Source organism: Cucurbita pepo, chromosome LG09 (assembly GCF_002806865.2).
Source record: "Cucurbita pepo subsp. pepo cultivar mu-cu-16 chromosome LG09, ASM280686v2, whole genome shotgun sequence".
NCBI classification, from domain to species: Eukaryota; Viridiplantae; Streptophyta; class Magnoliopsida; order Cucurbitales; family Cucurbitaceae; genus Cucurbita; species Cucurbita pepo.
Genome location: NC_036646.1, coordinates 6,258,743 through 6,330,831, shown reverse-complemented (window position 1 = coordinate 6,330,831; position 72,089 = coordinate 6,258,743). Strand labels below are relative to the sequence as shown.

General features: G+C 37.7%; 5 protein-coding genes across 12 annotated transcripts in view; 3 read left to right on the top strand and 2 right to left on the bottom strand.

Moving 5' to 3' along the window:
- The first annotated feature begins 15,490 nt into the window (after positions 1–15,490).
- On the top strand, positions 15,491–16,289 carry LOC111802014 (protein LIGHT-DEPENDENT SHORT HYPOCOTYLS 4-like). Its single transcript, XM_023686272.1, has one exon. It carries the CDS (start codon positions 15,644–15,646, stop codon positions 16,154–16,156), a length of 513 nt encoding a protein of 170 aa, XP_023542040.1. The 5' UTR covers positions 15,491–15,643; the 3' UTR covers positions 16,157–16,289.
- Positions 16,290–37,878: 21,589 nt separating this feature from the next.
- Positions 37,879–43,741, top strand: LOC111801421 (putative UDP-arabinose 4-epimerase 2). 4 transcript variants are annotated; one of them, XM_023685417.1, is made up of 11 exons: positions 37,879–37,902; positions 38,694–38,837; positions 38,945–39,069; positions 39,841–39,954; positions 40,037–40,144; positions 40,246–40,337; positions 41,511–41,652; positions 42,723–42,817; positions 42,897–43,026; positions 43,117–43,261; positions 43,364–43,741. In XM_023685417.1, exons 2-11 carry the CDS (start codon positions 38,777–38,779, stop codon positions 43,603–43,605), a joined length of 1,254 nt encoding a protein of 417 aa, XP_023541185.1. In that variant the 5' UTR covers positions 37,879–37,902; positions 38,694–38,776; the 3' UTR covers positions 43,606–43,741. The 4 variants fall into 4 exon arrangements, with proteins under 4 accessions (XP_023541185.1, XP_023541183.1, XP_023541184.1 ...); XM_023685415.1 differs by lacking the exon at positions 37,879–37,902 and adding an exon at positions 37,909–38,186; XM_023685416.1 differs by lacking the exon at positions 37,879–37,902 and adding an exon at positions 37,909–38,186 and having other exon boundaries at positions 38,655–38,837.
- Positions 43,742–46,508: 2,767 nt separating this feature from the next.
- LOC111801743 (probable ribose-5-phosphate isomerase 4, chloroplastic) lies at positions 46,509–55,096 on the bottom strand. 2 transcript variants are annotated; one of them, XM_023685877.1, is made up of 9 exons: positions 54,815–55,096; positions 54,111–54,238; positions 53,456–53,525; positions 52,736–52,840; positions 48,825–48,920; positions 48,677–48,733; positions 47,848–47,965; positions 47,695–47,761; positions 46,509–46,863 (listed from the first exon to the last, which is right to left on the bottom strand). In XM_023685877.1, exons 1-9 carry the CDS (start codon positions 54,989–54,991, stop codon positions 46,794–46,796), a joined length of 888 nt encoding a protein of 295 aa, XP_023541645.1. In that variant the 5' UTR covers positions 54,992–55,096; the 3' UTR covers positions 46,509–46,793. The 2 variants fall into 2 exon arrangements, with proteins under 2 accessions (XP_023541645.1, XP_023541646.1); XM_023685878.1 differs by having other exon boundaries at positions 47,695–47,755.
- Positions 55,097–58,052: 2,956 nt separating this feature from the next.
- Positions 58,053–65,724, bottom strand: LOC111801742 (probable lysine-specific demethylase JMJ14). 4 transcript variants are annotated; one of them, XM_023685876.1, is made up of 11 exons: positions 65,195–65,724; positions 64,259–64,330; positions 63,660–63,737; positions 63,056–63,565; positions 62,736–62,960; positions 61,437–61,598; positions 60,607–60,975; positions 60,125–60,472; positions 59,839–60,032; positions 59,665–59,768; positions 58,053–58,500 (listed from the first exon to the last, which is right to left on the bottom strand). In XM_023685876.1, exons 2-9 carry the CDS (start codon positions 64,283–64,285, stop codon positions 60,027–60,029), a joined length of 1,725 nt encoding a protein of 574 aa, XP_023541644.1. In that variant the 5' UTR covers positions 64,286–64,330; positions 65,195–65,724; the 3' UTR covers positions 58,053–58,500; positions 59,665–59,768; positions 59,839–60,026. The 4 variants fall into 4 exon arrangements, with proteins under 4 accessions (XP_023541644.1, XP_023541642.1, XP_023541641.1 ...); XM_023685874.1 differs by having other exon boundaries at positions 59,839–60,472; positions 65,195–65,353; positions 65,426–65,723; XM_023685873.1 differs by having other exon boundaries at positions 59,839–60,472; positions 65,195–65,327; positions 65,426–65,723.
- Positions 65,725–68,782: 3,058 nt separating this feature from the next.
- Positions 68,783–72,089, top strand: part of LOC111801328 (peroxisome biogenesis protein 1) — a 19,911-nt gene continuing 16,604 nt past the window's right edge. The window contains exons 1-2 of the mRNA XM_023685283.1: positions 68,783–69,323; positions 70,155–70,328. Of these exons, the coding sequence (XP_023541051.1) occupies positions 69,111–69,323; positions 70,155–70,328 (387 nt within the window). The 5' untranslated portion in view covers positions 68,783–69,110. The remainder of the gene's footprint in view (positions 69,324–70,154; positions 70,329–72,089) is intronic.

Here is a 72,089-nt window from a genome sequence, read left to right as displayed (position 1 = left end):
CCCAAGCCTCCGATATTGTCTTTTTCAATCTGTTCTTTAAATATAAGAGTGTAACGACCCAAGCCCCCGATATTGTCTTTTTTGGGCTTCCCCTCAAGGTTTTTAAAACGCGCTTTCTAGTTAGAGGTTTCCACACTTTTATAAACAATGTTTAGTTCTCCTTCCCAAGTGATGTGAGATCTCACAATCCACCCCCTTCATGGCCCAACGTTCTCCGCTGGCACTATTCTCTTTCCAATCGATGCGGGAACCCAAATCCACTCCTTTTCAAGCTTTCCTTCAAGGTTTTTAAAACGCGTATGCTAGGGAGAAGTTTCAACACCTTTATAAATAATCTACTCCAACTGAGGTGGGATCTCATAAAGGGTGATACATTTGTAACGCTTAAACCCTATTTTTTTATATAAAAATTCTTTCTTAGCTAACTTAGTTAAATGTCTCATGCAAATCATATTATTGATAAAAAATTGAAACATTTAAAATTTTAATAGCATAATTGAAACCAAATTTATACATTTGGAGCTTTGGAAGCATTGGAAGTATTTTGCTCTAAGCTATCTAAGTTTGATAAAAAGAGTTTGTTAAAAGTTCTAATTATACAAGATCATAAGACATTTCATTTCTTTTGTTTTTTTGTTAAAGATTTTAGTGACAAATGTTAGAACTTTTTATGACGAACATCAAATTCCATTTTAATTTTACACTAACACCAAACATAATATTTTAAGATATAAAGATGGTTAGAATAAAATTAAGCTTTTTTTTTTAATTTAATTTATTATTCGTTTTGCACTATGTAAGTTCAAGATGATAAAATAATTCACTTGATAAGAATGGATTAAAGAATTAATTCTTTATTTTTTTTTTCAAGAAAGAACGAGCAAGAACGAGCGTTAAGTGAATATTTTTTTAAAAAAGACAAACTATACGGATATTACATTTATGATGCACTCACCTTAATATGTCCATATGACAAGACATGATCGAGATGACGTTATCATCTCTATCTTTGTCCATCATTTCACTTTTGGTGTTAGCAAAACTCATCACTTAATTTAGATTCAATTTCACCATTCCTCTCTAAAAATTTGTGGAATAGAATTCTCTATGAGAATTTATTCCTCTTTTACGATTTTATAGTGATAAAATGAATAGTTGTTATTATTATTTTGTCGAAAATTTTCATTTGATTTTTAATTAATAAAAAAGAGAATCTATTTAAAAAAATGAAAAAAAAATAATATTCCATAGAAATTTAGATTTTGTAATAAAAACCGAAAACCATTTATTAATAAAATAAGTAGAAGGTTTCTCACTCATTTTTTGATTTAGGGTCTCGGGTTGGGTTAGGTTAGGTTGTCAGTTTATTAAAAAAAAAAAAATTAACTTAAAATTTTTTTTTTATTTATCAACAATACATCTTCATTGAATATAATTTCATATAAAAGATAATAAAATTTCACACACGAACAAAAATCAATACATATTCATTGAAATAAATAAAAATTTCTCAATATAACTACGAACATCATTTAACATAGTCATATAAGAAAACTAAATATCAATTAGTTATCCTAAAAATAAGGTGGCTTGGTTGCCCCATAATTACTAGAGAGCTAAGAGGAATAGTTTCACCATTACTACGAGAGGAATAGCTTCACAATTACATCTAATATGATCAAAAAGTAAAATGAAAGTAATATGATAAAAAACATTCATTCCAATATAAACAATTACCATATTATGCATCAAAATAACTCAACTATTTGTATAAGCGGTAAACATTGAACACAATATGATTTTATAATACCCGAGCAAAACATGTATGAAAATTTCCCTTTATTCAGTTTTTAATTTCGAGCATTCAGGATTTTATTAAAGGCCTTAGATATTGAATCTTCAACCATCCCAAAAAGAAAAAACGTTTGAGACTCACCTAGGGACCTAGAAAAAAAAAAAGGTCAATAAAGCCTCTCCTATTAGGGAGAGAAAGCAAACAAAAGAGATAGAAAGCAATGGGAGAGGGGAAATTAGGGTTTAGTAAAACGAGGAAAAGAGGGGAAGAGCACCTCAAAATTAGACAATTGAGGGATGATGCCGATCGGCAACCCTCACGAACTCGTTCACTAGATTGAAAAAGAAGGAGATCAAGTATTTGGATCGACCATTTCTGACAAGAAGTCGTTAAAGAAAACTTGAAGCAAATCCACTAGAGGTTACTGTCGAAATAGTTTCGAAAATCAATGAGTTTTGAGTTTTAAGGTCTGATTCTCGAACATAATGCTTTATGGAAATCTTGAAGTTTCGTGTTGGTACTTGGTAGAGAACCGCAACGAAAATGGAGTAAATCAGAGGTGCTGACTTCGATAAGAATATTATTTTTTTGTAAGTTTGAACCCGATTATTAGAGTCTAAATGCACCTAAAAATTTCAAGAAAATCATAGTTGAATAGAGGGATATGAGGTCTATAATTTTCGTGAAGAAATCAAGCAGTTTTGGATTACGGATTGACAGGTAAAACATTACAAAGAAAATAGATGGAGTTAGAACAAAACAGCGGAAGAACGTGTTTGGCTCACCGAAGGATACGCGTAAGACGATATTAGGGGAAATGCGTCCGATGCAAAACGAGACACGTGACGTAGTTAACCGGTCAACCCGACTCAACTTAACCTGTGATCGATCGAACCCTGTGCGCTGAAACCAAACCTGACCGAAACCGCTCGACGACCCACAGTCCAACCTGATGACTACCCACCTATCCTCGCGTGCCATGTCTCACTTCCACGTAATTCAAAAGGTAAGTTGCTTCATTCAGAAGGTAAGTTGCTTCTGCCGGGGATCGAAGAAGGTACCTAATTCAGAATGTAATTAAGTTGCTTCTGCCACGTAATTCAGAATGTAATTAAGTTGCTTCTGATACGTAATCCACAACGTAATTAAGTTGCTTCTTCCACGTAATTTAGAACATAAAAAAGATACTTCTGATACGTAATCCAGAACGTAATTAAGTTGATTCTTCCACGTAATTGAGAACGTAATTAAGATGCTTCTGATACATAATCCAAAACATAATTAATTAAGTTGCTTCTGCCACATAATTCAGAATATAATTTAAAAGGCAAGTTGCAATGGTTTATTTGCTTGCATGATTTAATGTACATTAACTCTAGGGGTATGAATGTATTTGATTCTCCTGTAGAGGACTAGTAGTACGAATAACCTTAGACTGGGCGTATGGGATAATTTAGCTAGTTATGACCTAGGACGGAACGCCTCTAAAAGACAAGCACTATGGATTCGTGAGAGATGAACAGAGGGTGAGACCCTATTGAACAATTGAACACCCTCTTGAACAATTGTTGGTTTGCTTGCTATGATGACGAATAGAGGGTGAGACTCCATACTCGTGACCAAACCAGACTTGATGTCAGAATCACATTACCTAGAGATGTGGAATTTCTTCAAGGCCGCTAGACAGCCATGAGACCTAGACAATCAACACGGTAGCCCTGTATGGAACTAAAGCACTACGTAGGCCAGTAACAGACGGTGCAGCGTCGAGGAGCCTCCAAATCCCTTTTCACTCAAGTTTGGTACCATTGAGCTAGGCATGAGGTCGGTTAGGGTTGTGTGACCTGAGTGAGAGAGTTTACCTAAACTACCATGAGTGGAGGATCCGACCTATGGGAGGTGTTGATCATGTGAGTAATCAGCTCACCTCCGACCTTGGGCAACTCCATGGCTTATGGAACGAGTTTCCCAGCTACCTCTCATGGATGACGAGCAGGCTAGCACTCACCATGATGTCCCCACTTGATTTTCGAGACTGTTCTTAAGGTAGTGCCTAACTCCAGGCATCGAACACCGCTATGAAACCTAACGTAATATAAAGTCTATGCATAGCAAGGCCGAAGAGCCTAGAGCCTAGGAATAACCTGTGGTCATTTGTTAGGTCAAGGATGCGATGAGGGCCTACAGGTAGGTTGTTTACCGGGTATATTTTTATACACTCACCCCGTTCTACTTTTCCTTTTTCAGATCCATGAGAATGTTGGTCAAGACGAGGGGTGCTTGAGAGCTCAGCAGTCACAAAGAAATGTCGACCCGGAGAATCTGTAGAGTCCATGAGCTCATAGTCCACATTCCTTTAACATAGTTTATCCCTACCTCGTTCCTCTTTTAAATGTGCATTCCATATACATTCACTTAGATTTTTTTTTCACTATAGTGGCTTATTTTGTAAAAGAAATGTCGAAACGAAAGGCGAAACATAAATCATGGATCAGTATGAAGACTACTAAACATGTTTGTACCTAAAATGAAATAGGAAAAATATGATTGATCATTCATAAGCCTTCCAATAAAGAGAACACTAATAATAATAATAATAGGATGAAAGGATACTAGTGGATTGTTTGCCATAAAGACCATGAAACACAAAACTTATATCATTACGATGATGATAGTAAAAGTTATTATAATACGATGTTTGGTTTTTTAGTGAAGGTCAAACGACAAAGTCTGAAAAATGATCACAAAGCAACAACATATAGTTTTTAGTAATAAAGACCTTAATAAAGAACTTGAAGGTTGAACTCGATGTGATGATCGTCTTTGTGATGTGAGGAGAGGAGGAAAAAGAACTTGATGTGATGACTCATGCGCTTGCGCCGAAGAACGGAAGAATGGGCGGTCGACGGGAGTTGAACATTGAAGAAGAACGTAATGGGAGACATAGATGTGGTTAAAAATGGTCAAATTACGCTTAAAGTGAAACCAGTTCGATTAGACCAAACTAGCCGATCCAACTGAACCGAGTTGGACCGATCATCGTATACCTTATGATAGTGGAACCCTAATACGTATATATCTCCTTCCTCAAGTTGAAGACCATGGCTAAGTTTCACTAAGTTTCATCCAAAAGCAAGGAAGTTATGGCCATCCAAAGTTGTAGAAATACCCAAAACCATACCTTCACATTTTTCTCGAACCTCTTCAAGAAAGGTGTTGTGATGTCGAACATTGGTTGGGGGAGAACAAAACATCCTTTATAAGAGTTTGGAAACCTTCCACTAGCAGACGCGTTTTAAAGCCTTGAGGGGAAGCTCGAGAGGGAAAGCCCAAAGAGGACAATATCTGATAGTGGTGGGTCTGGGCCGTTACAAACGGTATCAAAGCCCGACACCGGACGATGTGTCAACCTTCTCGCTGTTCCCCAAAGGGGGTAGACACGAGGTGGTGCGCTAGTAAGGACGCTGAGTCCCGAAGGAGGGTAGATTTAGCGGAGGTCCCACATCGATTGGAGAAAGGAACGAGTGCCAACGAGGACGCTGGGTCCCGAAGGGGAGTGTATTATAATGTCTCACTTTTTTCGAGTCCTTTCGCCCGAATTGGGTTTGTTCAATCCTCAAGCTTCAACCCTTTACGGGGTCCTTGTTCTTAATCGATCATGGATGGCTCGCGAATTGAAGCTCAATTCTTCTCTAACGGTCATGGGTTTTGCTCAACTAACAATGACCATATCTCCATAAATCCGAGCTTAAATCTTTTCAATCTCACCTAAAATCGCACGAACTTGCCCTTCCAAATCTACCATTGTCGCTAACCGTAGCGTACGACCAACGACTACGACAACTTTTTTATTTTTTCTATTATTTAGTTATTCCATATCAAAACTTCATTTATTTTATTGTAACATGTAGAAATTTGAATTTTCTATCTCAAAAAAATAAGTAGATACGTTGAATTGAGCTTATATTAGCATGTATTACACACCGAGCATACCGCAACTCAAATATAATCCTAACATAACTATCGATATCGTTCAAATGGATATTTAATCACATAAAGTTTTATATAATAAGATATGATGTGATTTATTTTTGGTTTTAAATTGAAGATTGGATATGAATAAGGGAAGTTAAATGGAAAAGATGAAATTATTGAGCATAAAGAATATTCACAAATGTGGGAATTAAATAATTGAGAGCGTGAGGAATGGAATTTTATTTTTAATAATGGAAGTAATAATCTAATAAGAGACCGCATTTTCGAATTTCATAAAATATTTTGACATAAAAAGGAAACGACAATGTCCTAACAATCCAATTTTAAAACATTATCTTATAACCCTAAATATACAAAAGCTTAAGGTGACGTCACCTTCTATTCCAACATTTAGTTGGAACATTAAATGTCCCAAAACTATATATATATATATTTTTACCGACACCTATTATAAAAATATTAATGGTTTCGAAAATATTATTTCTATCTGCTATCCGATGCCTTGGACGTTATTGTTAGTCAAACTTACTGTTGACCTAGAATCTTACTGTGAAGGCACACCTTGAATGCCGATGGTTAAAAGCACACTAACTAAAAAAATTTGAATCTTATGATAAAATGTTTGTGAGAATAGTTAAACTTTTAGGATAAAAAGTAATTCTAACATGATCTAGTCTTATAATATTTAAATTAATAATTTTGAATTTTATAATTTTTAAATGAATTAATCATAAGTATGTTGTCTATTTTTCTAAGATATAATAAAATTATATCGAGTTTTTTTGAAATTAATAATGGAATAATTAAATTATTTATCTTTTAGAATGATAATTAGTATGTTGTATTAGATTAATATTTTTTATTATTATTAATTTAAATGCATGCACATGAATGGAATATCTCACCCACTAGTTGAATTTGGATGAAATTATTCATTATTCTTTTCAAAATGAAGTGAATCATTAGACTAAAATTATTCAAAGTATTTTAGTACCTAACTTAGTATTATTCTTTTATATATATATATATATATATATACGGGTTCCAACATATATATTTTCATGAAACAATATACTTCGAACAATAAGAAGGTCCCTCACATAGCGATTTTGTGGTAACAATTTTCGATGTGCGGGACCTACTCCCACTTTTCAAAAGTGTTAAATTTGATTGGTTTGTATGTCGAACTCCCAACTTTGGGATCTGATATTTTTGTCATAATTTTAAGGTTTAGTATAGGCGCTGCGTCATAATCAAAATCAAAGGGATATAAGAGTCATGAGGCTCATAGAAACTTATTATTTTTCTCCTTCAAATAATGTCATCGACGATTTGTGGCAACGTGCAGCTTGCAATGATGGTGAAGTCATACATGGGTATGCAAGCCGACAATGAGGGCACGCGAGCAGCCGATGTTAATCTCCTCCTCTGACCGATGGTGCGATAGCTAGAATGTGGGCGTGCAATGTGGTTCGATGATGGGTGTTAGTTGCGGTGTTTAGTAGAGACGGTAGGCTAGTAGAGGTAGAAGAGAAAGGAAGAAGAAAGGGCAAGCGACAGTAGAGGCGGGCTTCCCCAAGCTACCTACTACCGTGACGGGCATGTGGCGACTGGTGGTCGGCTCGACTTCTTATAATCGAGCCCTTAGGGTTAGGGTTTTACATGAGTACAAGCTATTTTGATTTGCAATTGTCCACAAGTTAAACATGTGTATGAATTTTAATTTATGGTTGATACTAGTTAAATTGTGATTATCTTTGACAATTTTGACATGTTGAACCATGTTAAATTCTAAAAATCGTGTAAATAAACTTATTAAAGTCTCTAATTGAGACAAGCTTATGAGATAATTTTGATCTTAAATTATATTCAAATTTATGATTAGCACATGCTTGAATTGACTAAGATTGATTTATTTAAGTATGTTAATTTTCGATTGTGTATAGAAGTGTTTGTAAATTGTCAGGATTTATGAGATTGAATTTGTGCCTTAATATAGAGTAGGCACGAGATCAGGTTCAATGTGAAAGTTATGATTAAAGAGTGCTAGTTAATCTTTAATAGTAAACTGTCTTAATAGACAAGGTCTAAATTTGTACCGAAAGGGTTAGCTGATCTAAGGTCGTGCCCTAGGAACGTATGACATGTAGTGTCATTAAGTTATTATATCGATATCGTTTAGAAGATCTTCAACTATCCTTTGATAGTAAACATATTCATAAGGACAAGAATCTACCGAATATCCAGATAATTGGTGGGCACAGGAGTTGCTCCCCTTATGGTTTTGATCTAAGCGTCTTTAGGTTCTTTTGAAGATTGAACAAGTTTCCTTAAGGTGTTGAGCTCGAAGGACATCATTAGGAGAATACCTCAATTTCGTTCAAATATACTATATTGGCCAAAATTATCGAGATTTCTCTTACCCAAAATATTCTTTGTACGAGCAGAAAGTTGGATGGTCATGTTTGCTTGAGGATACTTGAAGGGGCCAAAATGATTGTCGACGAAGAGGGAGAACCATTGTTGTTTTCTAGGTAAGGATTCGTGTTTCAAAAATTTTAGAACATGATTTCTAATCAAACTTAGAGGAATTAGATCTAATCATCGAGGAAGGATGTTAAGAAATAATATCGGAGCAACGAAAATCATAGTTGGAAAAGAAATAGGATCCACAAGGTTCTTAAGGTAGAGAAATATGCCCACAGTCAGTGTTGACCTAGTTAACAGGTAACGAATTTTGACCCTCAAAGTTCTATTTTTTATTCATTTTTACCTGTTTTCCTCTTTTGACTCAATTTTTAAGACCGTTTATGACACCTTAAACTCCCAAAAAGAGGGAAATTGAGACTTTAAACATCCAAAAAACTATAAGTAGTCATTTTAAAAAATTTATGTCAGTTTACCTCTTGAACAGTTTTGAACTAGTATGTTTGAGTTAGAATAAGTTAATGTCTAAATATATGCATGAATTAGCCTAAAAATTTCAAATTACGATAATTAGGTCGTATTAAGAGCTTGGTGGATTATCCTTTAATTTTGTTGTGCATGCACTCTATTAAGATGACAATCCTACACATGGAGTATGCAAATATAAGGATCATTTTTTTTTTTTTTTTTTTTTTTTTTTTTTTTTTTTTTNTTTTTTTTTTTTTTTTTTTTTTTTTTTTTTTTTTTTTTTTTTTTTTTTTTTTTTTTTTTTTTTTTTTTTTTTTTAATGATCCTAGTTGGTTAGAATGAGCCACCCTATACAAAATTTAGCACTCATGTAAGTCTAGATAGGTCCACAAAGATTAAATACTAGATATCACGTTGAAGTACAAAATCTTGAGTCAGTAGAGAACTTAGGCTATACAAAATATTTAGCTGTGTCTCATGATTTGTGATCAAACTTTCAACAATAGATTTTCATGCCAGGATGGTTTGAGGGCTCATCAGCTCACTCATAATCATGAACTTGTCCTCAAGGAGCGAGGGTCTATTAGTGGCTTTAGTTATGGGGTCACCCCTACAATTTCTATAACGATGTGGAGTTTAGTAGTCGAGCCAATAGCTCCTATTAATGAACCTATCACAAAGATGGGGTCCACAATTGTTTGCAGTAGATTTTCAAGAGATAAATTATTCAAGGTTATGTTCGGAGCGTAGTATGTACACAAATAAAATTTATGTGGAGATGGTTAAGGAATCTTCAACGACTCATTGGTCGTGAACTTACCCCTAAGGGTAAGGGTTCACAAGAGTGTAGTAACTTGGCAAACACGAGGCTCACTCTCTCTTAGATATGACAAGATTATGAAACCTATTAGGTAGCTACCTGCTAATTCTTTTTAGTGGACTAATATTAAGAAATATTTCCCATGTAGTAGTTTAATAATAAGAAACAATTGGAGATGGTGTCTAATAGATGCATGATACTTAGTTTTGTGACATGAGCAATGACAAGTTCAGTACGACTAGCCTAATCTACCCTAAGACCCTACAGAGAACTCAGATAGGTGTAGACGTACTTTGAGGGAGCTGAGTACGAGATATCTTGATGTCATTAGTATCCAAATAAGACTAGTATCCAAGAGAAGAGACGAGATTCAACCGCTCAATAAGAACCTCAATTAAGTCAGAACTCAAGAGATAGAAAGATAAAGGTTGCAGTATCCTACCGGAGCTCGCTTAGAGTTATATAATCCAAAGTTAGTCTCGAAAAAATGGTGATCTAGAGGTGTGATAATAACCATAACATGAATCATATTTTATATTCACTCATGTTATTTTCTATTTCAGATGATTCGTGGGTAGCAATCAATGGTGGGAGTGTGTAGTTCTCGTTCGAATGCAAGGGCATCCTTAGATTCATGCCTTTAGTCTCCTATGTATTTTGATTTTGTACTTTGAATGCTTGAACACTCCTTTGGTAACTAACTCATGAAAATCTATTTTGTATTTGAATGTTCAATAAATTTTAATGCATTTTTATTTCAATACATGAATTTCCATGTCATTGACCTAATGGAAGAATAAATTTTTTTATTGAATCCTTTTAAACCTAACCGTTTATGATTCGAAAGTTCAAAAAGTGAGTCGTTGCAATAAATTTGTTGAGATGGACAAAGGTCGATGTATAATATTAAGACAATTGGCAGACATAATTATGATATATGACAACTGCCGGAGAAACTCTTACTAACCTCTAGTAGTAAGTTGTCTGATGTAATAATGATCAAGAGGTAGTGCCACACCTGAGCGTATCTAAATCACCTAAACCCTAATGAATCCAATCGTTGATACACATTTATAAGAGATAGATCACATGGCACTTATGGTTGATAATAACTTAGAGGACCTGAATAACGTTTAATAAATCATTGATATGTTCACTAGAACGTGGTTGATAATAAGCAATGTGATACTCACTATTGAGTTCGACCATGTGATATAGATAATGTTTTGCGAAGAGGAAGGTATCAAGCATCAACTCACTACACCATACAATCCACAACGAAAACGTGTGGTCGAACGAAGAAATCACTCCACAATGAACACTGCAAGAAGCTCACTCAAGAGCATGCAAGTCCCAACGATTTTCTAGGGTGAGGCACTACGACATGCGATTTGTAACGACCCGAAATTTTCTACTTAATCATGGGTCGCTACTATATACATATAATGACCACTAAATGCGACAATACTTCATTTAAACTTCTTCATAACATAAACTTTATCTTAAAACACTGACATTGACTTACGTGCTCAAAAACTTCTTTAAAGCGACATAACAATAAATTAAATGAGTAAACAAACATTTAAATTAAAAACATCCTATTCTAACGTAAGTCTAAGAAAATAAATGCAACTACCCTATGCATGTGCAATGGTCTTGAGTTGCGATGTCGTCATCAGCCGTACCGGGATGCCTTGCCTTTATTTGAAATAGAAGTAACACGTGACTTAAGTATTTTAAGAAACACTTAGTAAGTGACCCCACTATTGAGGTTAAATGCAAACATAGACAATTTCATGAATGAGACCTATCATAACATTCTATTTTCCTACGGCGGCTATCCTAACAAGTAATTGGGATATGTACTTAATTTTCCTACACACGATCCACACGTGCGAGTATGAATCCATCAGTCGGTTCACATACCTCCTTGGCCCCCTTTCTAGTCGAGTGAGCATTCACTGGGAGCTGTTGATGTTGGACACCCATTAGGATAGTGATCATCACAGCAACATTATGATAAACATAATGAACGTTCTCCTGCCTAGTAGTGGATAGGGGTATCCCCCAATGCATGTACACACAATAATGCATAAGGTTCCAACATTTTTCCATTTTATTATTATTTAATACAACCCTACTAGCATCTTCCTTCATATCATATCATTCATGCGTATGACAGGGTTGTATTTTATGCTAGTACGTCGTTTTGCATGTCATTCACATCATATCAATCACATTTATATACATATGTCATATCCTAACATTTCCATATTTCCTGACATAATAATTCTCATCAGGTACATATCATACCATGACATATCGTAAGCATATCATTTTATCACATATATCATACCATAACATATATCGTATCGTTTTCATATCATATCACAACATATATATATATATATATATATATATATATATATATATATATATATATATATCATATCATTTCATAAACTTCGTAGTTATATCGTTTCCTAAACTTGTCATAGCCTTATCGTTCTTATGCATCTCATAGTCATATTGTTTCATGACCTTACCGTAGTCATATCATTTCTTAAACGTATCCTAACCATATCATTTCATGAATGTATCCTACTCATATCGTCTTATGAACGTATCGTAGTCATACTGTTACAGGAACGTATTTTAACTCTACCGTTCTATCAATCTATCATAATCCTATCCTTTTTTTTATCCATAACCTAACCATATTGTATTATCAATCTATCATAATCCTTATCTTTTTTTTATCCATAACCTAACCATGTTGTTTTATCAATCTATCATGACCATATCTTTTCCTATACATAACCTAACCATATTGCTTTATGAATTTATCATAACCATATCACTTTCTATACATAACCTAACCGTATCGTTATATCAATCATATCTTAGTCATATCACCACATTACATTTATCGCATACTTCTCGTATCCTATCTTACACATATCATTGAACACATAATAACGTAAGAGTTATCATACCATTCATATATCATATCATAGTCATATCGATTCATAAACAATTCACACATATCAAATATATATGGCATGTGGGGGACCACGGGGCATGTGTCAACATCAAATATAATCATGTCGATAGTAAAGCCCCTTACTTAGTTGGCCTAGGTCGAAGCTACTCCGACCCCTTGATGCTAGCTTAATGCTGCTCTCTGGAATTTAATTCTAGAGTCCAACATCATAAATTAGAATTCTACTATGAGAATTGGCTCACATAGTTATGCTTAAATAGTCTAAATTTGATTCCAAAATTTTAAACAAGCTAGGCCTAATTATGCATAAATACTTTAAACTTACTCCACAAATTTAAGGTTAATTGTGCATAAATACTTTAGACTTTACTCTAAAAATTTAAACTACCTAAAAGATAGTCGTACAAACCTTAAATGCTTCCAAAATTGAAACTAGGCGAAAGGTTCGAGCGTATTAGACCCAAGCTAAATTAGCCAGAATGGTGGTCTTGAGCCGTCAGATAGTGTACTCGCTCGAACGGTCCAGTTGGGATTATAAAATGAATTGGGGGACCTCCCTTTTATAATGGAGGCCAACCCCCACACACACACTTCTCATCTTTAGCAATGTGGTACAAAGTTTCCTTTTTATTTTTTGTTATTACACGATTCTTTTTCTAAACCGTTTACCGACAAAGGCACTGGAAACTCGCACCCCTTACGAAGCATGGTTCGAAAACACACCTCACTTCGAGTACCTAAGATTCTACGATTGTACAGTACATGTGAAGACTGCAAAGCAATATATGAAAAAGTTTGATGATTGAAGCCAGAAGATGGTGTACTTTGGCGTAAGGGATGGGACCAAGACACACAGGCTATATGATCCGCAACATGAGAAAATTTATGCAAGTAGAGATGTCGTATTCAAAGAAGAGAAACAGTAGGATTGGTGCAGCGTTGGCGATAACAAGCAGACTGTTACAGAGATCACTGCCTTAGAAGAAGAGGGAGACGCAATAGACCTAGGAAGTGCACTGGCAGTGACACCAACAAGTCCACATATGTCATCACCGGTGACATCAAAAGGCGTGATGAATTCTCTAGAACAAGAGAGTCAAGTGAGAGCACAAAAGGATCCACAATAGAGAATGGACCGAAGAAGTTTCATTCTCTTGCTGAAATTTATGCAGATACAGTTGAGAAAGAATTGGGTCCCAACGAGTAAGTGTTTCTCACGGTCGAGGAGCCGATAGCCTACCGTGAGGAACCATCGGTTTGAAGTGAGTGTTTAAGTTGAAGAAGAATAGTGAAGGAAATTTCATCGAGCATCAAGCAAGACTCATGGCGAAGGGATACGTGCAAAGACAAGGAGTTGATTTTGAAGAGGTTTTCGCACATGTGGCTAGACTGGACACTATAAGGTTGATTCTTGCCCTCACAGCTCAACACGGGTGGGAGGTCCATCACTTGGACGTCAAATCAACATTCCTAAATGGTGACCTCCAAGAAGAAGTGTATATTGTCCAACCTGAAGGGTTCATCATCAAAATCGAAGAGCACAAAGTGTACAGGTTAACAAAGGTCTTTTACGGTTTATAGCAAGCACCGAGAGGGCGTGGAACAAACATCTGGACAAAAGCTTAAAGAGTCTAAATTTCATGAAGTGCTCGCAAGAAAAAGCAGTATATACAAGAAATAATGAGGCTAAAACACTCATAGTTGGCATGTACGTTGATGACCTGATCTTCACTGGTACTAGTGTGGAAGGCGTCAAAGAGTTCAACCAGCAAATGATGAAAGAATTTGAAATGATTGACTTGAGCTTCTCACATACTACCTCAGTATTGAAGTGGATCAAAAGAAAGATTACATCATGCTAAAGCAATCAGCCTATGCTAAGAAATTATTGTAGCAATTTAAAATGACAGAGTGCAACCCAATCAAGTATCCCATAGAAAAAAAAAGTTACTAACTCGAGAAAGATGTTGAAGAAAGCTTGGTGAATTTCACTTAGTATAGGCACGTCATTGGAAGTCTGAGGTACATGAAATAGCCCACTATGATGCATCATCAAGCACTTAAGCACATTCTCCATTATGTGAAGGAAACCACAAGCTACGAGCTAAAGTATCAAAGAGGGCGAGGTCTTGAAGAACTAGTCAGTTTTACTGATAGTAATTTAGCTGGAGACATTGACGATAAAAAAGCACCGCAAAAATTGCGTTTTATCTCAATGGAAATTTGATCTCTCGGCAATCTCAGAAGCAATGAACAATGGCACTATCTTCTTGTGAGGTCGAGTTTATGGCAGCAACTGCGGCATTATGTCAAGCATTGTGGCTGAGAAATTTGCTGAACGAAATGACTAGAAATGAACTAAAGTCGGTAGCTCTCTACGTCGACAAGAATCTGTGATTGCACTGATGAAAAATTTGGTATTTCATGGACGCAGCAAACACATTGACACTTGTTCCATTTCATCCGTGAGTGTGTCGAGAAAAGACAAATCATTGTGGAGTTTGTATGCACTAGAGAGAAACATGTGAATACTCTAACTAAAGCCTTAACAAGGGTTAAGTTTGTAGAGATATGAGAGTCGTTGAGAGTGAAGAATCAAAAACAAAGTTAAGTTTACGGGCAAGATTGTGAACTCGTAAACTTGACTTAGTAGAATAAGGAGAAAGTTTAGAAAACTAGCTACTATAAATACTCATGAAATGTATACTCTTCTCACAAAATTGAAAAGTACTAGTGATTCACCCGTTTGTTTCAGACCTATTTCGACCGTGGACTACATCCAAGAGTGGAAGGTACTAGAAAATGGTCGCTCGATATCGTGTGACGTGGCTGTGAATGCTGTGGGCCCACCTTTGTCTCCAATAGCCCCCAAACTCTTTTCCCTGTCTTCCACCCCATCCTCTGAGAATCTCTTTAAATTCTCTTCCATTTCACTCCCTCTTCCCTCATCCTCTGTTTTCCCCTCTCTCTCTCTCCTCTGTTCTTCCCTTTCTCTCTCTTCAAAATATCATCCTCATTTCAAATCAAACCCACTTCTCTCTCCAATTCAATCCAATCCCACAACACCCACTTCAAATCATCTCCCAATTATCAACCCCCATCTCAAAAACAACAAAATCCCCTGTTTTTAGCCATGTCAGCTGCCGTCGCCGCCGCCGCTGCCGCCGCCCTCAGACGCCGGAGCTCCTCCAACTCGACCGCCTCCGATGGTTTATACACTCAATATTACCCCTCTCTCTCTCTGCCAAAGATGCCTCTCCGACAACCGCCATTGTTCAGCCGATACGAGACCCAGAAACGGCGGGACTGGAACAACTTCCGGCAGTACTTCAGAACCCACTTCCCAAAATTAAGCCTCGCTCGCTGCAGCGGAGAGAATGTCGTGGAATTCCTCAGCTACCTCGACGGATTCGGCCAAACAAAAATCCACGCCGCCACCTGCAGCAACTCCGGCCACCGCTACCCAACAGATATCTGCTGCGATTGCCCCACCCGGCAGCCGTGGACCAGCCTCAACGCACTCATTGGCCGCCTCAAAGTCGCCTTCGTGGAAAACGGCGGAAATCCGGTGACCAACCCGTTTAACGCCGTCGACGTCAAAGCTTACCTCATCGATCTCAAGGACTCTCAAAGCTTTTACACATAATTTTTTCATGGCCCAGACTGGTTCGCTAATCTAAGAGAGAGGGGGCAGATAGCAAAAAAAGAAAAAAGAAAAAAATGCAAATATCTATAAATGTAGGCCCCTATGAGCAAATAATTCATTATAATTATTCCAATCTAAGGGTTGTTTAGAACCTTAAATTTATTTGTTTTTTAAAAATAAATAAATAAATCTAATGGGATTGAAAATCATTTTTATTTCATTTATATAATAAAAATGATAATTATGAATTTATTTATATTTATTAACAAAAAAAATTATAATATATGATTGAAAAAAATTAAGATGAAAATTGTGAAAATAATTATTACTTTTAATTTGATTATATGATAAATATCATAAGAATATAGATCAACATATAAACTATATATTAAAAAATTATTTTAAAATATTAAATTTTTTTGTCATGAAATTTCAAATAAATTAATTTATTTTGATTTTCCCACAAATTTTAACATGACATAATTTAGACTTGGTAACCAAAAATAAGATTATTAATTAAAATAATATATATATATATATATATATATAGAATTGGCCACATGTCCAATCAAAATCAAGAGTACTCTATAGTACACAAAAATAATTTGAGAAAAAAAATAATAAAAAAATAAAAAAATCTATCCAAAAGAGGAATGGAAATTATAGAGTGCTTTAAATAATTAATAATAATTGAACAAAAATTGAATTAAATATTAATAGGAAATTTTGTATTAAAAAATAATTGGTGGAAAAAGAAAAGGCTAACTTTATTTTTAATTTTTAATTTTTTTTTTTTTTTGGGGACACTTTTTAAGATGACCTAACTTTGCTTTTGTTATATTATATTATATAAAGATAAGGAGTTGTGGAAATAATTAGGTCTTGCATCATCCTTTTGTCTTCTTGCAAAATTTTCCATTTTTGCAATCATTATATGATTTTGGTACTTTATTTCATTTCTTATTTGGGAATTTTATGATTAATAATTTATATTCTAACATTAATTATCGCTCGAGTATGAACTATTATGTCCCGACTCTTGCAATATTAGATATATCGATAGTAATTTGTTGGAAATTTCATTAGTTTTCAACCCTACATATTATAGGGTTTAATGCCTAGGTGTGAATCGTGTGAACTCAATTTAAAAAATTTTACGTCGTTATTAGAGGTGTTCAAAAAATTTGATGACCCGAAAATGTCTAGTTAACCTAATCGATATCATTTGGGTTGAGTTACGTCGTTACAAAGGGTGTTTAAAAAATTTGATGACCCGAAAAAGTCCAGTCAACTCAATTGGTATCATTTGGGTTGAGTTACGTTGTTATTACGGGTGTTCAAAAAATTTGATGACTCGAAAAAGACAAGTCAGCCCAATCAGGGGTGTTCAAAAAATTTGGTGACCCAGAAAAAGTCTAGTAAACCGAATCGGTATGATTTGGGTTGAGTTACGTGGTTACTAGGGGTGTTCAAAAAAATTTGATGACCTGAAAAAGTCAAGTCAACTCAATCTATATCATCTGGGTTGAGTTACGTCGTTACTAGGGGTGTTCAAAAAATTTGATGACCCGAAAAAGTCCAGTCAACTAAATTGATATGATTTGGGTTGAGTTACGTCGTTATTGTGGGTGTTCAAAAAATTTGATGACCCAAAAATATCCAACAACCCCATCGATATGATTTGGGTTGAGTTATGAACGCTGTGATTAAATAAATAAAAATTTTATGGATGGATTGAATCAAACCACTTAAATTAATTTTAAAAAATATATTTTACTTAACAATTATATATACATATATTTATTTTTCTTCATAACTATTTTTTTTATTATTTATTCACGGACAACTTTTCAAAATTTTCAAAATATGAAAATAAATAAATAGATATTTTAGAAACATTCATTTTACTTTTAATTAAAAAAAAATAAAAAATTGAATATTCGAAACAAACCAATCGAACTAATCCAACCAAAAAAATTTATAGTTTGGTTGGGTTGTTTAGGTTTCGACTTTTTGTTAGTACGACCAGTTTGAAGATAAAAAAAAAAAATAGATGTGTAACTGTTCTCCAATGTTAAGAAATCCCATATTGATTTAATTACTTTTAATCGCGTGGTTGACCGTTGAGCTTCTAGAAAGTATAAGATTACATATTAGACGAGATAATTGAAATTAACGATCCAACAACTAATAATTAGATATAATTTAATACTTTTTTAAGGTAGGAAAACGACATAGTTTTGATATTGATTTGATGTAGATAGTGAGGTGACAGGCATGGCCTACTTAGACAAGTGATTCATGAGGGTTCACAATCACATAGAATTAATGGATCCCATACAAAATAAAATATTATAATGCAAATAAATGTGGTTGGTTGGTTTTGAATTTATACAAGGTTATCTTATGACATTTAATCAACGGTTAGATTTTAAGCAAATTAACGTGTAACACATGAAAAAAAAAAAAACATGGAAACCACTCTCCCATCCCCAAAAATCTCTATTTGACCCGTTGTCGGAAAAGATGCGAAAATTATGGTGTGAATTTCCGCATCCTCACCCTACACGTTTCCCACAACGTCAAGAATATGCCAATGACCTTCCGTTGTATCTCATAGAGTCTACCTCACAGAAAAAAACATGATACTGAGGGAAAACGAGGGAGACGAAGAAAAGACTATTGAGTTACCTCATGACGAACACGACGCAGACAACCACCCCGTTGAGACCCTACACGTTTCCCCTAACGTCAAGAATACGTCAATGACCTTCAGCTGTATCTCACAGAGTCTACCTCAAAGAAAAATAACATGATACATAGGGAAAACGAGGGAGAAGAAGAAAAGACTATTAAGTTACTTTATGACGAACACGACGCAAACAACCACCCTATTGAGACTCATTGCGTCGTATAGTGTAGATAACGCCATGGAGGAAACGACTAACAAGCCAGGAAACACCATGATGCACATGAGTGATTACTTATGAATAGTATCGTAACTTTGTTGGCAAAGAGAGAATAGTATCGTAACTTTGTTGGATAAGAGAATATTAAGGACATTTAGTACTAAATTATAGTTTATCATATATATATCAAATTTGATATTTTATTATAGACAAATATCTCGATAATATTTGTCTTTTTTATCAAACATTGGCACCTTTCCGTGGGATGGTTTTAGCAAATATTCTTAGTTGCTTCACTTTTATTTGTAAATATTTTTTATTAGATTTATTAGCATGTTTTATTCCTTCTAATAAAAATTATTTAAAATATTGAGAGCACCGGCCATAGCCGGTGAAGTTGGGGCCGTGTGGACGGTCTGTACGATCACACCACGGAAATGCAGAGGTTAAAGTATTTACGGAATTTGCCACCGACGACGAGACCCTAAAATGCGCTCCGGAGGCGCCGATTGCCGGATGAAGGTGTGAAGGGTTGTGTATAATGAGGGCACGGAATATGAGGGGTTAAGTGTTGTCGGAGGTTTGCGCGGAGAATTTGGTGGGTGAAATTTGGTAGAATGCTTTGTGAGACGCATATACCAGTGGAACAGCTAAGATTGATGCTGTAATCGTGTGGTGAGGTTCAAGGAGAGGCTGCTCCGCCGCCATTCTAGAATAAACACTCCAACTGGCGACGTTCAAAGGGAAGAAGTTCGTTTTCTCTTGCTTTTACTTTTGTGTTTTAATATTTACTGTTCATTACGAGTGTATTAGATTTATTCATGAAATTGGATTAACTTTGAGATGGTGGGGGTGACAATGGTGAATGCAAATTTTGTATTGTTGTTGGGAAAGAAGGGATTTCCCTCCCTGCATTGTTCACACAATTCCCCGATAGGAGTGTGCGGTTTCTTTATTTACCTTTTTACGCGTTTTTTACTGATTGAACATTTTCTTTTGACTATTGACAAACAGGTTGAATTACATTATTTTAGGTGGCCATTGGAAAGTGGCACAGATTTAGTTTGCTACTTTGGGTCATTTTGTAGGGTAAGAACAGTTATTTAAATGAGTGAATCTAATGATAAATCAATTATCGTCATATCGGGAGGATCGACTGGCATTTGCCCCCATACTGCGGTCTGTGCCTCCAAAGATGCTAGCGTCTCTCTCCACCAAGCGCACCGCGTAATCGGCCTAGGAGGGGATCAAATCCGGTTAGGTTGGTGTGCAGCGAGTGCGGGAATCCAACATCGAGCAGCTGCGGAAGAAGCTCTCGGAGATTCGCTTTAAGGACGCGGGGAATTCGTTGATGATTTTACAATGCAGATCACGGGGCTCACCAACAGCATCACCAGGTGGGAAAATCAGAGAAGAATGTCGCTTTAGCTGTCAACAAGCAGGGTCGTCTTCTCCTCACTGAGGAGGAATGACTTGCACGCTTGAAGCTCCGTGACAACTCCAGCGAGCTCGAAGGGCGTGACACCATCTTGTTCGACGGCAAGGGAGGCGAGCACCGCAAGCTGACTGGTGTCTACTTCATCCCGAGGCTCACAAGGTTAGGGTCAACTCGATGAGGTTGGATGCTTTATCTCCATCGAGCGCGGGCTACTCAAAATTTGCGATGATCGACGACTGCTGCTCACGCAAGTTCAGCGCACGGCAAAATCCAGTTTCACGGGTAGTGGCGCATGAGTTATATGAAATCGGAGAAAGAAAGAAAAAGAAAGAGGCTTTCCCAACCGCCTTTACATCCTAGAGTTGGAGATAGAGCAACCAGTCAGCCTCTCGACCAAAACCAAAGAAGTAGCTTGGAGGTGGCACGCAAAGTACGGGCACCTGAACTTTCCTGCTCTACAAAAACTACACAAGGAGGAGATGGTGCACGGTTTGTCAGTAATCGAAGGCGTGAACAGGCTGTGCGACGGGTATCTCATCAGCAAGCAGAGGCACACCCTCTTTCCGTCTCAGACATCCTACCACGGCGGTGAGTTGTTGTACCCCGAAAGCGGAACAAATGTACTCACAACACCAATGAACGGAATTACACAAAGAGACACCAAGATATTTACGTGGTTCGGAGAGAAGAAGATCCCCTACATCCACGGGTAGCAACCAATCACTAATAAACAAAGTGTTACAAGTGAATATCTCACTATCACACTACAAAGACTCTCACCAATATGTCACTCAATCTCGAGTGCTTTTTTAGTAATTCTAAGCATGGAATTATATATACAATCATGGTTGAACTTAAAAATATAAACTTAAAGTCCCAACGAATAGGAATAATCAGTTCTAAAGAATAGGACCTATGACAATTTACAACAATCTCCACCTTGTCATAAGATCTCCAAGTTGATAACTGATTTCGTTGCTACCACGTCAACACACTACTCCTTTCTTTCGACGTTGATGAAATTCGAACACTGTTAGAACTTTTCACGAGCGATCACCTTTGTCAACATATCAGCAGGGTTATCAGCAGTTCCAATTTTTAATAAACGAATGTCCCCTTCACTAATAATTTCTCGAATAAAGTGAAAACGGACATCAATATGTTTAGTAAGAGCATGATGGACTTGATTTTTTGACAAACAAATAGCAATCTGGCTATCACAAAACACATCTATATGTTCCTGCAAAATACCCAAGCCATTGATCAAACCATGCATCCAAATAGCTTCTTTAAAAGCTTCTGTTACTGCCATATACTTTGCTTCGGTGGTAGACAATGCAATAGTAGACTGCAATGTTGAACGCCAACAAACAGGTCCACCAGCCATAGTTAATAAATAACCTGTAGTAGATCGTCGTTTATCCAAATCATCAGCATAATCAGAATCCACAACCAACTACAAGGTTGTCAAGATTAAACATTTCTTGTTTTTGAAACTTAATATCAGCATCAATAGTACCAAGAATGTAACTAAGAATCCATTTGACAGCCTGTCAATGCTCTTTAGCAGGATTATGCATATGACGACTCACCATGCTTACTGCGTGTGAAAGATTAGGTCGAGTACATACCATAGCATACATCAAAGCACCAACAACATTTGTATAAGGAATATGCTCCATATACTTTTTGTCATTGTCAGAACTTGGACACATGGAAGCACTAAGTTTGAAATGAGGAACAAGTGGAGTACCAACGGGTATTGTTGAATTATTCAAACTAAATCTTGTCAATACCTTGCGTAGATATTGAGACTGAGTCAACCAGACTGTACCTTTTTTCCAATCTCGCTCTATCTCCATTCCAAGTATTTTCTTTGCATTGCATAAGTCTTTCATTTCAAATGTTTTAGAAAGCTGATCTTTGAGCTTATCAATCTCCACCTGTCTCTTTGAAGCAATTAACATATCATCAACATATAAGAGCAAATAGATAAACGATCCATCATCAAGACACCACAATACACACAATGATCAAATTGACTATGAGTATACATATGCTCTACCATGAAATGATCAAACTTTTTATACCATTGGCGAGGAGATTGCTTCAGCCCATACAAAGATTTCTTCAATCTGCATACCAAATGTTGGTGTCCAACTACTCGAAAACCAACCGATTGCGCTATATATATTTCTTCTTCCAAATCTCCATGCAAAAAAGCAGTTTTTACATCGAGTTGTACAAGCTCAAGATTAAATTGAGCAACCAAAGCCAACAGAATTCGAATGGAAGAATGTTTTACCATGGGTGAGAAAATTTCATTGTAATCAATATCTTCTTTTTGTGCATAGCCTTTAGCCACAAGTCGAGCCTTATAACGTATACCAGAAGAATCTTCTTTTTTTACAAAAACCCATTTACAACCAATTTCCTTCTTACCTTTTGGAAGTTGTACCAAATCCCAAGTTTGATTTATCTTCAATGATGCTATCTCCTGATTCACAACCTCTTGCCAGTGCAATCTATCAGGGCTCTAGATAGCATCTTTGTAGTTGTTGGGAACTCCATCAATCAAAGGGAAAGCATATGCTATCATATCATCAAACCTTGCAGGTTTTCGAATTTTCCTTCGTGGTCTATTCCTGGCGATGGACTCAGGTTCCTCCACTCTTTCATTTACAAGGCTTTGCTCCTCCTGTTCTAAAACATCATAGTTATTATCTACCTGATCAATAGGTTCTTCAGTAGGAGCAACCATATCAGAAGAGAACGCCACCTTCTCCACCTGCTTCAATGTCTCGTCGTTATTTTTAATTTTCTGCAAAACAATTCCAGACTCATCGAATGTCACATCTCGACTATTAACAATCTTACTTGTTTCTGGACACCATAACCTATAGCCCTTTACGCCATTGCTAAAGCCCATAAACTTGGCTTTTTTTGCTCTAGGATCCAGCTTTGAGTCTGTCACATGATAATAAGAGGTAACCCAAACACATGCAATTTATCATAATCACTAACAGGAGTACCCGACCATACCTCAAGCAGAGTTTTCCCACCATTTCCAGAAACAGGTAAACGATTCACCAAGTGAACTGCATAACTGAGACCCTCGGCCCAAAATGCCTTACTCAATACTGCTTGACACAATATGCATCGAACCTTCTCTATTAATGTCTGGTTCATTCTCTCAGCAACTCCATTTTGTTGTGGCTTACCAAGAACAGTGAAGTGTCGAATGATCCCTTCATCTCGGCATACTTTAAGGAATGGATCATAAGTATATTCTCCACTGTTGTCTGATCTCAGCCTTTTGATTTTCTTGTCCGTCTGATTCACTACCATTTTCTTCCACTCTAGGAACATTTGGAGAACCTCGTTTTTGTGCCTCATGGGATACATCCAAACTCTCCTCGATTAGTCATCAATAAAGGTGACAAACCACCTCTTTCCTCCCAATGAGACATTCTTCGTGGGACCCAGACATCAGTGTGAACATAATCCAAAATGCCCTTTGTTTGGTGTATAGCTGTACCAAATTTCACATTTTTTTTGTTTACCAAATATACAATGTTCACATAAATCAATTTTACCAATTGTGGCACCCTTAAGGACTCCTTGGTTCACCAATGTCTGAAGCGCCTTCTCACCAGCATGCCCAAGTCTCATGTGCCATAATTTCGATATGTCTTGTTCTTTCAAACTTGACACAGCAGCATGCCCAATTATTGTGGTTCCGTTGAGGTAGTATCTGCTACCTCTTCTAGTTCCTTTAATTGCCACCAAAGCTCCACGAGCTACTTTCAAATTCCCTCCTTCTAGAATGATGCAATAACCACTCGCATCCAAAACACCAAGGGAAATCAAATTTTTNGAATGGATCATAAGTATATTCTCCACTGTTGTCTGATCTCAGCCTTTTGATTTTCTTGTCCGTCTGATTCACTACCATTTTCTTCCACTCTAGGAACATTTGGAGAACCTCGTTTTTGTGCCTCATGGGATACATCCAAACTCTCCTCGATTAGTCATCAATAAAGGTGACAAACCACCTCTTTCCTCCCAATGAGACATTCTTCGTGGGACCCAGACATCAGTGTGAACATAATCCAAAATGCCCTTTGTTTGGTGTATAGCTGTACCAAATTTCACATTTTTTTTGTTTACCAAATATACAATGTTCACATAAATCAATTTTACCAATTGTGGCACCCTTAAGGACTCCTTGGTTCACCAATGTCTGAAGCGCCTTCTCACCAGCATGCCCAAGTCTCATGTGCCATAATTTCGATATGTCTTGTTCTTTCAAACTTGACACAGCAGCATGCCCAATTATTGTGGTTCCGTTGAGGTAGTATCTGCTACCTCTTCTAGTTCCTTTAATTGCCACCAAAGCTCCACGAGCTACTTTCAAATTCCCTCCTTCTAGAATGATGCAATAACCACTCGCATCCAAAACACCAAGGGAAATCAAATTTTTCCTCAAGTCAGGGACATACCTCACATCATTGAGTTTTCGTATAACCCCATCAAACATCTTGATTTGTACTGAGTCGATTCCCATCATCTTGCAAGTACTATCATTGCCCATATAGACAACTCCACCATTGAACTCTTTGAAGTCCAAAAACATCTCTCTGTTGGGACACATAAGATAGGAGCACCCAGAATCAAGAATTCATTCACTGGTTTGGTGGACTGATAAAGAGATCGTCAAGGCATTATCTGTATTAGTGCCGTCATCTCTAACCACATTGGACTTCGACCCCTTCTCTTTTAAGATCGGGCAATGTTTCTTCCAATGGCCTTTCGATCGACAATATGCACACTCATTTTTATCAAGTTTTCTCCAATTATCAGATCTACCTCTCAACTTTGATCGGGACTTTCCACGTTCGCTCTTTTTCCAAGTAGAAGTCCTTCCACGAGCAGTAAGAACATTGGTGCTAGAGTCTTGATATGCCTCCTTTTCCTTCTTTCGCACCTCATTATTCATTAAAGCATTTGAAACATCTTCAAAAACAAGATCAGTGAGTCCATGTAGTAGGGTGGTTGCTAAAAACTCGTAGGATTCCGGGAAAGAATTCAATAGCAACAACGTCTTGTCTTCGTCATTAACTGTAACATCTAGATTGAGCAAATCAGTGATGAGTTTGTTAAAATCAACCAAATGCTCAGCCATTAAGATGCCTTTCTTGTAGTCAAAACGGAAAAGTTTCTTCTTCAAATAGAGTTTATTTTCCACTCTTCTTCATATATTTCGCCTCAAGCTTGTCCCATAGTTCTTTCGCCATGGTAACCTTCATAAATGGATATTTCTGATCCTTGCCAAGACAGGATCGAATAATTCCACAAGCTTGTCGATTTAATTTCGTCCATTCGGCATCTGTCATGTCTTCAGGCATCTCCTCTTGGAGAGAAGCATCAAGATCTTGCATGACCAGCAAACCACTAACTTTGCCTCGCCAAACACCAAAATTATTGGTTCCATCTAATTTCTCTTACTTCGAGATTGGAACTCAACAATCTCGATCCACGCCGTGATTTAATTCCAGGTGATTCTGCCATTTGCAATAATTAATCTGGATGTAACTAAAAAACACAATTCTTGAAAATTGATTTTCAAGAAAATAAGCACGATTGTGAGCACGTCTAGTGGTCGATGAGGCCAAAATTTTCACAATACCCCAAATACCAAAATCAAGCTCTGATACCACTTGTTGTGCGCCGAAAGCGGAACAAATGTACTCACAACATCAATGAACGGAATTACACAAAGAGACACCAAGATATTTACGTGGTTCAGAAAGAAGAAGTTCCCTTACATCCACGGGTAGCAACCAATCACTAATAAACAAAGTGTTACATGTGAATACTTCACTATCACACCACAAAGACCCTCACCAATATGTCACTCAATCTCAAGTGATTTTTTATTAATTCTAAGCATGGCATTACATAGTCTTTACAATCATGGTTGAACGTAAAAATATCAGCAGAAAGAAACTTAAAGTCCCAAAGAATAAGAGTAATTAGTCCTAAAGAATAGGACCTTATGACAATTTACAACACCGGCAACCCCAGGCGACAAGACCCTTTTCCTTCTGCTGGTCAATGACAAAAGCCATTTCATGTGGCTGATCCTGCTGCAAGTGAGGCAGCAGAGGCGATTAAACGCATTCATGCGCGAGCGAAGGCCAAATGCGGGAAGAAGATGTGAATGCTGCGCACGGACCGAGGTAGAGAATTTACCTCAACGAGCTTCGATAAGTACTACGACGAGCTCGGCATGCAGCAGCAACTAACAGCACCCTACTCCCCCCAGCAGAACGGGATGGTGGAACGCCAAAATCAGAGCATCGTCGGGACAGCAAGGTCATTGCTAATGACGGCCGGAATGCCTAGGAGGTTCTGGAGAGAGGCAGAAATGACGGTCGTCTACCTCCTCAATCGGTCGCCAACGCGAAGCCTCGACAAGAAGATGCCACACGAGGCCTGGTACAACAAGAAGCCAGCAGTACATCATCTCCGAGCGTTCGGTTGCGTCACATACATGAAGGTCGCGCGTCCCCACCTCGCCATGTTCGATCCTAGGGGGCTGAAGGTCGTCTACATCGGCTACGAACCCAGGAGCAAGGTGTACAGGCTCTATGATCCTGCGCGGGGGGGCGAGCTCACGTGTCGCACGACGTCATCTTAAACGAGAGCACCTTCTGGCAGTGGAACGATGTGACCGAGGCAGACCAAAACCCAAATTAATTCACGATGGAGTACCTCGTCACCCAGCCAGTTGAAGGAGGAGCACAGCATCGGGAGTCGTCACCGTCAGCAGCAGCTGCACCCCCTGAACCAGTAGAATTTGCAACACCACATACTGCGGATTCGACGTTGGATGCTGATCACGATGATGATCTGGTGGCCAGGTACCGGGGGATAGAAGACCTAGTGGGAAGAGGTGAACCACCTAGACTGGCGGCACGCGAACTCAAAGAAGAGGTGGCCGAACTGCATGCCATTAGCGTAGATAAACCGAACACCTTCGCAGAAGCAGAAAGGAACCCGTGCTGGTTGAAGGCAATGCAGGAAGAGATGACATCCATCACTGAGAACAAGACGTGGAGTCTGGAGGACATGCCGCCGGGATACCGAGCCATAGGGCTCAAATGAGTCTTCAAATTGAAGCGTAACGAAGAGGGAGAAGTTATGAAGCACAAGGCCCGTCTGGTGGCGAAGGGCTACGTCTAGAAGCGAGTAGTGGACTTCGAAGAGGTATTCACGCCAGTGGCAAGGTTGAAATCTATCCGCCTATTGCTGGTGATCGCGGCACATCATTCTTGGGAGGTCCACCACATGGACGTGAAGTTCGCTTTCCTCAACAGAGAGTTGTAGGAGACCATCTATGTCCTACAACCATCGAGATTCCTGGGCAACGACAACCCCGACAAGGTACTGCACCTGCACAAGGCACTGTATGGGCTTTGGCAAGCACCACGAGCCTAGAACGCGAAGCTCGACAGTACCCTGTTGTCGCTGAAGTTCAAACGTTGTGCCTCTAAGAATGACATGTACACGCACGGCCACTGCGAGCATCGACTGATCATGGGAGTGTACGTCGACGACCTCATAATCACTAGAGGTGACATGGAAGTACTAGGAGATTCAAGAGGTTGATGTCAAAGAACTTAAAGATGAGCGATCTCGGCGTGCTGAGCTACTACCTCGGCATCGAAGTGCAATAGAGTAATATCGAGATCACCATCTGTCAAGGTGCATACGCAAAGAAGTTGTTGGACACAGCTGGGCTAGCGGACAGTAACCCTACAAGGACGCCAATGGAGGCCCGACTCTAGTTGAGGAAGGCCAGCACTACGATGGCAGTCGACTCCACCAATTACCGCAGCATTGTCGGGAGCCTACGCTAGCTGGTAAACACATGCCCTGACCTTGCTTATTTCGTTGGATACGTGAGTAGGTTTATGGAAGCACCTAGGGAGGAGCATCTTGTGGCTGTCAAGCGCATCCTGCATTACGTGGCCGGAACCAGAGGCTGGAGTGTGAAATACTGCGAGGGAGAGGAAAGGAGAAGCTTGAGCTGGTCGGCTACAATGATAGTGACATGGCTGGTGACCTTGCGAAGCAGAGTACATTGCCGCTTCAACGGCAACAACATAAGGAGTCTGGCTTGTGCAACTGATGGAAGAACTCATCGAAAAAGAAGGAGATCCACCAATGCTTTACGTGAACAACAAAGCTACGATCTCCCTGATTAAAAATCCAATTTTGCACGACTGGAGTAAGCACATAGAGATCAGGTTCTATTACAATCGGGAGTGTGCAGATCGCGGGTTTATCAAGATTGACTTCATCCGAATAGAGGAACAGCTTAGAGACATCTTCACCAAGTCTCTGGCACGGGTAAAATTTGAGAAACTACGTTCAAAGATCGGAGTTCAAATAATAAGGTAGATATACCACAGGTTTTAGGAGGAGATTGTCAGATAAAAGCCTGCTTTTTCTTTATTTAACTTTTACATGTTTTTACTCCGTTGATTGAATATTTTCTTTTGACGATTTGACAAACACATCAAATGGATTACCATTTTTTTAGGTGGCCATTTGCAGGGGAGTGGCATAGATTTAGTTTGCCACTTTGGGCCATTTTTAGGATAGAATACTTATTTAAACAAGGGAATCAAATGATAAACCAATTACCGCTCTTTTTTCAGCAAAGTCAAATCTCAAGTTTCCTTCTCTCTCTGTTACTTTTACGCTTTTTATTTTCATTTTCTTCCAACAAATTTCCTTTGTTGTTCCGTCAACGATTTTCTCTCACCAATGTTGATTGTCAAAAGACAACATTCCCTTAGTTTATTTGGGTTTTCGCTATTTCCTAGTTTAGAAAGAATAAATGTGGAGCATTAAGGCTTTGTCAAAGGGGTAATCTGATTTTCGATTGTCGAATGGGAGTCGTCTCGAAAAGGATTTTGAATTTAAGCCATTGTTGGATGAAAATGTGAAGGTTGTGGAGTGTTAGGAACTACGAATCGCCACAATGGTATGATATTATCCACTTTAACCATAAGCTCTGTTGTCTTTGCTTTCGGCTTTTCCAAAAGGCCTCATGCCATTGGAGATGTGTTCCTTCCTTATAAATCCATGACCATTCCCTAAATTAGTCAATGTGGAACTCTTTGCCAACAATCTTCAACAATCCTCCGAGCCTTCCATGAGCCTACGGAGCCTTCGAACAGTCTCCCCTTATAATTGAGGCTCGATTCCTTCTCTAGAGTCTTTGAACAAAGTACAACCTTCGTTTGACACTTGAGTCACTTTTGACTACATCTTTGAGACTCACAACTTCTTTGTTCGAAATTTGAGGATTCTATTGACATAACTAAGTTAAGGGCATAGCTCTAATACCATGTTAGAAATCACTACTCTCCACAACAGAATGATATTGTCCACTTTGAGCCAATGTTGAACTCTCTTCTAAGGGCATAGCTCTGATGCCAATGTGGAACTCTCTCCCAACAATCCTCACTACTCTCGTGGCTTTGCTTTGTGCTTCCCCAGAAGGCCTCATACCAATGGAGATGTATTCCTTACTTATAAACCCATGATCATTCCCTAAATTAGCATGTGGGACTCCCTCCCAAGAATCCTCAATAGTGCTACTCAATTGTACAATTCTAATAAACTGATGATGAAGGAAAATGTGAGTACAAAATAGTGTAAAAAACCAAGTGACTGATGTTCAAGGTAATGTGGACATAAAGAACATGTTTAAACGTGTTGATTGGAAAGATATGTTCAATAATACATAGAGAATTACATTTAAATTTGATAACAAGAGGAAATGAGTTACAAGATCAAAGGATGACGTTAAATGTGAGGTGTCACGGTCATGCTTGTCCAAGGTATGTCGCCCATGGCGCATGCCTCTGACACACCAAAACTCTTGCCTTGTACTACTTTATTGCTTTCTTTTACCGCTTTCATGTTGTATTATTTTTTTATTGTTTTCTTTAAGAGTATGACATTTCAGCAAAGTCATGGCTACGCCTGGTAGATATGAAATGCCTCAATATGTACTATAAGGGATGCGACTAGTTGTCAAATTCTCCCTCCCCGAAAGGTTATATACTGTTTAAGTCGTTGTTGTTGTTTTTTTGCTTGCATGCTATATAACACCCCTCTCTCTCTCTCTCTTGCTTTCAAGACTCTTTTTCCAAAACCTCTCTCCCCCGCTTTCTAAAATCTTCTCTTGAAATCGAGACCCTAGGTTTATATTCATGTTTCCCGACTGTAAACAACGTGACTCACGTGACTCAAAGTAGGCTTGACTCACTCAGTGCTGAGAGTGAGTGTCGTACAATCACCAAATTCGCTGCCTAGAAACCGCGATTGTGACACGAGGCAACCCCTTTTGACTCACAGGTTAATGATATACAACATGAAGATAAAAGGAAAGGAAGCTGTGTTAGGATCGAATAACAATGCACACACTCGATCTAGATGAACACAAATAACAGGACAGATAAAATGAAGGAGAATATTGGCTAAAGGTTTTGTATTGATGACTACAGATATGTACACTAAAAGAGAATACATAGAATATAGAAGTTACATCCTCAAAGCTCTGCCTCTGCCGATATATATATGGTTCAGCTTACTATATATAGCCTTACCAGATATAACTATCTACTATATATAACTATCTATAGATTTACTTTTTACTATACATAGCTATTTACTATTTATGACAATTTACTTTATATGTCATTTACCATATATAGTTTTACTATATATAATCGTTGACTAAGCTATAAATAAGCAGCATGCTCCATAATCTAGCAAGCTGATCGAGTTTCATTGAGCCAGAAGTTAGAAGGTCGAACAAAGAGACACTAGTTCATTTTAAGGCTAATACACTGGATATCAAGAGAGAAAGAGAGCATCAATAGGAAGCAAAAGAATATGGAGGACTCGAGCAAAGTGAAAGATTAGCTAGAACATGGGATGTTTGAAGAAGCTAGATAGCTGTTTTAGAATTTATTAGAACAGGGACCGGACGAAATATTGGCACTGTATCTGACTCAATTGTACCCCGTACATCGCTCTTGGATTTCCAATCACCATAGCGGCGATTCGCATCATTTCTCTCGGTTAGCTTGACTACATTTTGTAGCAGCCCAAACCCAACGCTAGTAGATATTGTCCGCTTTGGTCAACATATCGCTGTCACCTTCATGGTTTTAAAACGCGTCTACTAGAGAGAGGTTTCCACACTCTTATAAGGGATGTTTCCCCCTCTCAAACCAATGTGGGATCTACAATCCACCACCCTTGGGACCCGTCTACTAGAGAGAGGTCTCCACACTCTTATAAGGGATGCTTCCCCCTCTCAAACCAATGTGGGATCTCACAATCCACCCCCCTTGGGACCCGTCTACTAGAGAGAGGTTTCCACACTCATATAAGGGATGCTTCCCCCTCTCAAACCAATGTGGGATCTCACAATCCACCCCCCTTGGGACCCAGTGTCCTCGTTGGCACACCACCCAGTGTCTAGCTCTGATACCATTTGTAACAGCCCAAGCCCACCATTAGGAGATATTTTTCTCTTTGGGCTTTTCTTTTCGAGCTTTCCCTCAAGGTTTTTAAAACGTGTCTACCAAGGAGAGGTTTGTACACCTTTATAAGGAATGATTAGTTCCCCTCTCCAACCAATGTGGGATCTCACAATCCACCCCCATTGGGGCCCAACGTCCTCGTTGACACATCGCCCGATGTTTGTCTCTGATACCATTNTAAAACGCGTCTACTAGAGAGAGGTTTCCACACTCTTATAAGGGATGTTTCCCCCTCTCAAACCAATGTGGGATCTACAATCCACCACCCTTGGGACCCGTCTACTAGAGAGAGGTTTCCACACTCATATAAGGGATGCTTCCCCCTCTCAAACCAATGTGGGATCTCACAATCCACCCCCCTTGGGACCCAGTGTCCTCGTTGGCACACCACCCAGTGTCTAGCTCTGATACCATTTGTAACAGCCCAAGCCCACCATTAGGAGATATTTTTCTCTTTGGGCTTTTCTTTTCGAGCTTTCCCTCAAGGTTTTTAAAACGTGTCTACCAAGGAGAGGTTTGTACACCTTTATAAGGAATGATTAGTTCCCCTCTCCAACCAATGTGGGATCTCACAATCCACCCCCATTGGGGCCCAACGTCCTCGTTGACACATCGCCCGATGTTTGTCTCTGATACCATTTATAACAACTCAAGCCCACCACTATTAGATATTGTCATATTTGAGTTTTTCCTTTCGAGCTTCCCTTCAAAGTTTTTAAAACGCGCTAAGGAGAGGTTTCCACACCCTTATAAGGAATGTTTCATTTCTCTCTCTAANTCAAACCAATGTGGGATCTCACAATCCACCCCCCTTGGGACCCGTCTACTAGAGAGAGGTTTCCACACTCATATAAGGGATGCTTCCCCCTCTCAAACCAATGTGGGATCTCACAATCCACCCCCCTTGGGACCCAGTGTCCTCGTTGGCACACCACCCAGTGTCTAGCTCTGATACCATTTGTAACAGCCCAAGCCCACCATTAGGAGATATTTTTCTCTTTGGGCTTTTCTTTTCGAGCTTTCCCTCAAGGTTTTTAAAACGTGTCTACCAAGGAGAGGTTTGTACACCTTTATAAGGAATGATTAGTTCCCCTCTCCAACCAATGTGGGATCTCACAATCCACCCCCATTGGGGCCCAACGTCCTCGTTGACACATCGCCCGATGTTTGTCTCTGATACCATTTATAACAACTCAAGCCCACCACTATTAGATATTGTCATATTTGAGTTTTTCCTTTCGAGCTTCCCTTCAAAGTTTTTAAAACGCGCTAAGGAGAGGTTTCCACACCCTTATAAGGAATGTTTCATTTCTCTCTCTAATTGATGTGGGATCTCACACGTTCACTCAAAAAAAAAAAAAAATTCCTAATGATACTATTATTCAATTCATTGATAAGGTTAGCATGTTTCTTACTCGAAACGAGTCATGAAATTCATTGTTTCAACATAATCTAAGAGGAAGTGTTCTTATTCCTTCATTCTCCTGTGGTTAGTTCTTGAGTTTTAATTCCTTAACTCAAGAGTCGAAAGTTGCACAATGTAGGATGATCCATTCTTTTCAGACTGCTATTATGGAACTTGTAGACGAACAAAAAGAGGTAGTGTTTGTTTGGTTCTTTCTCCTCCAACTGAGTTTACAAGGTAAATAAGCTTTAAACAAATAGACTACTCAAATGCTCTTGACATGCAAATCAAAGAAATATAGCAAACGAATGGAGCTCGAAAACCAAACAAAACAAAGATCCAAAACCCTTCAAACTTTTTCCATCACGTGAACAAGAGATCTCCCAATTGGGCAAAGATGGAAACAAATTTGATGGCATAATTGTATTTATAAGAGAGGGAGAGGGAAACAAAGCAAGTATTTAAAAATTAAATGAAATGGGACATAGCATTTTTGTTTGGTTGGTCGGTATTTGAATATATGGATTTTTTTAAAAAAAATATTTAATAATGAGAACAAAATATTATTATTCTATAAATCATTTTCAAAAATCGAATCTTCCAAACACAATTTTTGTCTTGTATTGTTTTTCGGGAAAACTCACATGGTTGACAAATTTCTAAATTCTTCATTTTACCACATTATTAAAATCAAAATTATATATTTAAATGTTGATTAATATCCACCATAATAAGAAAAAAAAATTATATATTTATGAACGTATTAGCCATTCCATCCAAAGTGAATAGAAGGCGAAAAAACGCAAGCAGCATGAACAGACTTCTATTACTATGGAACAATAGAGCTCGTGTTTTTTTAATTCCAATGAAAAGAAAATATAATTTTACCATTTTGAAACGTTTAAAAATAATTTGGTATGCCATTGAAAAAATTTAAGCAAAAATGTTAAGAATGATGCTCTAATACCAATAGAAGCGAGTGAGACTATTGCGGTAGTGGTAATGCTAGGCTCATAGACTTGCAACTTGCGATGATGTATGGACTAGTCGGGGACTTGCGATTTGTGATTTGAGGACTAGTAGTGGTCGCTTAAGGTTCGGAAGCAATGGTGATGGTTTGGAAGCTGTTGAAAGCAGGAAGTTGTGGTTGTTGTGATACTCAATTGGACTTATGGAAGGGATGGTGAAAGAGGAAGTTCTAAGCGCCTACAGAGCGTTGCTCAGGGCAACCAAGAAGTCTTTCGCCGGCGATATTTGATGCTGAAGGAGTCTGCTACCGAGGTTCGTCGGAAGTTCGAAGAGAGCAGCCATGTGACTTTAGATCACACCTATGTTTATAGCACTTTCGATCCCACTTCTATTTCTCATTCTTATTCTTGTTGAGGATTGTTGAGAGTGAGTCCCACATTGACTACTTTAGGGAATGATCATGGATTTATAGGTAAAGGAATACATCTTCATTGGTATGAGACCTTTTGTGAAGCCCAAAGCAAAGCCATGAAAGCTTATGCTCAAAGTGGACAATATCATACCATTGTGGAGAGTACTGATTCCTAACATAGTATCAGAGTCATGCCCTAAACTTAGCCATGAGTGAATGACAGGTGGTATTGGGTTGAGGCGCTACCACACACTGCTCAAGAATAGATTTACAGCATTGTGGGCTTGTCCACGGAAATCCTAGTCATTTCCACAAGGTTGGTGCATCTAGTCATCTTGACGCACATCCTTAATCGTTCTAGGCCTAGCTAAATAGTACTGGTACCAGAGTGGAAAGGGTAGCAGATAGTTTCCTGACACCGTTCACTATTATTAGCCCGAGAGCTACATTAATCATTCTTGGGTATTGTGGTAGTCTACAAGGTTCTTAGGGGCACTTAAGTTGTTTAAATCTCATTTCATCTTTTGTTTCCAAGACGTTTAGGATTAGCTCCTAAGGGCTAAACTAATCTCCAGGTGCACATAATAGGTCTAGACTTTTGATCGTCGTTCACGATCCTAAAATTCACTCTTCCACTTTATCTTAAAATTCAGTTTCTAAACCTCTCGATAAAATCTCAATAGTTCAAGCTCAAAAGAAAAAATAAGGGATTTAATTTCTCGCCGTAACTCGAATTTTACAGCTTCTAGATATGAATCCTTACAGATTTCATGGTATCCGAGCCAAGAAGAGAATTAAGATACTCAAACTTGGATCAAATACGTCCCAAAAAAAACTCTACATTAATTTATTTTTTGACTTAAATTTTAATTTTTTTTCAAAAATATTAATTTCTATTTAGCTTTTATTTAGAAATATTTGTAGTTTAGAGATCTTTTTTTTCCTCACTAATCATTGCTTTCATAAACTTTTACTCTTAGGGAAATCATGAAGCCTTATGTTTTGTATCAAAATTTTAATTACTAATTATGACTATGGACCTAACTTTAACATACAATTATATAATTCAACTTTGTTTCCACTCCTCCTTTCAAATTCGACACCCTTCTTCTCGTCTAAAATATTCTTGTTCATATGAACAGGTAACATCGTTCATTAGGTTTGGCCCCATTACGTATCGCCAAGTTTGATCCGTTACGTATCGTCGTCAGCCTCACGTTTAATTTAAAATTCATAATTACATGATACTTTAAAATAAAGTCATGACTTATCCATTTAATTTAAAATAAGAAAATAAAAATAACATAATTTTTAGACCGGAAGAATGAAATAAACCACCTATCAACTACTAAATGAAATTTAATGCATAATGCAGTCCTATATTTAGGACCATGGCCTTTCCAGCATTCACGGTCATTCGCGTAGAAGCTACCTTTACTTGAAAAATATAAGAGTAGTACGTGGCTTGACTATTTTAACATGATTGAGACCTATCCTTTAAAACCATAACATGGCCTTGGATTCTTTCTAGTTTCGGGCAGGGTTAGATGTGTTGTACTTCCCCATGCACAACTATGCATGGACACATGGACCCACCAGACGGGCTCGTATACGTACCACGTCGCTGGACACTATAGAAAAAGAAAGGCCTACATGATATCTTGATGAACATAAATATCGAAGGTATGTATCCGTACTAATATAACATAACGGAGAAGTATCCCGATACACATTACATACATACGTGCATGAGGCTCCATGATTTACATTCACGGCATAGCATTAACATCATTCTCTTTCTCCTTTCATCCCTGACATATTACATATATGCGTTGTGTATACATGATAATCATGTGTGTATGCATGTTTGATCCCATTAGAGAGGCCTACTTACAGAGTATTTATAATACTCAACGTTTTTCAAAGTATTTTTATTTATCTTTATTTTGATTTAATGTCGAGTTAAACTAATTTTTTTTTCATACATTTTTATCAACATATACCGTGTTAATGACTTTTAGAGAAATCGTATCGTTTCATCCTCACTTTGTGATGACGAGGAGAAAGAGTGAAACGAAAGATTGTATCAAAATTTTCTGAATTATTCGATACCACATTTTGGTCCTGTTCCATCCTTTACCTAAAATTCATATTGCATTCTATATATTAAGGAAAGTTTAAACTTGTCGATCAAAATATATTTTCGAAGATAAATATACGCTTTATACTAAAGAAGATCGACAAATCTAAAAAGTGGGTTCTCCAATATATTAAAAAAGGTTTAAACTTGTCATCGAAACATATTTTCGAAGATAAACAGACGCTTAATATTTAGAAAAATCGACAAATCTAAAAAGTGGGTTCTCCTATATATTAAGAAAGATTTAAACTTGTCGATCAAAACATATTTCCGAAGATAAAAAGACGCTTAATACTCACAAAGATCGACAAATCTAAAAAGTGGGTTCTCCTATATATTAAGAAAGATTTAAACTTGTCGATCAAAACATATTTTCGAAGATAAAGAGACGCTTAATACTCACAAAGATCGACAAATCTAAAAAATGGATTCTCCTATATATTAAGAAAGATTTAAACTTGTCGATCAAAACATATTTTCGAAGATAAAGAGACGCTTAATACTCACAAAGATCGACAAATCTAAAAAATGGATTCTCCTGTACATTAAAAAAGGTTTAAACTTGTCGACCAAAACATATTTTTGGAGGTAAAAAGAAGCTTAATATCTTCAATGAACTTATTAGTTCAACCGTGGATCGTGCTTTTATCATCCTAAAATCGAAAAAAGGAAATATTTAGAATGTTTATACCTTTTTATACCAAATAAGAANAAAAAAAAAAAAAAAAGCATCTTTCAATATTAACTCTATATGTACATAAATTATTGAAATGAACGAATGAATTTTCCCCAATAAAGGAGAAGCAAAGGAAATTCAGAACTCGCATGCGCCGTGAGGTATACGCGTAAATGCAATGTGGACACACACGCTCCAAACAGAATTTCACCTTCGCTTCCTTCCCTCTCTCCCTCTGTCTCTGTCTCTTCACCTTTCCCATTCATTTCATTTGGTTTCATATACTTTCTGTTTCCATTGGCAACGTTTCTTTCACAACCCACCACCCCATTTTACGTCCTCCCCTTCTCTTTTTCTCTGTTACCCACATTTTCATTTTGGTTCTTTGTTTCTTTGTGTTCTTCATCCAATTTCATTCCTCCCCTGGACTTCCATTCAATTTCTGGTGACGTTTCCCTCTGTTTTAGCTGTTTTCCTTTTCTGGGTCTTGCTTGGATTGGTGTAATCTGTTTTCCTTTCAATTGTTGATGATTTGTTTCTGAAGATCGTTTGATTCAATGAAATGGGGTTGCTTCTATATGTGATTCTCTTCCTTTGATTCATCTGCATTTCTATTGGGGATTGATTTCTTTGTTTTGTTACTTGTTTTTCTTAGTGAAACTGCTAATGATCGGGAGATGATTGTTGTTTTTGAAGAGAAATTTCTCGTGCCTTTCTTATAATCTTAACTCGAAATGGATATTGATCTGTAATTTGACATTTGGGTTCTTATTGTTAGTTTGTTTCCATTCATGCATGGTTGGCTACTGTAGCTTGCATTATAAATCTTATCAGCATCTTTGAAGTGTTTGAGATTTAGAAGTGATGATATCTTGAGAGGTTCGGTTCACATTTCTGGCTGGTTTACTTGCAGAATTTAGTGATGAACTTGGTTAGAGTGTTAAATTTGCAGGATATTACACCACAGCTCCGTCCCGAACTGGATTCTTTGAGTTACTTTCGTGTAATATAACGGAAGGTAGAGCGATTTCCCAAATGCTCGGTTTGAGTAGGTCGAGAAATCAATCAAGGTTCGGTAGATCGGTGTCATTTGGAGGCGAGTTTCTCTTATGCAGTGTCTTCAAAAATCTATGTACATTGTAGGTTGGCTGCTTGAAGGTTATTTACTTGTTTTTTCTTACATTTACCTTCTCTTATGTATAGGTATGGATTATCCGGATCCCAAAAGGAAGAGCAATTTTGTAGGGAAGATTATTTTGGCTGCTTCACTTACAGCTATTTGTATTATTATGCTCAAGCAATCCCCAAATTTTAGCACCCCGACCCCGGTAGCTCTCGATCTCTAATGATTCTCTTATGGCTTTGTATAACTAATAACCGAGTTAGTTCCGCCATGGATTATGTTCTTTTCAGTTAAAACTCTACAATTCGTGTTGGATGAATCTTTAGCCTTTTCACTTGTTATGTGGCATAGCATCTACTAGATCATATTTGATACGAGTCTAGCTGTCAATCGTCTTGTGTGATCTCACATTGGTTGGAGAGGAGCATGAAACATTCTTTTTAAGGGTGTGGAAACCTCTCCCTAGCAGACACATTTTAAAACCTTGAGGGGAAGCCCGAAAGGAAAAGCCCAAAGAGGACAATTTGTTCAATACTTGAGTCACCTTTGACTAGAACACTCGAACAAACTACACCCTTTGTTCAACACTTGAGTCACCTTTGACTACACCTTCAAGTCTCACAATGTCTTTGTTCGATACTTGAGGATTCGATTGGCATGGCTAAGTTAAGAGCATGACTCTGATACCATGTTAGAAATCGTGAATCTCCACAATGGTATTGATATTGTCCACTTTGAGCATAAGGCCTCATGATTTTGCTTTTGGTTTTCCCAAAGAGCCTCATACCAATAGAGATAGCGTTCCTTACTTATAAACCCACGATCTTCCTCTTAATTACCTAGTGTGGGACTACTCCTCTTAATAACCCTCAATACTTTCTTTATCGAGAAAAGACATGTCGAGAATCGCCTTTTTCTAAGAGAACCATTATTTTATGCCATTTTGAAATTGTTGTGCATGTTGTTTTCCTTACAGTTTGCAATTCATCAACCAAGAGTCACTCATGTCCTAGTAACAGGAGGTGCTGGATATATCGGTTCGCACACTGCTCTTCGGCTATTAAAGGACTCTTACCGTGTAACAATAGTGGTACGTCCCTGTAGATTTTTAAGATTGAACCGTTTTAGCCATTGGTGATATGGCCTTCATTTATGAATTCTTCCTTTGCCAGGACAACTTATCACGAGGAAATCTAGGTGCTGTAAAGGTTTTGCAAGAATTGTTTCCTGATTATGGAAGGCTTCAGTTCATCTATGCTGACTTAGGAGATGCAAAATCTGTATCCTTCTTATATGACTCTTTATGATATATATATTTCTGAAGAATCCAAGTAATACCAGCTGCCTTGAACACCAATGTTGACTTAACTGGTATGTTCAGGTCAATAAAATATTTTCAGAGAATGCTTTTGATGCTGTCATGCATTTTGCAGCAGTTGCATATGTTGGGGAAAGCACCCTGAATCCTCTGAAGTGAGTATAAACTGTTAGAATTGCTGTCTTTTTTTCTTTTTTGTTGATGGTCATTGGTCTCTTACATCATCCTCATGTAGATTGTAACGGCCTAAGTCCACCGCTAGCCGATATTGTCCTCTTTGGGCTTTCCCTTTCGAGCTTCTCCTCAAGGTTTTTAAAACGGGTCTGCTAGGGAGAGGTTTCCACATCCTTATAAATATTGCTTCATTCTTAACCACCCCCCTTTGGGACCAAGTGTCCTCGCAGACAATTGTTTCCTTCTCCAATCGATGTGAGACTCCCTAATCTACCACCTTCGGGACTCAGCGTCCTTGCTGGCACACCGCCTTGTGTCCACCCCCCTCCGGGGCTCAGCCTCCTCGCTGGCACATCACATGTGTTTGACTCTGATACCATTTGTAACAGCTCAAACCCACCGCTAGAAGATATTCTGGACTTTCCCTTTCAGGTTTTCCCTCTAGGTTTTTAAAACATGTATGCTAGGGAGAGGTTTCCACGCCCTTATAAAGAACGCTTCGTTCTCCTCCCCAACCGATGTGGGATCTCACAGTCCTACCCCCCTTCGAGGCCCAGCATCCTCGCTGACACTCGTTTCCTTCTCCAATTGATGTGGAACCCCCCCAATCCACCCTCCTTCAGGGCCTAACGTCCTTGCTGGCACACCGCCTCGTGTCCACCCCCTTTGGGGCTCAGCATCCTCGCTGGTACATCACCCCGTATCTAGGTTTAATACCATTTGTAACAGCCCAAACCTGCCACTAATAGAATTGTCTTCTTTGGACTTTCCCTTTCCGGCTTCCACTCAAGGTTTTTAAAACGCGTCTACTAGAGAGAGTTTTCACACCTTACAAAGAATGTTTTGTTCTCCTCCCCGACCGATGTGGGATCTCACATAGATTGTGATGAAGATTGTTTTCCTCTTCCTAATCAGATTTGATAGTTCATAAGCATATGCATACTGATAGATAGCCAACATTTTATGAATTGATGGATGGTGTTAAACAGTTTTTCTATGATCATAAATCCAACTCCATTGTCCTTGTCAACCTTTTGATAGACATCTCTAAAAATGAAGCTTCATCGTGGGATAGAGAATTAGAAAACTTCGGGCTTCGAGTATTAGCATTTAGAAGTAAATCATTTCTGAGTGGGGTATTTCTTGCTGTGTAGGTATTATCACAATATTACTTCAAATACCTTGACAGTATTAGAATCAATGGCAGCACATGGTGTGAAGACATTGATATATTCTAGTACATGTGCCACATATGGAGAGCCAGAAAAAATGCCCATCACTGAAGAAACTCCACAGGTTCGTATCATATGCATCATCTTGTGTTGAGGACTCATGGAAAGAGTTGGATTTCGTTGGTCATACTTTATTTGGTTTATGTGAGATCCCACATCATTTAGAGAGGAGAACGAAGCATTCTTTATAAAGGTGTGGAAACCTCTCCCTAACCGACGCGTTTTAAAACCGTGAGGCTGACGGTGATACGTAACTGGCCAAAGCGGACAATATCTACTAGTGGTGAACTTTGGCTGTTACAAATGGTATTAGAGTCAAACACCGAGCAGTGTGCCAGTGAGGACGCTAGCCCTCAAGAGGGGTGGATTGTGAGATCCCACATTGGTTGGAGAGGAGGATGAAACATTCTTTATAAGGGTGTGGAAACCTCTCCCTAACAAACGTGTTTTAAAACCATGAGGTCAATGGGCCAAAGCGGACAATATCTGCTAGCGGTGCACTTTAGCTGTTACAAATGATATTAGAGTCAGACATCAAACGGTGTGCCAACGAGGATGCTGGCCCCCCAAAAGGGGGTGGATTGTGAGATCCCACATCGGTTGGAGAGGAGGACAAAGCATTCTTTATAAAGGTGTGGAAATCTCTCCCTCACAGACGCGTTTTAAAATCGTGAGGCTAACGGCGATATGTAACAGGCCAAAGCGGACAATATCTGCTAGCGGTGAACTTTGGCTGTTACAAATGGTATCGAGCTAGACACCCAGCTATATGCCAGCGAGGACGTTGGCCTCCAAGGGGGGTGGATTGTGAGATCCCACATTCTTTATAAGGGTGTGGAAACCTCTCCCTAACAAACGTGTTTTAAAACCATGAGGTCAATGGGCCAAAGCGGACAATATCTGCTAGCGGTGAACTTTGGCTGTTACAAATGGTATCGAGCTAGACACCCAGCTATATGCCAGCGAGGACGTTGGCCTCCAAGGGGGGTGGATTGTGAGATCCCACATTCTTTATAAGGGTGTGGAAACCTCTCCCTAACAGATGCGTTATAAAACCGTGAGGCTGACGGTGATACGTAACGGGCCAAAGCAGACTGGAGTTTGGTCGATGAAAATTCATTTGTTTCATTGCAGGCCCCAATTAATCCTTATGGAAAGGCCAAGAAGATGGCAGAAGAAATCATCCTTGACTTTTCAAAAAATTCAAAGATAGCAGTCATGATCTTAAGGTTCTTCCTTTCTGCTTCTTCCTAGAACTTGCTTTCTGGAAATTACTGTATTCATGAATCTGTGTCGAAAATCGTCCAGATACTTCAATGTCATCGGTTCCGATCCAGAGGGAAGACTTGGGGAAGCTCCTACACCTAAGCTTCGGGAGCACGGACGTATATCGGGTGCTTGTTTCGATGCTGCCCGTGGCATTATTTCCGGGATTAAGGTAATTTGCATATATTGAATATGAAACATGTTCAGAAATCATTGGTGTAGTTACAAGATCCAGCTAAACTTTCTCTTATGATGTTTTCAGGTCAAAGGAACCGACTACAAAACACACGATGGAACATGCATACGCGATTATATCGACGTCACCGATCTCGTGGACGCTCATGTAAAAGCTCTAGAGAAAGCAACCCCTGGTAAAGTTGGAATCTACAACGTTGGAACAGGGAAAGGTTTGAAAGAAATCGTTGCATTACTATACATTTTCCTTTCTATTTCCCAACAAGCAATCTAGACATGGCAAGCTGAAGTTAGCTTTGGATGTCTTTGATCAGGCCGATCCGTGAAGGAGTTCGTGGAGGCGTGCAGGAAGGCAACTGGGGTCGACATCAAAGTCGAGTATCTCCCACGTCGACCGGGTGACTATGCCGAAGTATTCAGCGACCCAACTAAGATCAAGAACGAACTGAACTGGACAGCGCAACACACCGATGTTCAAGAAAGTTTACGGGTAGCGTGGAGATGGCAAAAGTCGCATCGCAATGGCTATGGAAACGCTTTGGCTATGTCATCGTGAAGCATTGGTACTGACTTGACTTGAGGATTAGTTCATTTTGGTCACATAGAAGTAGGAGAATACCATTACTACTACCATTTTTTATTATGTATTGGATAGATTGGTTATTGATATGAATGCATTATGTTATATGTCANCCTTTTTTTTTTTTTTTTTGAGATGTTAATTTATCCTATAGATTGGTGTCTATAGATTGGTGTCACGTGAGGATTCGCCCTAAACGAGATGGAAAATTTTTGCTTAAATAGAAAATAGAGGGAATATGGAGAAATTTCTACCTAATAGATAAATAAGGTCGGGAACAGGGATTGTATTTCCTGTCCCAACTTTTACGCATAAAAATAAATAAATATATATTTTCTATTACAAATTATAATAAATTAGATTTTTTTATTTTTTTTCTTTGTTATAGTTACATTTTCATGACTTTTTACTAATGAGATATCATTTTATTTCATACCATTATACTTTATTTTTAATAATAAGCCCAAAATTTATGAAATTCGGGTCAAAACAATCAAATTTTGAATTTTTTTATAAATATTACTACTTATATATTATGTTGTAATATTATATTTTAATTTTTTTAGAAATTATATTGATAGAATATTAAATTAAATTTTTGTTTGATACATTAGAAAATTTTCTTCAACTATTTGCTTAAAAAAAATGAAAAATATGGAAAGTTTTTCCGTGGAAAACTCAATCCCCACAAAAATAAATGGTTAATTTCACGAGAATGGAGAATAAGAAGAAAAATAGAAATGGGGATAGCGAAGGTTTCCTAGTCACCATCCCATGAACATCTCTACACTAGTGACATTATAAATAAATAAAATTAAAATTGATTACATTAGTAAGGATTTAACTACTATAAAAAAGAACTAAAAATAAATAATTATTGATCAACTTGAATAATCAACCACAATAATTTAAATAAATAAACACTAAATTCTTATATATAATTCAACAATCGCAAGGTGGATCCATCAAAATTATCAAAATAGTACCAAATGTTTTATTTGGCTATGTATATCACATCTAAATATATAACTCTTTCAATGCTAAATATCTATATCCATTGATAAATCCTTATCATCCAAATGAGATTAATAGAGCTTAGCATTGACATAGCATGGAATGTAGGTGCCATGGGATAGCCAATGCATCATTTGCAATGCCCTAAGCAAATGCATGGATGTAGGGATGATAGCATCTGCTGCATAAAAATGCTATAATACAAACACGTGCTTGCATCCATCTCGACTAATCTATACAACAACTCTTTTATCGATGATAAACATTAGGAAAAGATTAAGAACACGAGTTTGATTTGAATGGAGAAAAAAAAAATGATCCTTTTGGCTCTCCCTTCTCTTCTTATCATTTGAGAAGAAGATTAACTTCTGCAGAGGAAGCAGTTAAAATGCCAAAAGACTCACCACTCAAATTACAGTTACAATTTCAAACCTTAATTACTTTATAACTTTTTAACCATTTCACTCTAATTCCCATCATCATGATTCCCATAATGCCAAAACTCTCCTCTTTTACACATTCCCTTACTTCCGATCCCTCCCCCTTCCCTTCTCTTCTCCTACTTCTTCTCATCTTCACCCTTCATATCCCCACATGCCGTTTCTTCTCTTATTTCCTTTCTGCAAGCCCTTCTCTGTACTACCATTGTGCTGGCCGTAGTAACTGGCTCTGCAATCCCATGGCAATATCCAGTCCCAAACGGTTGCCTTGTGGTGGTTGGTCTTTACGAGTGGCGCCAATTGCCTTACTCGTGGTGGTGAGTTGGTTGACTGAGAAGGATGCGGAAGGAGTTGCTGCTCGGAACTGGGGGTCTCGGTGCTGTCATGTTCCAACCATCATGGACATGAGGAAGCATGAGACGGAGGCTGAAGGAATTGGTGGTTGTACTCCTTGGGTTCTTGTGGGAATGATATTGTTACTGTTCAATATGGCTCAACGGCAGGCGCTCATTCGACATTGCTTGTTTGTAAGTATGTGAACTAGGTTTCTATGGAAGGAGATAAACTCGAGAGTGTTCTCAAAGAAGCTGTTTTCTTTTTCTTCTTTTTGTGATTTTGTACAGTTTATGGCCTCTAATTGGAGTGCTTAGTGTTACGGTCATGCTTGTCCTGGCCGCATGCCCGTTACACGCCAAAACCCTTGTCTTGTACTACTTTATCGCTGTCCTTTACTACTTTCATGTTGTATAATTTCCTTGTTTTTTTTCAAAGAGAATGACGTTTCAGCAAAATCATGTCTACGTCTGGTAGACATGAAATGCCTTAGAATGTACTATAGAGGGATGAAGAACTAGTTGTCAAATTCTCCCTACCCGAAATGTTATATATTGTTACGCTGTTGTTGTTGCCTTTTGTTTGCATGATATATAACACCATTTTCAATCTCTCACTCAATCCTTGCTTTCAAACTCTCTTTCAAAATCTCTCTGCCCCCGCTTTCTAAAACCTTCTTCTCAAATCGGAGCTAGAGGCTTGAGCATACGTTGCCCGACCATAGGCGATACGATCCGAAGTTGGCTTGACTCACTCAGTGCTGAGAGTGAGTACCACACAATCGCCAAATCCAAGGCCAAGAAAAAGGCGATTGTGACACTCAGCATAGGTTATTTCGTAACTACTCTATAGACACCATGAATCTAGATTGGAAAGTCCTTTTGTAACCCTTCCTTCATAAGAAGGGACCTTATCCCTTTGTCCCATGGGTTGGTTTGATCTGCATTTCCCTTGTTTCTCATTAAAAAAGAACGTAAGTGAATTAATCCTTCTCCAAAGTATACTTGGTCTAGGAAAGGAAAGAAAAGAAGCATACACCTAAAGACTGATGAACCATCTTTGTTCAATTTATGTTTTCGTGACACCTGCAAATCAAACACACTTATCACTTGCATTACTTTATACTATAAATGATCAGACAATGTATATCAGTTTCATGTACAGGCATATTGGTCGATGAGATAGACGAGTACTCTCAGATGAATGTATAGATATAGCATGACGTAAAAGGACGTCAAAACCCATAGATCATCTAATATCGAAGGTAGATAGTGTATTTCTTGTCATGGTTTACATAACTTCCACAAAATTTAAATTGGGACGTTCGTGACTTGCAAAATTACCTGTGATGGCATTGATCTGTACACTGCAATCACTCTATACCATATTCCTCTGCAGATTATCGACAATTTGCAGCCCACTTTCAGATGCAATAACTGCTGTGCAACTGTAACACACGGAAAAGTATAAGGAAGAACTTAACTTGTCAGAACTTCAATCTAGTGTGTTATNAAAAAAAAAAAAAAAAAAAAAAAAAAAAAAAAAGTGCATAGAGATGTATTCCTTACTTATAAACTCATTATCATCCCCTTAATTAGTTGATGTGGGACTCCCGCCCAACAATCCTCCCCTCGAATAGGTACACCATAGAGCCTCCTCTGAGGCCTATGGAGCCCTTGAAAAGCCTCCTAATTGAGGCTCGATTCCTTTATCTGGAGCCCTCGTGCTTTGTTTGATACTTGAATCATCTTTTTTACTACATCTTCGAGGTTTACAACTTTTTTGTTCTACATTTGAGGATTTTATTGACATGGCTAAGCTAAGGGCATGACTCTAATATTATGTTAAGAATTACGACTCTCTACAATGGTATGATATTGTCCACTTTGAGCTTAAGCTCTCATGGTTTTGCTTTGGGCTTCTCCAAAAGGCCTCATACCAATTGGAGATGTATTCCTTACTTATAAACCATTATCGTCTCCTTAATTAATCGATGTGGGACTCATGCCCAACAATCCTCACCAAAGGACATGTGAGGGGTTAGCAAGGGAAGATAATTCCTAAGAAAATGAATGTGGAATGAAGTATAATTCACAAGTACTGTTTTTCTGCTATGAATAATATCAATTCGACAAAGTAAATTTGTTGAACTTGAAGCAGATGGAAGAATAATTCTGAAAATGGAATAAGCCAGTAAGGTATGCAGACATCCAATGCGTAAAACCAAGCAAGAGGAATTTCATTTTAGCAAAAAGAAAAGCAACTGAGAAATACTGACGGAAACTTAGAAATGACTCCATGATCTACAATTCCATCGATCTGTTCAAGACTTTCTGCCACTGCAGCTGCAAATGCATTTCATGTGCTTAGAAACTATTTCATGTCATCTATGAAGAAATGAAAGTAGAGGCTAGAACAAATCCTCACGCACCCAGACTTGATATTGGAGATGTAAATATGACATCCAGAATGTTATGCCCTTCTCTAGTGACAAATGGGAAGTCGCCCCCGAGGGGACCTGCATGCCCAATCGATGGCCTCCTCCATACCTTAACGTGGAAAATTTGATGTCAAGCCAAAGTTTAATAATCTAACATTGAACTACTAAAATAACTAAATGAATAATTATGTGTGTTTTCCCCTGTAAATAATGATGCTTAGAAACCAAAGGTTACCAAGCCATACTGAAGACATGTTTATGATTGACATCTCTCGTTCATTTCTTTTCCAAATTAAATTACCACATTACTTTTACTGAATAAGGACCTTTTTGATTTTTCGCGCTCATGGAAGATCCGTCTTAAATCATTATTTCATGTGTGCATAGTTAAAGAGACCGTGCAATGTATAGATTCACAAAAAGTTACTCAAAATTGAAATAAAAATATAAGAGAGAACAAAATCAATATTTCAATATGTTTAGCATATGTAAATAGAACATGCTACCTTTATATTGTCCAGTTAGATCTGCAATTAACCCTGCGCATACTTTTGAATTCATTTGTTTAAGCTTGATTTTGTAATGTACAAAGTTACGATTTACAAACATTTGATCATCTTTGTCACAACTTACATTAATTGGTATAGCATTCCTCAAAAAGAAAAAAAAAAAACTATAATGAGCATGGTGCGTAAGCAGGTCAAACTAACGAGTTTCGTTTTCTGAGCTACATGGGTAAATAATAAAATCAAGCAATTCCACTCGGCAAAAGCAGGGTAAAGTTTGACAAAATTGTAATATCCATCAGTAAAAAGCTTACCTCGGCATCCCCTAAAAAGAGATCATCAATTTCTTCTGCAGTTTGCATCCAATTAAGCTGAAAATAAATTTCAGTGTTTCTTCATTAGCTATCTGATAGTCTATGTCATATATAAGCCATGCTATAGATGATATTGATGTCTTCTCACAGAATTCACTAGAACTGGAATAGAACCCTCGGGGCCACCCATATATTGGCTATCTTTTACCATGAATGCAAGCTGGTTGGAAGCATTTAATATAGACTGCAAATAAATGAAAAACAAGAAATGAACAATTAGCACAGCAATTATTAAATATATTCTCGGGTCATAAGTTCTTTTCATGAGAAAAGAATAAGAAAATAGATGATCACGAAATGATATTTTCTCATTAATTGTGATCAAAACAGTAGCCCTATATATAGGCTTACTGTGAATACAAATAAACAGCATTCAATTGGTAGGGAATCTGCACGTGCACCAAGGGTTTGACCTAGATTGGTTTTGATAGGGTAGAGATTGGAGGTTAGAACATGACGAGAACAGATTCGATGAGATCAAAACTCGACTAAAATTCGAGTGTGCCAATATCGCATGTGGAAATGAGCAGAAAGGTTCTCCAACAAATTCTATGGGTCGTAAACCCAACTGCAGGATGGGATAGAGACCACATCAGGTACCCAGTAATTTGGTAGACACAAGAGTCACTCCCTCCTCGAACTTTGACACAATATTGTGGACCCACTTAGGGTTCACCAACCTAATCTTGTGTAGATGAAAATCCGGTAACAATCGACTGTGTTTCATAACATCCCTTAGTGGGCCATCGGTGTTGGAAACAGAACAAGGCCACGCCTCATAGATCATGATACATGGACATACGACATGGGTAATAATAAAAAATGATTCCCAAGTGTACCCTAAAACCCATGCATAAATTCCGATGAGTCGATGTGCTCAAATGAGCCGAGTGATGATGCATCACTATCAGTGGAGGCCTTGATTGGACCAACCACAAGAAATCGCAAGGGCCAGGTGCCCGCACAAAATCCAGATGAGCAGACGTGCTCCGATGAGCAACGTGACAAAGGGTCACGACATGACTTAAGCCAGAATGGGCTAGACAAGGATGAACTACAGACTCCAACCTCAGTGAGCCAGCAAGGACCCCAATTGGGTCAGAACCTGAGAATTTAGAGATAGAGAACTTACAGATTTCAGAAGCTTGAATACGCTAGAGAACTTAATGGTTTCTTTAAGATAGACTATGATGATTGTATGTGGTACTTTGATATCAGAGTTGAGGTTCGATTAGAACCTATAAGTAGGTTGCTTATTGAGTATATTTTAACACTCATTCTTGCAACTCTTTGATTTTATAAATTGAGTAGGGACCAGGAGGCTATGACACGAGCATACCAATGTTGTGCAGTTACAGACGGGCCACTAGATTCAAGTAAGGAGTCATCTTACGTTGCATTCTAGTTTTATGTAGTCAAGGTCATTTCTTTTGTATTTATAATTTGTTTTAAATGAAGTCTATAATCTTTTACTTGTATTTAATTTTAATGGTGTTGAAATCTTACTTTTCTTTCCATTTTAAAATGAAATATTTTGTCGCATCTCTCACATAACAGTCCATGATTCAAAGTCACGAAAAGTAGGCTATTATATTATATGTCCTGAGATTGCTAGTCCTTATATGTCAAACATGGAAAATTCCATTTCAGGGGGGAAATACTAGAAAATGATATCATTGATCGAAATCCTAAACTTCAAGTTTATACTAGAAGGGCATTAAATCAAAAGAACCAGGATCAGGTAACCACTCTTTATCTGATGTGTCTAATCTTGATATTCCTATATTCCATATGTATTCGTAATTGTACCAAAACCCTACTACAAACTATCTTTCTTACCATGGATTGGTCTCGTAATCACAAATCTTTACCTCCAGGAAAAACAACCTATTTCTTCCAAGGAATATACAAGAGGCCCAAAATGATCCGAATTAGAATTTAGTAGTTATGGAAGAGATGAATGCTTTCAAGCAGAATTGCACAAGGAAGATATTAGACCTACCAAAAGATAAGAAAACAATAGGTTGTAAATGGGTATTTTCTATAAAATGCAAAGTTGGTGGTAACACTGAAAGATATAAAGACATGTTAGTTGCTAGAGGCTTTACACAAACCTATGAAATAAACTGTCAAGAAACGTTTGCTCAATTGCTAAGATTAACTCTATTAGAGTGCTCTTATATATTGTTGATAATTCAGATCATATAACAACGCCTAAACTAGCCAAAATGTGCATAACGTGATTGTCATGAGAGATTTTTTGTCCAACAGCTATTAAGGAGTCAACAAGATTCATGATCTTGGTAAAGTATTCTTGAAGAGTGAGAGTACCTTTCTTCATCGTCTCAAGCTTCGATTTCAATTCCATAGCCCTAGCCAACTTTTTCACAGAATAGCGAACATTAAGAATTTACCAAACCTCACGAGCGATTTTACAATCCAGTATTTCAGTTGATAAGGTATTCGACATTGATCCAATATCCATGTTGTGATTAAAGTTTCCTGCTGAATCCATTGCTAATATGTGGTATGATTGAATCATCAAATGCAATACATTTGGGTGGAATGTCACCAATTTCATCAACAAAATTCTCCAATTCATGACCTCAAAGTACCATTAACTCTTGAAATTTCCATAACAGGAAGTTTTCTTCGTCTAATTTGACAGTAGAAGACTTTTTTGTTGGATTAATAACCTTTGAAAGTGAAGAAGAGTTGAGAAGATCAGAAGAACTCTAATGAATCGAAGAAGAATCCATGGGAGAAGTAAAAGAAATCAGATCTAGACGGTTGTTAGACCCATCTGTTACCATCACAAGTTTTTGACATGAGAAAATAGAGATGATCACGAGATAGTCATTTCCCATTAATTGTGGTAAAAATAGTAGTAGCCCTGTGTATGGGCTTACTGTGAATACAAAATAAAATGAATAACATAGGAAAAGTAACTACAGCTGTAACCAATAAACTAAGTATTTAAAAGACTTTATAACCAGAGTACGACTTCTTTAGTGAGCTCTCTTAACATAGGGACTGAACATAGTTCGAGAGTTTTAATTCAGCTTGCTTGAAAGCTTCATCCTTGTGTTCTCTGTCCAAATATTTTGAGGCTTTTCTCTTGAAGATATTTGTGTACATTGGGATGTTTTTATCTTCTATTAGTTTCTATGTTCTTTTTGTTTTTCACTTGTGGTGTTTGTATCTTTTTAGCATCTCTTTTCATTCCTTTAATGAAAAGTTTCATTTCTTGTTCAAAAAAATATATTCTAGGTCTTGTGGGTTCAAGTCTTCACATGACATTGACACCAAATTGTTGTTGTTCAATAAAAACCAAAATTGTTTCCAATAAATATAAATAATCAGACCTTCTAAACTCCAAGTTGTTGGAGTCTGCAGGTTTAAGTCTTCACATGATATTGACACCAAATTGTTGTTGTACATTTAAAACCAAAGTTGTCACCGATAAATATACATGATTGGATCTTTTCCCTGCTATAGATGGAAAATCATGAGCCCCTGATTTAGGAGCTTTTGAAAATGGTAGGACATGCAAGCCCAATGATTTAGGAGCTTTAGTTTTTGCTTCGGTTATGTTTGGCTTGGAATAGAGATCGTTTGCCTTTGATAGATGAGGTGCTTCTGGGTTTGCTTTTTTGTGATAAGGGCTAAGTTTTGTGACACACTAGTTTCTTTGCTATTCTTGGGGTATTTGGTTTGAGAAAAATAATAGGATTTTTAGAGAGGTTGAGAGGTCTTATGATGAGGTTGGGAAGGTTGTGAGATTTCATGCATCTTTGTGGGTGTCGGTTACTAATCTCTTCGGTAATTATGTTCTTAGTTTGACATTGTTGGATTGAAGTCTATTTATGTAGTTAGCTTTGGACTCTCTTTTGTTGTGGGTTTATTTATTGTATGTTCTTGTTTTTCTTTCATTTCTTCTCAATGAGCTTAGTTTTTTATGATAGAAAAAAATTGATAGGACAGATAGATTTTATTCACCTTCTCCTGGATTATTGAATCTTCCACTTGCGGTTTCCTATGCCCAATGACAGCAATCAGGGTTCCTTCTTCCATAATATCAGCATCATCAAATGAAAAATCAATCTACAAAACAACAAACTTATTGTTACTTGACTGAGGTCTAACATAAAAAATAATACAATACAAACCAAAAAGTTAAAAAAAAAAAAAAAAAATTGTTAAGTACCATTATTTAGACAGAGAAAAATGTTCAGAAAATAAATAACTGCTCGTCGGGAGGAAAACCGAATTTTCCATCTTTAATGCCCAAAAACCATAGAATAATAATTAGAATTCAATTATCCATTATTAGGGACTTCGTAACACCTCATTGGTATATTTTTTTTAATATCCGCTGAGTGTCTAAGTCTTATTTGCGTTCACAATAGTTATTTATTTTTTATCAACAAGGTATCAGAGTTCTTATGAGAACCTCAGGGGGTCACAAAAGCTCTGCAATCTTTTAGGTTCTCTGTGTTTTTTTACCTGAGTTTGTAACTTGGGAGGCCATAAAAATTCTGCAATCTGTTCCAATTTCATTAATGCACCCCAATGGCAAAGAAGCATCAAACAAACATGAGGAGACTCTTGTCTACCCTTTAAGATTTTCCGATCATAACTAAACTTAGAGACAACCTTGAACTCACAAAGTACTCCAGTAAAGAGCATAATTAATTAAGAATGGAATGTTTAGCTCACTTGAGAACTATCATTGAACTGGTCTAGTGGAATTCCTGCCTTGGCAGCTTCACTCGCACTTGTTATGGACCTGTATCAAGCCAAGGAAACTGACATGGTGCGTTAAGAAAGAAAGGTACATAGAAAATCATTTTGTCTTTCAGAAATATAGACATAGTGCGTTAAGAATGACAAGTACATAGAAGAAAGTCACTGACTTTTAAATTATAAATATAATTACGATTATTGACGAAGTCATTTTGCCTTTCACAAATATATTCAACAAGTTGGACGTCATCAACTGGTGAATATCGAGACATGGTCAGCATTCAAAATTTCAATGTAAAATAGGACTGCATAAAATTTAATAACAACCAAATAGTTGGAATTTTGTTTAAGGAATCCCAAATTGGCTTTTGGCCTAACATCTCCAATGCTTTCAAGAGATATTCACTGTAAACCTCGATTAACTTTATAATTCTAAGGGTGAACTTTCAACACAAAACAGGTCTTGGGAAGGAGATTTTAATTATTTCCAAAAATGTTTCTTTCACATCAATCTTATCCAGTGTCGATAAGAAAACAGAGTACGACTACAAATTGCCAATTGTTGTAATGATGAAACCAAGCATGAAGTATCAGACATCGTCAATGAATTCAAAGGATAGTAACTCACATGGGTATCCCTACTATATCTTTCAAAGCACCTGTTCGAAGCAACCGGCCAAGATACCCAATGGCCATGCCAGAAGCTTGACCAGACCCCAAGCCAATAACCATTCCACTTTTTACGTATGCATCCACCTAGAATTACAAAGACTCGCAGCAGTCATTTTCCTCCAGAACATACCCTCTAAATAATTAACAAAAGCATTTTCAAAATCAGTTCACATACAGATCAAATTATCACAAAACAAAAACTATCGACTCTTCCAAATATTTGAATTTAGACTATCTACAATCATTCCACTCGTACCCTTTCAAAGATTTCTCAATCTTGTGTTTTGCTCTAATCTCAAACCGAAAGACCCTCTTTCAGCCAGATTACACAAAGGTGCAAGAAGGGTAATGTACAATTCTTCTGCCAACTCAAACAAACTCAATGGCCGAACTCATAATCCAACCTTTCATTACTTATAAGAACGATGAATCCCGGTCTCTCTGCTTCTCCCATTTTTATCATACCTATTTGCTCTGATTAGTTCGCCAGTTCACATGCTAGGTAAAATCACACACAAAAAAAAGCAAAAAACGCTGCGCCTTACAGTCACATTACAGGAAGTATCCTAAAACAGAGAGCTCAGACATTTCTTTTACCAGAACGAGTAGAATACAAGAACACTACAAGAAACAAAAAATGCTCGTTACTTGAAACCATACAGTATGCTTGGCGGCTTGAAGAAGAGGAGATCCATCGGCAAGAACGGAGGTTGAGGCAGAAATTCTGAAGCAACTTCTTCGGAGTTTGATGTTGGGGCGAAACTTGCGCAAAAGAACGGATTTGGAGGAGCATGTGTAGGGAGAAGCTGAAAGCGAAGCGGCCATGCCCACTCTCATTCGTCTTCTCTGCTACTGCCAAGAACTCCGTCGGTTCAGATTGAAGCAATGGAGTGGATAAGGAGGGAAGAGGCAGAGGTTCAGTGACAAGTATGGCACTTGTTTGGGGCCTCACCGTCCGATGTCTTCATTTATTTATATTTTATTTGAATCAACACTAAATTAATTAAAATAATTTGAATTTTCTCTGTAAAAATCTTTTTATTAATATTTTTTAACTTATTAAAAATATTCTTATCCATAATTTTATGGAAAATTAATATTTTTAAACTTCTCAAAAAATACTCTTTACCCTTAATTTTAATGAAATTATTAATATTTTATTTAGAAAATACTATTCAAAAATTCCAAAAATACCCTTTTTTTTTTTTTTTTTTTACTTTTAAAATACCTTTAAAATTTTAATAATAAAATATTTTTAGATAATTTAGAGAGTATCGATAAAATAAAAAATGTTATGCTATTTTTTAAATTTTATGAGTATTTTTTAAATATAGTATTAAGGATGAAATGTATTTTTGAATTAAAAAAAAAAATTGAAAGTTATTATTGAAATTTTTTAAAATTCAATAGTATGTTTTAAACAAAATTGTTTTCCTACCATAACTAGTTTTTAGACTTTTTAAAAAGTTAAAAGGAAATTATTAAATTTTTTAAGAATTTATGGTTATTTTTATTAATTTAACCTTATAAATTTTGCATTTGTCTATAAAATATGTTATTAAACTTGTGAAAGTTTTAATAATATTTCCAAACTTTTAAAAATATCGTTACGATTATTTTATTTTAAAATATCATTAAATTTAGATTAACTTCAAAAATATTTTTAAATTTTTTTAAAAATTTTAAAAATACTCTTACTTTAATATATAGGCGAGACCGTTAGGATAACATTTCAAAAATACTTATAAACTTTAAAAATAATATTAATTCTCTTCAAATTTTAGAAGAAAGTTTAAAACGTTTTTATTATTAACACTCTCATCTATAAATTGAAAGGTCCGAATGATCAACTCTACAATCAGTTGTTAGAACAACCGTATATTTGAAAAGTCAAACAATAGGAGAGGGAGGGAAAATGCAAGAAAAATAAAATTTGATCACGATCATAACTTCTTATCCGACCATAGCTCAATAACTTTAAATCAGATCACAACTCCCACACCTTGGTTATTTTCATTTAAAACTATTTACTCGTTAATATACGTTGGTAAATTTCTTTCCATCTCTATGGTCATAACCCTGCGTATTTTAACTATGTTCGAGATATCTAACTCAAACATCTGACCTTCCTTATCAAAATCATTTTCATGCATATGTTAGCATTTAGTATCTTACTAAACTATAGCTCCCCATTCACAATACAAATCTTGTTAAATCTAAATATCGTCAATACATCAATTAACATTCACATTACATGCAAGGTAAATATCATTTCTTATCTTTTATAAGGCATACCTAATAGTGATGGAGCATCAGCGGTGGGACCATGGAACAATACCAACTGTAACGATCCTGATTTTCTACTAAAATAGGGTCACTACCATATGCATGACGTACCTTTTTTTGTAGAAACATTCATTTAAAACAATTTCATAAAACGATGTCATAGACTTGTACGTTTGCATTAGAGTCTTGAAATAAAACAATGAGAAATATTCAATGCAAAATAAAATAAAACCAAAGAAAAAGATTAAAACGATGCCCTAGACTAACTTAAGATCTACCAAATAAAATGTAACTACCCTAACGCATGTTTCATGGTCTTTAATGCGATGTCGCCGTCAACCGTACAAGGGTGTTTTGCTTTTACCTGAAATATAAGAGTAACACAAAGTTGGAGTAATTTAAGAAAATACCAGGAGTTGACCCCACTATTAGGGTCAGAGAATGCAAACACATGTGACCTCTATATTCTCTTAGGTGACCTCCAGTTCGAAAAAGTTCGATGTGTAATACCTCTCTACACACGACTCACACATGCAAGTGTAGGTCCACCAGGCAGGCTCGCACACCCCTATCGGGCTAGCTTCTCCAGGCTGTAGTCGAACACTTGGAGGTACAACGACCGTCGTGCACCATGCCGAGCATGATGATCATTTCAGTTTCATAGTGCCCGCGTCCGTACTCATCACAAACTAGAAGTATCCCAATGCATGTGAACATACAATTATCTCATACTTTGCAGGACAACCCTATTCATTCCTCACGTATATGCTTCATAACATAGTTTTAGGGGTTTATCTTTTTGAGAGAATGTTGAACTAGTAATTGATTGCTAATGCTCAATAATTTCTAAATGAATATAAATTTTATCTCATCAACGAGTGTAACGGCCCAGATCCATCGCTGGCAGATATTGTTATATTTGGATTTTCCCTTTCGAGCTTCCCCTCAAGACTTTAAAACACGTCTGCTAAGAGAAGGTTTCTTACCCTTAAGAGTATTTTCTTCTCCTCCTCAACCAATGTGGGACATCACAATCCACCCCCCTTCTGGGCCTAGCATCCCCACTCGCTGGCACTCTTTTCCTTTCTCCAATCGATGTGGGACCCTTGCCAAATCCACCCCCAAAACTCGCTAGCACTCTTTTCGTTTCTCCGATCGATGTGGGACCCTCGTCAAATCCACCCCCTTTAGGACCAGCGTACTTACAGGCACACCGTCTCGTGTCTACCCCTTTGGGAAAAAGCCTCCTCGTTGGCACATAGTCTGGTGTCTAGCTCTAATACCATTTGTAACAGCCCAGATCCACAGCTAGCAGATATTGTCCTCTTTGGACTTTCCCTCAATGCTTTAAAACACATCTACTAGAGGGAGGTTTCTTACCCTTATAAAGAGTGTTTTGTTCTCCTCCCCAACCAATGTGGGACAACACAATGAGATTCCTTTTTGTGTGTGCGCGCGTGCGCATATATACATATATATATATACATATGCCACCCGTAGCCCCCAAGGTGGTAGAGATTCTACCTTTCAATTTTCTGAACTATATTGATTTGCAATGAGTTCTTACCAAAGAAACAAGCCTGTAAAATGAAATTCCTAGCAGAAAAATGTCTTTCTATCATTTTTAGATTTACTGTTGCATTTATCAGGTAAATTTACAGGAGTCAATGAATGTCTATTATCAACCAAAAGTTCGTTTATTGTTAAAAAAATTTACATAAATGAAAGAAAGAGAGTAATTACTAATTGAAAGCAAGGAGTTAAAGTGCTAATATCTATCTAGAATTGAAACTTACTGCAAATAATATATTTGTTATTTCCAGGCATATCTTAGTGTCATCATTGTTTACCTTTACGACCACCACTTCAAGCAAGCTGAGAAGCTCTTCCATGACTGTTCATAGAGAGTATAAATTCTGAACTATATTATCGTCATTATCCCAGATTTTCATACTTGGCTGTTCTCCAGTTAGTTAGCCTTGGTGGGTACTCAATGATATACCTGATGATCCACTTGTAAAAAGCAATCCACTTTCACGGGGAGATTCTTCCAAGCTCACCTAATTCCACAGAATCATCAATTAATACACGACCAATTTTCTTAGAGCTCTCTTCTATGGGACCCTGTCCTACAAAAGCTATAATAATATAATGCTTGTTTTTAAGAGAACAGACTGAATAAATTAGGAAATACTATAAATTGTTACTAAATAGAAAAACTGCTGCAGAAATCTCTATTTTTTAATTTTTTTTTAACTAGGAGCGGAACACTATGTGAGATCCCACATTGGTTGGGGAAGAGAATGGAGTATTCTTTATAAGGGTGTGGAAACCTCTCCCTAGCAAACGCGTTTTAAAAACCTTGAAAGGAAGCCCGAAAGGGAAAGCCGAAAGAGGACAATATCTACTAGTGGTGGGCTTGGACTTTTACAAATAGTATCAGAGCTAGACACTGGGCAATGTGTCAGTGAGGAGGCTGATCCCCAAAAGGGGGTGGACACGAGGTGGTGTGCCAGCAAGGACGCTGGGTCCCGGAGGGGGGTGGATTGGGGGGTCACATCGATTGGAAGAAGGGAACGAGTGCCAGCGAGAACGCTGGGCCGTGAAGGGGATGGATTGTGAGATCCCACCTCGGTTGGGGAGGAGAATGCTCATTATAAGGGTGTGGAAACCTCTCCCTAGCAGACGCGTTTTACCTTGAAAGTAAGCCTAAAAGGGAAAGCCAAAAAAGAACAATTTCTACTAGTGGTGGGCTTGAACTTTTACAAAGGGTATCAGAGCCAAATATTGGGCGATGTGCCATCGAGGAGGCGGAGCCCTGAAATGGGGTGGACACGAGGGGGTGTGCCAGCAAGGACACTGGGTCCCGAAGGGGGGTGGATTGGGGTATCCCACATCGATTGGAAGAAGGGAAAGAGTGTCAGCGAGGACGCTGGGTCCCGAAGGGGATGGATTGTGAGATCTCACATCGGTTGGAGAGGAGAACGCTCTTTATAAGGGTGTGGAAAGATCTTCCTAGCAAACGCGTTTTTAAAACCTTGAAGGGAAGCCCGAAAGGGAAAGCCCAAAGATGACAATATCTGCTAGCATAAAATTTTGTCGCTAATGAACACTTCAGCATCAAACTGGAAAGGCAGCAAGAGGAAATGCCAACTTTTGACCTTTCAAGGAAAACAAAACAATCTTGCAACATAAAATAGCAGAAAACTGAGGAGGTGACTCACCTTGAATAGAGGTCCCAGGAGGCCATCATCAAGAACATCTGACGTGCAGGTAACAATATTAGTTGGATTACGCACACTAAAGAATTTCTCTCGGCTTCTAAAACCTGAAGAAGTCGAACAATAAAAAACATAATCCTCTGAATTAGGAAATTAAAGCTACTTTTAAGGTAATACCTTTTGGAAATATGGCTTTCTGGCGGTGCAAGGCTTTCCAAACATAATTGTTCCAATATTTGTAGGTTCAACAAAAGGAACCAAATTCCAAGAACATGGCGGTGTCTTTTTCTTCATGTGCTGCTTTACAAACGTCCTTTTCTTCAAACACCAAACTCTACGTTTCCTCCAAATCAATGATTATCTGCTCACTCCTGTCCCGCCTCGTCTTTATTAATACCCTTACTTCACCATTTACAATGCATTAAAGCTATTATTCTGGAGACCAAGATGAATTTCCAATTACCTTAGCTACAGATCCATTGTCGTTTCCCATTTCACAGTATCTCGAGGCCCATTCTTTAATGGCATCTAATCCCCCTTCTAATGCTCCAACAAGTGTGTGCAGCTCGTTTATACTGTAGCGAAAGAGAACACACCTGTCGTCTACTGGACAAGAGCAAAAGTTACTAGCATGCTTAAGGCATGAGAATCGATCGGGGGAACACTTGCACGAGGTTGAAGAGAGATATAAGTCGTAGAAGCAGGCGTAACACTCTCTTTCGCTTTTGCAATCAATCTCGTTTTCCATCTTTTGCACCTTCATAAGAGTTGGAAGGCAATTCATTCTTTCCTCCTCCATCTTTACCCTTGTCTGTGGATATTGATACATGATAACATCAGTTTTAGTACGACATGAACAAGCCAGATAGCTCACTCAGTGCCACATTCATATAGACTATGCAAATGCAAACAGAGGATTTGGGAGGATGAGAAAGAACAGTTTACCTTGATCACTTTTGTAAGATCTCCATCTTTTCCACACACACTTATCCAACTCTGATTACTTGGAGTCCTCTTTTCAAGAACTAATAGCTCCCAAAGGGCCTGGGCAGCTTCCCGAGCTGATCCCATTAACAATTTATCATGTGAAAGTGATGTCCTATGTCGTTGTGCACTATAAAGTTCAATAGCATTTTGCCCATGAATCAACCAGTCCACCGGTGCCACATTCACAGCCTCGGCACAGTTGAAACCACAATTAAATCCTGCGTGATATGCCCTGGGAAAGGTAAGAACAAACTCCCTGGAATTTTGGACCACTCGATACACAGGTACTCCTTCAGATTTGAGTATTGAAGGAGATAATTGAGTGACCTGTTGCAAGAAAAAAGTCATAATTCTTTAAGAAAATTTAGAAAAAGGTTGCTTCTACCGAAAGAATTGAAGATGTGACAGATAGTTATCAAGAACACGAGTTGACGACAGTCTAAGTAGAGGGCTGAAATATATAGCATGGTATTTAAAAGGTTCAGAAAAATGTTATATTCGATGATTCATGATTCCCACTATACAACATTGGAGTTACACTAGGTGTCCCCAACCGTCGAATGAATTGGACTAGGCTCGTACAAGGGTCCATTCTATTGTTGATAGAAAATATGTTCCGAGAATACAAATTATTTAAATGACAATTAAATGATATCTACATAGATGTATAGTCAAGACGGTAAATGATACAAATCGACACTTCTAGAACTTTCAACTATGGTGAGATGTTTATGTTTGTCGGAGTTCATTCCAGCACGATTTGGAAAATAATAAACTGATCAAATTACCAAGTCATGAAGTAAATCTGGGTGTTCTTCAAATAAGTCGGGCAAATGTTTTTTCATTGCAGCTTCCAAAGAAGGTGCGTAGCTTCCAGGAACTCCATACCATACTTTTGGATCGCCCCAGTGCATATAGTTTAAAGAGTAAAGATGGTGGTCTTCAACATGCTGGAAAAAAATCACAACAAAAAACCTGGAATGACTTTCGAGAAGAGAAAATATTTCATAAAAAGTTGCGGCATTTAACCAGATAATCAACCGCGTGAGTCAGAATTTTCCAAATGTTTCTTCAAATAAACTGAAGTGCCAAACATCATCTTACTACGCTATGCTAAATATCAAAATTCATTTTATTACAAAAGAAAGAGATGCAATAGATGATAAATAAGCAAAAAGCAGTATGGCATCCATCATGACAGTTCGTACTTCTGTAACCTTCAGACTTTTTTTAATGTCAAATAAAAAAGAACCAAAAGGCATTAATTTTCAGTCTTTGTTTTCCTGATCTATTTAATCGATTGCAGTAGTGAGATAGTTGGGCCCAAGTGCAAAGCACATAATTTTTAGAGATAGTTGAAAACAAAATTAAAAGCTGTCGAAAGGAAATACACACTAACCCAATTTTTTGGAAGCATAGAAATTACAGTTCTTGCAATAACCTAAAAGGTTGTATCAGAGCCCCCGAAGGAGGGTGGATTTTAAGATCTCACATCAATTGGAGTGAGGAACAAGTGCCAACAAGGATGCTGGGCTCGAAAGGGGGTGGATTGTGAGATCCCACATCGATTGGAGAGGGGAACGAGTGCCAGTGAGGATGTTGGGCCCTGAAGGGGGGTGGATTGTGAGATCTCACATCTGTTGGGGAGGATAACAAAGCATTCTTTGCAAGGGTGTGGAAACCTCTCCCTAGAAGACGTGTTTTAAAAACCTTGAGGGGAAGCCCGAAAGGGAAAGCCCAAAGAAAACAAGATCTGCTAACGGTGGGCTTAGGCTGTTACAGTTTCCTTATCTCTGCACCTTCTTTAGAGACAACGGAGTCCTTAGCTACTAAATATGTTAAGAGTGGATACATAGATTAAGCTACCATTCTCAATTATAAACAGATTGTTCTCCTACTTTTATGTAATATGGACATATTCAAAAATTACTTGAAGAATAGATGGATTTTGAGAATAAGAGACCCAAGGGAGAGGTGAAAGGATGGTCATTTCTTTTGGTAAGAGACATTTCATTCAACAAAAATAAATACGGGATACGTGAAGACGAGAGGTCTCCACTCTCCTTAACAAAAAAGGACAAACTTACCCAACAAAATGATGAAAAGAACATTCCGACATACAGCCATGGAACTAGGACTCCAGAAATATCACTTTCCTCAAAACACAGAACAGAACCTGGCAAGCGAGGGAAGTTATTCAGATTCCAACCAGACTTTACATATGGATCTGAAATTCCTTCAGTTACCATCGATGAGGCCTTGGGAAAGCCACTGGCGAACGTTCCTGATTCTATATCAGCTCCATAGTAAACCTGCAATACGGCATAATAAAACAGAGTACTCACGAACGTGCAAATATTTAAGAAATACAAAATAAAAAAACTAGTAAAAGACGATATTTTTATACCTCGACCTCATCTGTAGACTTTTCAACTATCCGCCAGTATTCACCCTCAATATCCTCCACAGAAGGCTCCCTTCTCTGGCTAGATTTGATATCAAAATTTAAATCCTCTTGAGCCTGCTTAATTCCAAAATAACATTCCTTAAAGTAGTCTGCATATGCCTGGAATTCCTTGAGTGTGAAGTCTGGTCCCGAATTGAATCCAAATTTTTTATCAGACCCAGAAGAAGGGTTTGCTTCTACACCAAGATTGGTGTTTCTAACTGATGCCCCTGCTCTTGACTGCTTCCTTCGCTTGCGTTTTCTACCTCTACTCTTCTTTTTCATGGGCTCCCTATTTTGTAGCAAATCAAGTTGCTGAATACGAGTAGAAAATTTGTCATTTTCCCATATGCATTTCTCCTTGAGAACGCATGGTGGATTCCAAGAAGGCGGGGGGACAATCCGGCATATACCATAAGCTTCTGCTTGAAGACGAATCTTAGCTATGTACCCAAGTGTATCTTCAAATTCCTAATGAATAGTAAAAGTAGATAAAAACAAGTTTGTATAAGAGAAACAAACGACTAAGAAGTTGTACAATAATTTCTTTAATAAATGATATTACCTCAACGGTTGGATAAAATACAGGTGCTTCGTCAATTAAAGGCCTGCACGCTTCATGCGGGTCCCATCTAGCTGATATCTGCAACATGACAAAAGGGGGTGCTAATAAAGGGTACTTAATTTTGTTGGACAAGATACATACATCAATCACAATATATTGGTGTCATATGAGGATGCAAAACATGACCCTGGAAGAAAAATATTGAACAAAACTCCGTAGCTAAGGAACTCCACCAAGAAGCTCAGAAACAACTCAAGCAATAAATGTATCGAGGCTCTCTTCTAATCACACCACAATCCAATGATTACATACGAATAAATAATGCTAGATTTTGTAATAAAGAGGTGTCTCGAAATAAGTGGAACGGTGGAGTAGAATGTTAATGATAAGAGTCCTGCATCAGGGCAACAACCCGAAGGCACAGATTCCCCCATCAAGAGCAGATGCATTTAATATGGACATTAAAGTGTACAAGAAAAAGTCTCAACTGAATCCTTCTCATCCAAATCGTGCATTTTCACACATATTACAAAGTTCATATCGCAAAATTTTATAGGCCGTGTGCCACGGCATCTAACAATGGTGCTCGAGCTATGTACCTTCAGATGCTGAGGACTCCCTAACATCTCAACAACCTGATCACTTTTATGACTGCTCTTGGAAGAACGATCCTGGAAAGAAAGACCTCAAGTGAGAAAGGAGTGTATTGATTTATATATATATATATATATATATATATATATATATGTGCCTATCTTAGCACAACAAAAATTGGACATCCGTCTAAATTGTGATAGCAAGTTCTGGACGAAAATCCAGTTTATAGAAGAAACTATTTTATAGGTCTAACATTATCAAATACAGATCAACGTTAACAATAACGATCAGTTGAGATCGTAACTTGACTTGGGTTCCAAGAGAATGAATGGATAATTCTTTTTAAAAAATGATCTCTGGTTCTATGCTCTAAGGGCAGTTTACAGTGCCTAGATCTAAGGCTATCAAAATAATATTCAAATCACTCATTAGAAAAAAAAACATCACCAATAGGAAGTTCATAATACACCTTTTCACTATTGTTAGTGAACATGTTTTCTTCAAATTGCAGCAAAATTTGAAGAATTATAATTAGCAAATTGCAAAAAACCTACGATCGCCAGGTAAACAAACAAAAATCTGAAAAAAATTCGAGAACAAAAGATAACAAGAAAAATCTATAAATTTTGTTCTAGAATAGAAGGAAGGAGAAGATCTGTTCAATCAAAGGTCAGATGGTAAAAGATTGATTTTACGATGTTATATTTACCCGAACAACAAGGATAACAAATTCAAACATATTCAATTTCAAGAAAAGAAATCAGAAATCATTCTGATCTAGCGACAGCAATGGCGTGAAAACCTAATTCATCAAACAAACAAGCAAAGTTCAAACCCATTTGCATGCAAATACACAACATTATCAGAGAAAAATGTTCCTGCATGAGCATAATCAACCTATCATATTCAGAACAGGAGTTAATAAATCTAGTGCTTACCCCAAATCAAGAGAGCTACAAAAGCAAAAATCATTCCGGGAAGCAATGTTTCACCATTGTCTCAACCAAGAGCTTTAATGGATGTAAGTGGATTGATTTACAGAATCAAACCCTCAATAGTAATGACTGAATCCTAAAAAAAAATGGGAAAAAGAAGACCTAAATGATAATCAATTGCATGTTTTCAAAGAAACCCAGATTCTAAAATTCCACAAGAGAAATGAAAAATACCAAATGTTGAAATCAAATGGACGATTAAGGGATGGAATTAACTGGTGAGTAAATAAGGCAGGAAGAACAATAAATATGAAGAGGTTTCGAAATTCCTGATAGAAACAGGAAAAAGAAGCGAGAAGGGGCCTGAGAGAGCAAATGTTAAAGAAAGAACAATCAGGGAGATAGAGAGAGAGAAAGAAAAGCCGCTAAAAGCACGCGGATTAACGGAAAGCGGTGAAATCGAAGCCAGGCAAGAGCCAAAACTGGGAGTTGATTGTGAGGCTAATTTTGATGTGGCTCGTTGGAGCTCGTGATTGTGCCCCAGTCTAGTCCAGTCCTATCCAATCCAGTACGGATTTGGCTCGTTGCAAACCAATACCATACAAATAAAGCAACCGGAAGCTATGGATTACTAAGTTTCTGGTTAAGTTGATGTATGTCTTTGTTACAAACAGGAGTACGAACACATGTAACTCATGTTTTAGAGACCTATCGTTAAAATCATTATATGGGTAGCCTTTACTCTACATAAAATTGGATGTGTAGTACTTCTCTACATACGATCCACGAGCGTGAGTCCCTAAACAGTTCGCACTCCCTAAACCTATCATAGTCGAGCTAGTTGTCCGTAGCAACGTTTGGAGGTCAGTAGACCCATGACCATGATCATCATAGTGTACACATCCGTAGTCATCATCATAAATCGGGAAGTATCCCGATGTATATGAATACACAAAATGCATGAGGTCCCTATAGTTTTCGTCTTTAAATCATCTTTATGACACAACCTTATACATCGTTCACACGTTACTCTAAGTAACATGTATGCATTGACCTTCGTACATTTATCATCATTAACATTAACGGGAGTTGTGTCTTTGAAAACTCATCGTCATAATGCATCGTGATATTTAATACATGCACATCATCTTAATATGAAACATCATTATATTAATTCATTTCATCATCAAACATCTCACGTGATCTTATTATTATGCATCATCATCATCATGCTAACATCATGTACATCATCATATAAACATCATTATATAACATCATCATGCACTCACAAGCTTAGAGTAGACAGAAGATTTATCTATGGAGAATAGGGGAGACTATGCGACGTCAATATTAACTGTAGCAATACCTCAGTTTCATAAACCGTTAAGATTTCAAGTTAGATCTTATGGAAATTGTTTACAACCATAGATATTGAAATAATGAAGGCCCCGGTGTGCTAGGATGAGGTAGGAAGCATGAACTATTGAGACCAGAGTTAGTCAAAGTCACCAACGAGACCCAAAAGATCAAGGTAAGAATGTGCACGACTTAGAGTAGACAGAAGATTTACACTAACGTGAGGCGTAAAAACTTAGAGTTTGAGGCAGGCAACAAGATATTCTTGAAGGTGTTTTCGATGAAATGCATCTTAAGGATCAAACGAAAGGGGAAGCTGAACTCATGCTTCATCAGACACTTCAACATTATAGATCAAATTGGATTGAAGACATACAAATTAGTCCTACCACCATCCCTCTTTGTGGTTCATAACGTATTCCACATATCCATGCTTCAAAAATACTTGGACGACACGACTCGCGCCATAGGCTACGAGTCCTTACAGATAAACGATGGCCTAAGTTACGAGAAAAGACCCATAAGAATTTTTGACCGGGAAGTGAAGGTTTTCTGTACTAGGAAGATGGTCTTACAAAGCCATCAAGGGGAGGAAACTATGTGAGAACAAAAGGAAGAGATAAGGGAGAAATACACCGAGTAGTTCCAAGATTAAGACACTTTTGAGGATGGAAGTTCCTTTTATATATATATGATGTAATAACCCAAAATAAAATAAAATAAAAGTTGTCCTCCCGAGTTATGTAAAGAAAGTGGGGAGTTGGGCTCCACTATAAAAAGGGAAGTCCCTTAGTCTTCTTTTAATTTCATTTGAGCGGTTCAAAGCCAGTCGAAAAATTCATTTATTGATGGCTTCATGCTCGGCTGATTCGGTTTGTGTTTGATACACTCGGACCCTTTCCTACTAGTTTTTAGCATCAATGGGTCGTAAAAGCTTTGGTCTAGGCCAACCAATTAAGTGTTTCTACTATCGGTTTGGTTGGAAAATTTGTTTTATGTATGATGACACGTGCCTATTCCAAATGACATGATGATATGAATGAAATTCTATATTATGACGCGATAAGTTATGTAATGTATGAAATGTCAAGATACACTATGATGTATTATGTTAGCCCATGATATGTTATGAATGAAATGATTTATGAAAGTTTATATGTGCATATTACCGAGTATAATATGTGAGGAAATAATGAGAGTTGTCTTGCATGATTTGTTACAATGGAAAATATGAGAACCTCATGTATAATTGTATGTTCACGTGCATCGATATACTTTCCCTTTATGATGAGTACGGACGCGTACAGTTTAAGACGGAAATGATCATTATGTTTATCATGATGCTATAATGGTTGCTATTCCCTCCGGGTATCCGACAACAACCCAAAGAAGCTAGCCCAACAAGTCCAAGGGGTGAACAAGCTCGCCTGGTGGGCCTATACTCGCACGTACAGGCCGTGTGTAGCGAAGTACTATACATCCAATTTGCCCGAACTGGAAAGTCGCCTAAGAGAAGACAGTTTTAAATGATAGGTCCCATCATTCTGCATGGGTTTGCATTCCCGACCCCAATAGTAGGGTCACTTACTGAGTATTTTTAAAAATATTCAAGCCTTGTGCTATTCTTATATTTGAGGTAAAAGCAAGACACCCTTGTACGATTGACGGTTGCATCACAATGAAGATCGTAGAACCTATGTTAGAGTAGTGACATTTTTATTCCGTAGATCGTAGGTTAGGTTAGGACATCGTTTTAATCTTTTCTTTAGTTTTATTTATATTTAACATTGAATACTTTTCATTGTTTTGTTTTGAAGGTTTTGAATGTAAACGTTTAAGTCAATGACATCATTTTATGAATGATTTTGATGGTTCTGACATTTTCCCACATCTCTACGACATAGGCACGTTACTTATGAGGGGTGACCATATGGTATCCCGAGTAAAGAAGGGGTATATGAATGAACAAGATTCGAATAAAATGAAAGTTATTATCTATACCAATAAAAGTGCATCTTATTTTTTGGTGGCTCGATCATAAACATTGGTTCGTGGGGATAGTCTTCACTCATATAAGTGAGGAATAAGTACGTGACTAAGTTGCACGAGATGCAGGAGAATGTCGGGACCATTAGGTACCGAATTTAAATTTCAAATCGTGGGGGTGGATCGATAACATAATTAAAAGTTCGAACTGATAATGGACCTATTAAATTTGATGGGTACTCAAGATAATGTGATGGGTATCATTGAAGTTCGCAACAATTTCACTGCAACTTTCTGCTCCGACGACTACATGACGACGAGCAACAACTGAGCCGACTTCAACTTCAACTCGCAAAGCCGTCGCTGCCGGAGAAAGTCGGGATCGGAGAGCGCCTGGAACTCTCTCTCTTTTTGTCGGTGTGAAGACCGGCGTCATAGCCATCGTCGGAGGCACTCAATTTTCATTTTCATTACACGCGGCGGCCGACTTAATTCGGTATTGGAATTGCATTGCGCCATCTAATTCACTCGCTTCTGCTGCGGTCTTCCGTTTGTGGAAATTCAATTCTTGAGTGCTATGGAATTGGAGGTGAGGACTGTGGGAGGGATGGAGAACTGTTTTGTGTCACTTCCTCTCGTTCTCATCCAAACTCTCGAGAGGCGGTCTGGTTCTGGCTCGGCCATGGGCGGTCTCCCTGAATTCCTCGTTCTTGAACTTCGCGATTCCTCTTCCGATGAGGTTTGGACGGTTGCTTGGTCTGGCGCTTCCTCATCTTCTGCTGCAATTGAGGTACCTCTACTCTTACGTGAATGTTATTTCTCAATCAACTAGCACATCCAGAGCTGAATTCTTCAAATACGAGCGTTTATGAAGACTGTTTTAGAATATATCATTGATAAGTTTAAGGTTGTGCTTAAAAACTGATAGAATTCAATGGATTTTCTGTTGGTCGTCTTTCTTTTACCTTGCTTTTAAGCCGGGGTTCCTTTGGTATCAGTAGTTTCCGGTAAGCAGAGCTGCTGGTGTTTAAAAAATCGTGTATGGAATGCAAATGCATAAGATAGTGATCATTAAAAATTTTATTTTCCATTGATGTATAATTTGTTTATAGATATAGATGAGGATGGGATAGGGACTCTGGTTGAATGGTGGAATTTCCATGTTAGAAGTATAGCAAAATCGACACAGCAATGTGTAGGTGGATTATTCTGTGTCTGCAACGTATAGTTTATGAGCTATGCATGGTGGACTGTTCAATGGAATGTCCTTGCATTGCATCATTGATTGATTATGTTTCTAGTTGTAGCTTTGCTTCTTTGTCGACTGTTATTAACCAACTATATGGTAAGTTTTAATGATTCATGTCATATGATGTCTGTTTTATAAATTTGATATGGTTAATTCCATCACATTTTGCTGTGAAAATTGTAGCTATATCCTGTCGGCATTTAAGGAAAATAATATCATAAACTTTTATATTCCTCATTTTTTCTTCATATTTCTCGATTCTTCTGCCGTTAAGCATAAGCAGCATGTGGTTCTTTGGACGTATTTAAATTTTTTCCTGAATTTTGTCATAAATTCTTATTCACTCAACACGCCGTTTTAAATTTAATGTAGGTCTCCAAGCAATTTGCAGATTGTATTTCCTTACCAGACTGTACCAGTGTTCAAGTTCGAGCTATTTCTAATGTGCCGAAGGCTACTGTAGTTACAATTGAGCCTTATGGTGAGGATGACTGGGAAGTTCTAGAGTTAAATGCAGAGCTTGCTGAGGCAGCCATATTGAACCAGGTTCCTCATATACATCCCTATCTTCTATAACTCCCTTCTTATCGCACATCTAGGGATGGATGTAAAACTTATTTGATTTTGTGATGTTTTTAATCCATTTCTTATGTTTGTCAACGCTAGACAAAAATGTGGCGTGTAACGGATAATGAGTATTGTCTTTACCTACAATTTGTAGACTTACTGAAAAGTTTTGTTTCTGGTTAAGAAAAAGATATTATTTTGCTTCTACCAAAGGTTTCTGTTGTTATATTATTTTTGGGTTCAGCCTAGTGTTAAATCTAATTATTACACAAATTCTATCAAATAACAATTACTTCTTTGCTATGTTTTCCTTCTTGTCGCCCCTGTCCTTTGCTTCATCTGTGTTAGTGTCTCCGTTATCCTTGGTCTTTCCCTTCGTCATCATTTGAATATTTGTTTATATAAAGATGGCTAGTTGGGGCGTGACAATCAGCCTTGCAGTGTTCATTGAGAACTCAAATTTTAAGCTTTAAGTTGATAGCGAGTACAGAGGAGGCATAGTGAGACTGTGATTTCGGCGGTAATATCTCATGCTCCTTTTCGCTATATTGGTAAGCTTTTTCGTGGATCTCTGGTTTTGTGAAGCATCTTTTGAAGTGTTTAGCGTTTCTTTTCTCCCACTCCTCCCTTTCTTTCTTTCTTTTTAGAGATTCAAGTCATGATATGCAACGACCCGTTTTTCGATGCCTCGAATCACGGATTGCCATGTGGACTCAAGGGTAAAACGAGTGGAAAATTTTTCAATTTGTAAAGTGGGAGATGCAAGGAATTTAAAATTCAAACATGAATTTAAAACTGACTCCAAATCAATTTAAAAGTACAAAACAATACCTACGGAGTCACATAAAAACAATGTACAAAATGGTATGAGTTTTTGAAGTAACCTTAAAGTAATCTTAAAAGCGGCATAAAAGGGGAAAGACTTGATCTATTGGATCCCTCTTGCAGCCGCACGCTCCTGCCATCAACCGTAATCTACGCTTCATTTGGAAAAAAATAAAGAAAAGAAAAGATAATATAGGAATTAGTATAAAAATGCTCAGTAAGCAACCTACTTGTAGGCTTTTATTGGACTTAATCCTTATGACAGTATCTTAAGCTATGTGCTCATATACTAACCTTAACGTTAGACAATACCTTGACATGTAGTCTATGCTAACTCTATAAGGTTTATACATACCTAGACCCTATACACTCCTACTCCAGGGGTGTATACCTAACCCCCTCGGGGCCATAATGTAGGGTTTTCGGTTATGCTTAGCTCTACATTTTTCGTTTTCCATCAACAGACAAGTACTCTAACCGCTTGTCCCCTATACATATTTGTCTACTGGATGCTCCCTAATAGTATACCCTATACGACTCTTGGGACACTCTATGGGTAACCACTAAACTTTGTATACCAAGTAGACCCTAACCAATCTGGGAAAGTTCACGATTAGGGGTTACTTGCCAATCGTCCCTACTTGATACTTAGTCAACCCAAAATGCATGTGGTGTCCATATGTAGATTCAAACATAAAACAGTGGCTCATGTTCGTTCATGTGTCTTCCCAGACTTTCTAGGCACATAGCAAATATCCAAAGTAGAAACTGGGCGTACATGGGTGTTTAACCCCTATAACATGCTCCCACAAGTATATCATATATATATAAATGTCCAACATGCTCAAATAGACGTTTAATAATCATACGAGACATGCTAGAATCCTAAAATATCTCTAGGACTAGTTAAGAGTT

Bases quoted from the DNA above. Each gene is read 5' to 3' on its own strand.
- LOC111802014 (XM_023686272.1), top strand. From the start codon at position 15,644: ATGTCAGCTGCCGTCGCCGCCGCCGCTGCCGCCGCCCTCAGACGCCGG.
- LOC111801421 (XM_023685417.1), top strand. From the start codon at position 38,777: ATGCTCGGTTTGAGTAGGTCGAGAAATCAATCAAGGTTCGGTAGATCG. The intron at 39,955-40,036 runs GTACGTCCCTGT...TTCCTTTGCCAG, and splicing joins CTTACCGTGTAACAATAGTG to GACAACTTATCACGAGGAAA. The intron at 40,145-40,245 runs GTATCCTTCTTA...TGGTATGTTCAG, and splicing joins ACTTAGGAGATGCAAAATCT to GTCAATAAAATATTTTCAGA.
- LOC111801743 (XM_023685877.1), bottom strand. From the start codon at position 54,991: ATGAGAGTGGGCATGGCCGCTTCGCTTTCAGCTTCTCCCTACACATGC. The intron at 48,921-52,735 runs GTGAATAAAATC...ATTTATTTGCAG, and splicing joins ATTCAATAATCCAGGAGAAG to TCTATATTAAATGCTTCCAA. The intron at 47,966-48,676 runs GTAAGCTTTTTA...TTCCACGTTAAG, and splicing joins TCTTTTTAGGGGATGCCGAG to GTATGGAGGAGGCCATCGAT.
- LOC111801742 (XM_023685874.1), bottom strand. From the start codon at position 64,285: ATGTTAGGGAGTCCTCAGCATCTGAAG. The intron at 61,599-62,735 runs GTAAGTTTGTCC...ATTTTTTTCCAG, and splicing joins TCTTTTCATCATTTTGTTGG to CATGTTGAAGACCACCATCT. The intron at 60,976-61,436 runs GTAATTTGATCA...TTCTTGCAACAG, and splicing joins CAGATTTACTTCATGACTTG to GTCACTCAATTATCTCCTTC.